This window comes from Nicotiana attenuata, unplaced genomic scaffold, assembly GCF_001879085.1.
Source record: "Nicotiana attenuata strain UT unplaced genomic scaffold, NIATTr2, whole genome shotgun sequence".
Lineage (NCBI taxonomy): Eukaryota > Viridiplantae > Streptophyta > Magnoliopsida > Solanales > Solanaceae > Nicotiana > Nicotiana attenuata.
In genome coordinates, this window is record NW_017670382.1 from 91940 (window position 1) to 159414 (window position 67475).

General features: G+C 37.1%; 4 protein-coding genes across 4 annotated transcripts; all 4 read right to left on the minus strand.

The window, feature by feature from the left end:
- Positions 1-18037: 18037 nt before the first annotated feature.
- LOC109238659 (macro domain-containing protein VPA0103) lies at positions 18038-29159 on the minus strand. Its single transcript, XM_019405145.1, has 7 exons — positions 28699-29159; positions 27979-28027; positions 27802-27904; positions 27603-27698; positions 27441-27515; positions 26563-26632; positions 18038-18306 (listed from the first exon to the last, which is right to left on the minus strand). Exons 1-7 carry the CDS (start codon positions 29107-29109, stop codon positions 18232-18234), a joined length of 879 nt encoding a protein of 292 aa, XP_019260690.1. The 5' UTR covers positions 29110-29159; the 3' UTR covers positions 18038-18231.
- Positions 29160-30251: 1092 nt separating this feature from the next.
- Positions 30252-37332, minus strand: LOC109238660 (expansin-A8-like). Its single transcript, XM_019405146.1, has 3 exons — positions 37020-37332; positions 33068-33380; positions 30252-30853 (listed from the first exon to the last, which is right to left on the minus strand). Exons 1-3 carry the CDS (start codon positions 37165-37167, stop codon positions 30550-30552), a joined length of 765 nt encoding a protein of 254 aa, XP_019260691.1. The 5' UTR covers positions 37168-37332; the 3' UTR covers positions 30252-30549.
- A 9851-nt stretch (positions 37333-47183) lies between these two features.
- On the minus strand, positions 47184-48047 carry LOC109238648. Its single transcript, XM_019405134.1, has one exon. The coding sequence runs from the start codon at positions 48045-48047 to the stop codon at positions 47184-47186; it is 864 nt and encodes a 287-aa protein (XP_019260679.1).
- A 7927-nt stretch (positions 48048-55974) lies between these two features.
- LOC109238661 (probable chalcone--flavonone isomerase 3) lies at positions 55975-58015 on the minus strand. The gene is made up of 5 exons (XM_019405147.1): positions 57892-58015; positions 57683-57769; positions 57332-57487; positions 56841-57067; positions 55975-56263 (listed from the first exon to the last, which is right to left on the minus strand). Coding segments are annotated over exons 1-5 (633 nt in total). The 5' UTR covers positions 57893-58015; the 3' UTR covers positions 55975-56101.
- Between the last annotated feature and the right edge of the window lie 9460 nt (positions 58016-67475).

A 67475-nucleotide genomic window follows, 5' to 3' on the forward strand; every position in this document is an offset into this window, starting at 1 on the left:
TTGAATCTATATATGTTTCCACGAACGATGATCTTGAATTCAACTAGTACGAACTTTGATTTGAACTCGCACTCCTTGAACCTTGATTTGTTCTTCGTTCTTGAGTTTGAACTTGATTTGTTCGTCGTTCTTGAGCTTGAACTTGAACTTGATTGCTTGAAGCTTGAAACTTGTGGAGGAATTTGCAGTGTTTGATCCACGAGCTCTTTCTTGCTTCTTGTTATAACTTCTGGTGTCTTTTCTGGGTTATGAAGACCCCTATTTATAGTTGTGGGAGGGAAGAGTTATGATAAGAACAAACTATTTCCGACCAATCAAATTGAAGTGTGACAAGGCCGTATTTGATTGGTCAGAACATGTCACTTGCACACGTGGCGCGGTTTTATTGGCCTTTTAATGTGACTTGGCATGCCTTGTCATTTTGACACGTGGCATGTTCCTATTGGTCCTTCCGTTTGACTTGGCGTGCCACATCATTTGACACATGGTGCAAAATTGGGTCTCTAGGAAGATGACATATTGGGCCTAATGAAGTGGGCTCATCGTTCGTAGCCCAACTAAATGGGCTAGCCCAGTCATATTTATTGGACTTAAAGAATTAATTCAATTGTATTAGCCCATAATACTTATTTGGACTAAAATATAATCCAAATTATTTATTAAATCTCAATCCAATAAATTTTACATGCCTACAAATGCCCCCTACTTCAAGACTTGTCGGGTGTCTAAACTTTTGAAGACTGGGTTTGAAGTATGATAATTACACTGGATTACTCGAGCAAACTATAAAACTTTTCTATTTTTCTCTTGTAAAAAGTTTATATCTGTTATAAACATATATTATATTATGGATGTTCATTTAGTACTCCATTGTAAATAAGCTTCCTGAAGAAGCTTATCCATATGTGAATCCACCGTAAACATGTTTGTCTATTTAGTACTCTATTGAAAATAAGCCTCCTGAAAAAGCTTATCATTTTCAGTACTCCGTTATGGATAAATATTACCCCCAATAGAAGATTATCTATATCTGGGACAGTAGCAGCTTACAAGCAACTTACAAGCAGCTTACACAGCAACCTGCAGTAGTAGCTTACACAACAGCTTCCTTTCTTCTCTAAATAGAGGAGATTTCAGTTCATTATGTACATCAGTTTGAAGTTGAATAATATCTCTCTCTCTCTCTCTCTCTCTCTCTCTCTCTCTCTATATATATATATATATATATATATATATATATATATATATATATATATATATATTTGTCTTCGGTTTATTTACTTTAAAGTCTTTATTTTATAACACGTTATCAGCACGAGGCTCTGCCATTTTGAGCACTTACTTCAAATTTAATTTATATTTCAGTGTTCATCTCCGATGTAAGGCGATGCTCTTATATCCGTGGTTAGATCTTGTTCATTCCGAGCATCATAAGGCAGATTATATCCTTGAGGTGGTGAGCTTTTCTTCTTGGCGGTAGAGATGTGGATATCACTTACATCTGGAGTGGCCAAATTTGTGTAAAGTAAATTGAGTCTTTTGCTTATATTTGGTCTAATATCTTTATCATCGCTTGCTTGGTTATATGCTACGTATACAGTACCTATTTTGGTATTTATTTTCTTCATGCTAATTATCTTAATAAAGGATTATAAAGTGGATAACATTGTTAGATCCACTTAAACTCCAGCAGAGTTTGCAAGAAATATATAACCACAAAAGTGGTTATGTTTCGTATATCTCATTGTAACTAAATTTTGTTAACCACCAGAAGTTGTATATGCCTATAACCACCAGAAGTGATAAATTAGGCTTTCTATGGTTACAATTGAAGATAAGTTGGAGAAAATTTCTCTATATTACTTGCATGCCTCGATTTGCTCCTGAAGTAGCAATATCTTAAAAGAGGTTCTAAGCCGTCAAACATTTTGGTATGATTAATGCACGTTCAAATAATTATGTTCCGTTCCCTGAACGATGAGAACTTTTGATAAATATTAATCCATTCCTGAAGTGAATGTGACAATATTACTAAAGCTCATAAATATGAACGCGCTTTTGATGTGAATATATTACAATTCACCTCCAAGAAGAGGTAATATTATTGAGGGAATATATACTCAATATTTCGTATTTTAAATTTGCTCCTGAAGAAGTAACACAATTGAAATTTTCTCTTAAAGCAGGAAAATATTATGAAACTGTGTCTTTCTGTGCTTAAACAAAATAATAAGCTATTCAAAGTTATTTTTGAAGCATATTTTCATTCCCTGGAGTGAATGAAGAAATACCACAACTCATCTCCTAAAGAGGTAGAATAACAAAAGATATAAATCTTGATTTTGTTGCATAAAGATCATTGTCGCACGTACCTATTGTACGTAAAATATCTTGATTTTTTTTATTAAATATCATTCCAAGGCAAAAGTATTCTTGTAGAATGCTTTCTACTACAACCACATTAATATGTTTGGTTAGTTATTGAGTTCCCCGAAGGAAATAACAACTCATGTATCTTTCCCTAAAGGATGAATGACTATGTGGTTACCGCTTTCATATAAAATATTCAGATGTTAATGGCGTTTCTCCTTGAAGGAGATATTTGTCACAAAGTTGATGGGAAAAATACTGAAATTCTTAATTTCTTACATTTATAAATTTAGAATTGTCTTTATATTGTTAATTTAATTATGATTTTCTCTCATGACACCAGAAGTGTCTGAGCACTATTTGGTAGTACAAAATTTATCAAAAGCTCCTAAGAGCTAACTGTTTGTCTAGAAGACACATGATACAAGTAGTGTCTGAATAATATTTGATTGTGGAAAATAAATTGAAGGCTCCCGAAGAGCTTATATGAAAATTTGTCATTCATATTATATGATTGTGGTCAAAATATATGTTGTAGTAAACCCGAAGTTTACTAATACAACTACTATCTTATTGAGACTACAAATGATTGGAAGATTGAAAATCTTCAAGTTTCCACAATCATAGGGGGTAAAATAATATTAGTGGTGTCAAACGGGCCGGGTTGATCCGGGACCGGCCCGACCCAGATAGGTTGAAACCCGGACCGGCCTGGCCCGGTACTTAGGGGGCGGGTGGGCTGGGTTACTGGGGTTAGGGGGTTGGTCCGTTCACTTTAATTCATCCGGTTAACCGAACCGGTCAATCCGGTCAACCAAAATCCCTATAGAACCGGTTAACTGGCCTGGCCCGGCTCGATTTTAAGCCCGGTAACCCTAACCCGCAACCGGCCCGATTCGAAACGCGGACGGTTTCAACTTTTCCCTACCCAGCCAGGCCCTGCCCACCCGTTAGACACCCTTAAATAATATGTATATGAGAAGTTACCCTCCTTATTCTTTAATTTGTACTACATCATGCATCATAGTAAACTAGAAGTTTACTAAGAGATAGCACATGCCATGATAAACTTGAAGTTTTCATTTGCCATTTTTAAATGAGCTATTTGAGAATTCTGATAAACATATACTGAAGAACCAGAAGATTCTTCAAGAATTCTGTTGTGGTGCTTGTTCTCATAATAAATTGGTTATACCGGCTAAAGTTGGGACTAAGACCCCTGAATTCTGGAATATATAAAAGGTGAATAAGGGCCCATTCACCTATCATGTGAATCACTTATAGATGCATATATAAGATGGTTACATGTGTGTTCATTGTCAACCTGCAGTTTGACATTTGAAATTGTTTTTCTCAATTAAGAGCATAACTTTCAGATTATGAAATCAAGACAGTTCATCTTGATAATGTTGGTTTATATCCAAGCTGGTTTAGCATTGAATACCTATGGCTAAGCCATTGCTTATGAGAACAAAGCTTTATGTGTCGGTCTAAGATTTTCTAAATTGCATATAACAACACTTGTATGCATCAGACCAACAATATATGATAAGTCCCTCCCCTCACAATTGGTTTAGGATCAGAAACCAAATATTTTTACTATCTTTTAATGTATGGTATATGATTAATTTCTCTACCACAATGCACAAAGATATATTTTCCAAAGAAGATTGAGGATGTATGTTAGTTTTTCTAGCATTTGGGGGATGGAATAAACTGCTGAAAAATATGCTATATGAATCGAATTATCATTAATATGATCCTCACTTAGAAGATAATTCAAGTCAAATGCCAGAAGCATTTGCTGATCCAAAATTTAATATCATATTTCAGCTGCAAATGCTCCTATTAAAATTAAAGTCCCTGAAGGATATAGTTTACTATACGCATGAAGCATGGTAGAACAATCAGTTCCAAAGGTAACAATCCTTGGAAAATGATAAGGAGCTAATGATCAAAATGATCATAATGAGGATGAAATGAGCTCTAGAAGAGCCCACGACATAACATTTCACGAAACTCCAGAAGAAGTTCAGGTACCTAAAAATAAAGAAAGTGATGAGATCTCAACAAGTTATGTCGCTTAGGAACTGATACAAAATGATCGTTGACGATATATTTGATACAATATAGTGCATAATATTGTAAAAGATTGTGAGGATCAGACCTGTAGTCCAAACACCTGAAGATGTCATGCCATTTAAATGTAATTCATAACATATATGACTCATTTGATTAATTCTATATGAATATCCCTGAAGGATTTAAATGCTTGAAGCAAATTCAAAATCTTGGGAAATGTATTCAATTAAATTACAAAGATCTTTGTACTGTTTAAAGCAATCTGGGTGCATGTAGTATAATCGCCTCAGTGAACATTTGCTGAAAGAAGGTTACATAAATGATGTCATTTGTCCATGTATTCAGAATTTAATATACTTGTTGTTTATGTTGATGACATAAATCTTGTTGGAACTCCAGAAGAGCTCCACAAGGCAATTGAATATCTTAAGAAAAAATTTGAGATGAAAGATCTTGGAAAGACAAAACTTTGTCTTGGTTTGAAAATTGAACATTTAGCAGACATGATCTTTATCCATCAATCTGTTTATACAGAAAGGGTCTTAAAACGGTTTTACATGGACAAAACGCACCCATTGAGTACACCAATGGTTGTTCGTTCACTTGAAGTGAATAAGGACTTGTTCTTACCTTCAGAAGAGGATGATGAACTCCTTGAACCTGAAATACCCAAGTCTTTATCAGGGGGAATAAAGTATACTTTGTACTCTTTTTCCCTTGCTCAGGTTTTTTTTCACTGAGTTTTTCCTGGTAAGGTTTTTAATGAGGTAGCTTGCAATGTATAGTGTACAGTTTTTCCTTGACTAGAATGTTTTTCCACGGGGTTTTTGTTAGTAATGTTTTAACGAGGCACATAATAATGGACATCCAAGGGGGAGTGTTATGAAAATATTACTGTGGATGTCCATTTATTACTCCACTGTAGATGATCTTCCTGAAGAAGACTATCCATTTAATACTCCATTGAATTTTTCTACAAGCAACTGATGCAGGTAGGTTGCAAGCAACTCAATGAAATGACTTGCAGCAGCGTCTTGGTTTGATGAGATTAATTTAAATCGATCTGAAATAGTGGTGGATAATATTTTCTACAAATTCAACTTTTGAGAAGATGGTATACAAGATTGGAATGCGGAGACTCGAATATTTGAAACAAGATTTTCATCAGGGGGAGTAAAATACGCGATGCACTATTTTTTCCTTATTAAGGTTTTTTTTCCCACGGGTTTTCCTTATAGGTTTTTAATGAGGCACAATGAACATCCGAGGGGGAGTGTTATAAACATATATTATATTATGAATGTTCATTTAGTACTCCGTTGTAAATAAGCTTTCTGAAGAAGCTTATCCATATGTGACTCCGCCGTAAATATGTTTGTCTATTTAGTACTCTATTGAAAATAAGCCTCCTGAAGAAGCTTATCATTTCGGTACTCCATTATGGATAAATATTACCCTCAATAGAAGATTATCTATATCTGAGACAGTAGCAGCTTACACAACAGCTTGTAGTAGCAGCTTACAAGCAGCTTACACAGCAGCTTCCTTTCTTCTCTAAATAGAGGAGATTTCAGTTCATTATGTACATCAGTTTGAAATTGAATAAAATATTTTTCTCTCTCTACTTGTCTACAATTTATTTACTTTAAAATCTTTATTTTATAACAATATCCTTATTTTTGAATCATGATTTTTAGTGTTTGTCATGACATGGACAATCAGTGATCATATTACTTTGTCAACTTGTTTTGCTTCCAGTCACGTTCTTTTAACATGGAATATATTCGTTTTCTTTATGCAAATCCTTGGACTCCCGGACATGGCATGCGGATAATACGGGACACTATTTTCGTGCATCTATGAGCCGTTATTTGTAGGATTCCGAAATTGAAATGCTTCAGGAAGTATAATTGACTTCAAATTGAATTGCTAGTGCCATTCCTTGTATATGTAGGGAAGGAATATCTGTCGCCTAGTACTCTGTTCCCACGTCGAGAAACAGGCTTCTCAATGTTCTCTTTTCCCATCCATGCAAACCTGCGTGCTCGTATTTGTTGAGTATCAATTCACAGTATTTTGCAAGCCATTTGAGTTTAATTTTGTAGACTCGGAAGCATTAACACGAAGGTATTTTTTTTTTCTTCTTGTGATTTTCTTTCTTTGTAATTTTTTTTGTAGGTAAAACAAGAAGGATATGTTCTTGCTTAACGAGATGATCCACGCATGAAAAAGGGTGTAAAGGGATGGCTACTCATCCTTGCCCGAATATCGAAGAGATTACTCTCCTGGTCCAATTATCGGAGAGACTACTCTCAATGTGGCTCGACTACTGGAGAGATTACTCTCAATGTGGCCCGACTACCGGAGAGATTACTCTCAATGTGGCTCGACTACCGAAGAGATTACTCTCAAAATGATCCGATTATCAGAGAGATTACTCTCAATATGGCCCGACTACCGAAGAGATTACTCTCAAGTGGCCCGACTACCGAAGAGATTACTCTCAAAATGACCCGACTACCGGAGAGATTACTCTCAATAGGCTCAATCTACCGGAGAGATTACTCTCAATGTGGCCCGACTACTGGAGAGATTACTCTCAATGTGGCTCGACTACCGGAGAGATTACTCTCAAAATGACCCGACTATCGGAGATGCCAACTTAAGGTGCAAAGGGACTCATATGTCCACCTTAAGATTGGAAAGTTATAGTTCCTTTTAAGGACAAACCCACGAAGAGGCCAACTTAAGGTGCAAAGGGACTTATATGTCCACCTTAAGATTGGAAAGTTATAGTTTTCTTTTAAGGACAAACCCACGAAGAGGCCAACTTAAGGTGCAAAGGGACTTATATGTCCACCTTAAGATTGGAAAGTTATAAAGCTTCAACGCGAAGACTTCATGGACTTGATGACGTCGACTTGAACACTTGAAAAACTTTGAAGATTTGGCGGACTTTGCACATTTCAACTTGAAGACCAACAAACTTGAAGATTCGGCGGACTTTGACGTTTCAACCTGAAAAATTTGAGGGCTCAAATACTTCCACTTGAAGACCGACGAGTTTGAGGACCTCAACTTGAAGACTTCAACTTGAAGACTTGGAGGTTTAAATATTTCGACTTTAAGACCGACGAATTTGAAGACTGAAACTTGAAGACCGACGGACTTGGAGGGCTTAAATATTTCAACTTGTAGACCGACGGACTTGAAGATTTCAACTTGGAGACTTCGAGGGCTTAAATATTTCAGCTTCTCTTTTGCTTTACATTGTCCGACTTTTGTCGTAGTCACATAATTTTCAGCTTTACGCGCTTGTAACAAAATGTTCTTATTTTGTCGTAGGAGAGTTCAAATAATGAACCGCTTGATTTCTCGAAAATTAGACTTCAATATCTAAAATATATCCAAAATTTAGAATCAAACACCTTCAGAATCACCCCAGATAATATTTTTGAAACCAACTTTAGATTCCACCACGTTGAAAACTTCAGATTTTGCAGTCTCACAAAAATAAATCATATCTTGGTGTAGAAAAGTCAAAACCACGAACCGTTTGATTTTTTGAAAACTTAACTTGCAAATCTATAGCATATACAAAATTCAAAATTTAATTCCTTAAGGATAGTTTCAGATAGTAGTCCGAAATCAATATTAAATTCTGACGCGGCGACGGTTTCATATTTGCACGACTTCACCAAAACTTTTGTATCTTGTTGTAGGAACGTTGAAATCACAAACCGTTTGATCTACTGGAAACTTAACTTCCAAATATATAACATATCCAAAATGCAAGATTTAATGCCTTAAGGATACATTCATATAATATTTTGAAGTAAATACTAAATTCTGACACGCCGATAATTTCAGATTTGCGCGACTTCGCCAAAAATTTTGTATCTTGAAGTAGGACCGTCGAAATCACGAACCGTTTAATCTATTGGAAACTTAACTTCCAAATATATAACATATCCAAAATTCAAGATTTAATTCCTTAAAGATAGTTTCAGATAATATTTCGAAGTCAATACTAAATTCTGACACACTGACGATTTCAGATTCGCGCGGCTTCGCCAAAAGTTTTGTATCTTGAAGTAGGGACATCGAATTCACGAACCACTTGATTTCTTGGAAACTAAACTTAAAAATCTAAAACATATCCAACGTGTAAAATTTAATGCCTTAAGGATAGTTTCAGATGATAGTTCGAAGTCCACTTCGGTTTCTGATATGCCGACAGTTCCAAATTAGCGCGACTTCACCAAAATTTTTGTATCTTGGTGTGGAAGCCTCGAGATTGTAAGACCTTTTTAATTGTCAGAAATTGAAATTCAAGAGCTTCATTCTCGCCAAATATCTTGGGTTCAAGTCTCACTGAATTTGAAACGTCGTGAAGGTACACCAAAAACTTGAAGGTTTAACGAACATGAAGGCATAGCGAATCCCCGGACTTCAATGCAAATGCTTGGCAGCCTCCTAAAAGATATTAATCATTTTATTGAAGACACCAATTTACCCTAGCGGCTTGCCCCCTTTAAATCAAATGGGATCCAAAGTTTAACAGAAGAATTGTATCTCAGCTTGATTTTCATGTGCTGATTGAATGGATTACATTTCATCGTACTTCATTCGAACAACGATGGGGGATCATGTATCTTTTGAACTTATGCGACTGAACTCAGAATGAAACTTTAAGCTGCCTACGTACCTCGGTGAAGAGGATCAAGTCATACCATAGTTCAGAATGGATATTTTTTTTTGTTTTTTAATGTCCTAACTTTTACCTAGGCCGCCTCTTTCGAGGTTTTCAACCTAACAGACTTTTTTTTTTCTTTGGTGGGCCGTACATAGTTCAGACTCATGCGGGCCAAGAGTGTAGGAACATGCAGTTTAGGCTCATGCGTCAAGGAGCGTCATGACTTGCAGTTTAGGCTCGTACGTCGAGGAGCGTTATAACTTCAAGTATAATACTTCTTCAAAAACTTGCCATTGATAGGGCCGATTCTCATGCCATCTGCATCAAACAGCTTGTAATCCTCACTTGAATAAGCTTCTTGCACGACATATGGCCCATCCCATTTTGAAGTGAACTTCCCTACATGTTTATGAGAAGTAATAATGGGTCTTCTTATGGCAAGGACTTGATCTCCTACTTGAAAGGATCTTGGGGGAACTCTTTTATTGAAGGCGCGAGACAATCGAGCTTGATAACATTCAAGACTCGGTTGAGCTTCCAACCTTTTCTCATTAAGAGCCTCCAACTCTGCTAATCGAAGTCGAGCATTTTCTTCATCAGTGATGCCTTCTTGAATAGCTAATTGTAATGAAGGTATTTGACGCTCGAGTGGCAAGACGGCTTCAACTCCATAAACGAGTGCATAAGGGGTCACTTGTGTTGGCGTGCGGTGAGCTGTCCTATATGACCATAGAGCTTCTTCCATGGTCATTCCAATCTCGTTTGGATTTGGAGATGACTTTCTTTAACAAGTTGCATAGAGTTTTGTTGAATGCCTCAGCTAGACCATTAACGGCAGCATTGTACATCGAAGAGTTACGTTGCTTGAAGCCAAAGAGATCACAATATTCATCAACCTATTATCGAATGGCTTTCCATTATCCGTTATTATGTAACGAGGAATGCCAAAGCGATAAATAATGTTTACTCGGATGAAACTTGCAACATTTTCCTTCTTTACTTCCTTAGGAGCAACAACTTCAGCCCATTTTGAGAAGTAGTCAGTTACAGCCAAGATGTATAGGTGCCCACCAGAGGACTTTGGCAGTGGTCCAACAACATCAAATCCCCAAGCGTCAAATGGCTAGGATGCAACAGTCGGGTGCAACACTTCAAGAGGTTGATAAATAAAATTCGCATGGAATTGATAAGCCTCGCATTCGAGCGTAGTCCAAACGATCTCTTACCATCGTTGGCCAATAATATCACATCCTTTTTATAAGGAAGTGGAGCTTTGGTCAAGACTGGTGTGACCCACATACCCCAGAATGCGCTTCTTGCAAAGCTTGGAGTGCTTCATCTTCCCCTAAGCATCGCAAGAGTACTCCCTCGAATGATCTTCTGTATAAGGTATCTTTGTAGTAAAGGAAGCGAGGTGCACGACGACGGATTTCAGTCCTTCTCCGCGGATTTTCTAGAAGTATCTCATAGCATAAGTAGTCGATAATAGGTTGTCGCCATTCTTCTTTCTCAACTTCAGAAACAGCGACAAGATGCTTGAGTTCATTTTTTTCACCTTCAGCCTCATTTGACGGCGGTACTACCCATTTTTGGCAGATAGTAACTTGTGCTTGATCAGGCAGGATTAACGATGAAGCTAGGGCAGCTAAAGCATCAGCCTTCTTATTTTCTTTCTTTGGCACATGCTGAATAGTCACATCACCGAGCCACCCTATTAATTTTTAAGCGTAATCATGATATGGGCATAGTTCAGGCTTCTTGACCTCGTATCTACCTAAAAGCTTATTGACCACTAACTAGGAATCACCAAAGACTTGCAATTGCAATTGCTTCACATCAACGGCCATTTCAAGCCCAAGTATTAATGCTTGATACTCAGCAACATTGTTGGAACAGAGTTGTGTTAAAGTGAAGGAGTAGGGCAAGACTTCACCTTGGGAAGTGACAAATACTACACCAGCACCATCTCCTCCACGACGCGCAGCACCATCAAAGTACATCTTCCATGGAGGTTGAACTTCAACGACCATTGCGTCCTCATCAGGTAGTTCGTCAGTTAGCTCCCAATCATCAGGTATAGGGTGATCTGCCAAGAAGTCCGCTAGTGCTTGTCCTTTTATGTCCTTTTGAGGGATGTTAACGATTTCAAATTGTTGAAACTGGAGGTACCACCTTGCTATTCGATCACTAAGGCAGGTTTTGACATCACGAACTTGAAGGGATTTACTCTAGAAACCAAACGAACGACATGAGCTTGAAAGTAATGCTTCAACTTTTGGATTGAGAAGACTAGCGCCAAACATAACTTTTCAATTGGCGAATAATTCATCTCATTTGGTGTCATCATCCTGCTCAAGTAGTAAAGGGAGTTTTCTTTCCCTTCAATATTTTCTTGGGCCAACAGCGCTCCAACAGACCTTTCTTGTGCTGAAATGTATAGTATCAACGGCTTTCCAAGTATAGGGGCTGCCAAAACTGGAGGCTTCATCAAGTAGGATTTAATGCTCTCAAATGCATTGATACACGCTTGGTCCCATTTGAAAGGGACACCTTTCTTCATAAGGCGACCGAATGGTTGGCACCTCCCAGCTAGGTTTGAGATGAACCTTCTAAGGTATGCTATCTTTCTTTGCAGACTTTTCAATTCATGAATATTGCGGGGCTCGGGCATTTCAAAAAGGCGTCCACTTTGTCTTGATCAATTTCGATCCCTCGATGTCGGACAATGAAAAAAAGGAACTTTCCGGAAGTAACTCCAAAGGCGCATTTCAATGGTTTCATCCTAAGTTGGTACCTCCGGAGCAACTCAAACACCATTCTCAAGTCTTTCAAGTGGTCGCCCCTCTTTCTTGATTTTACCACCAAGTCGTGCACATAGCATTCGACATTCTTGTGGAGAAGGTCACCAAAGATATTCTGCATAGCTCTTTGGTAAGTAGCACCAGCGTTCTTCAAGCCAAAAGGCATTACCTTGTAGCAATAAATACCTTTGGGGCACTGAATGCAGTAAGCTCTTCATCTTTTGGCACCATGCGTATTTGGTTATAGCCTGATGAACCGTCCATAAATGACATTACTTCGTATCCAGTAGTAGCATCGATCATCAGCTCTGGAATAGGATGTGGGAATTCATCTTTTGGACACACATTGTTGAGATCCCTTAAGTGAACGCACACTCGAATCTGGCTATTTTTCTTCCTTACAGGGACAATACTTGAAACCCATGTTGGGTATTTAACTTCACGAATAAAGCCAGCTTCGATGAGTTTGTTAACTTCGGTTTCAATCAAGGGAACCAAGTCCGGCCTAAAGCGCCTTTGGGCTTGTTTAACAGGACGAGCACCATTCTTGACGGCAAGGTGATGGACTGCTACTTTAGGGTCCAAGCCAAACATTTCTTTGTAACTCCAAGCAAAGACATCCCTAAACTCCTTGATAACTCAATATAAGTGCTTTCTTCATCAACTTCTAGTAAAGCACCTAGGTAGGTGGGTCTTGGTTCTTCATCAATGCCAAGGTTAACTTCTTTTAAGGCATCAATCGTTGCCTGCACCCCTTCTTCAAGTTCTGGTGGAGCATCTTTTGCATCTTCATCTTCTTGAGGGTCCCCATCATTGAAGGATACGTGATAACATGGTGAAACATCGTCCAATTTCTCGTCATCCTCCATTAGAGATAAAACACCATGCTCGCCTTGTGTAGTAACATCATACGAAGAACTCATACTTTCTTCGTCTTCATCACGTTCTTTAGTGTAGACCACAGTGTATGGCTTCACCTTCAGTACTTCATCACACGAAACCATGACTTTTGTTTGTCGCCTCATTCTAGAAGGAACCAAACTTTGGAAATCTTTAGGGATCTTCTGAATTTTGGGTGAAGCGGGTGTTTTTGTATTTCGATAATTTCTCTGGAACTTATTCCCCTTCTTTAATGGACCCAATCTCTCAAATACAGAAGTTCTCACAGTTGATTTTCCAAGTCGATCAAAGACAGAAAGCATGTTAGAAGCGGCAGATTCATCTTTTACAATGATATAATTGCTACTCGCCCTTCTTATTGAGATGCGTACTGGTGACGGTTGCTTGTATCCCAAACGCGTGGTTGCCTCGTTGCAGCTTCTAATGGGATCTTCCCTAACTTTGACGGCCCATTACGATTGTATCCAGCTTTTGCAAATAGCTTGTAAGCGTTAGGGTCAAAACCTTCATCTGTTCGCTTTGTAGGGAGTGCCACATTCTGCAAACCATTTTGGGCTATAAACCCTACAAGCGGCTTCGAGGACAACTTTACTTCCTCAATTCGTTTTAGCGGAAGAGTTAACTCCTTTAGCGTGTTAGTTTGGAGATTAGATGATTCGCCCTCGTCTTTCTTCCTTTTAGGACATATTAGAGCGCGGGACTTACTTTCTTTCCATAAGACGCAATATCCCCTCTATGAGATTTATTCGCGGTGGCGTGTACCTCATCAGTAACAGCTTTGGCTTTACCAGTAGTCAGCTCAACTCTTTCAGTTATGGGCTCGTCATTCTTGCTTTTCATGCCATCATAAGCTTTTATCTCCTTCACAATGCGGTTCTTCAAGTAGAACTTTGCATCGGTGAAGTGTGACTCTGCCTCGGTGAATGGCTAATCATCAGCAACTATCTTCTTCTCGACTTCACCCTCGTAGTATTTTAAACATTGATGGTAGATAGATGGAACTACTTTATTCTCATGTATCCAAGGTCTTCCAAGCAAGACATTGTATGAAGTCTTCTCGTCGATTACATGCAGCCATGCACTTGATTGCATATCTTCAATGGTGATTTCCAGCCTGATCGCGCTTCTGGCTCTTTGCCCTCCTTGGTTGAATCCTTGGATCATCACACGACTTTCTGAGAGTTCGTTCATTGGAATTCCAAGCTCTTTCATAGTGCGAATTGGCAAAATGTTCACTGAGGATCCTCCATCAACCAAAATTCGATTTACCCTTTCATCACGCATATAGCCAACCAGGTACAATGGGCAGTTATGAAGAGTGTCACCTAGTAGAAGATCGTCATTTGTGAACGTGACTTTTTTCTCACAAGCATTAACTTCTTGAGGCGTGGACTCGATGAGCTTTTCCGAAGATGGTGCCAACGGTAGGTCATCACTCTTTTCCTCCCCTTTGTCAGCATGGCAACAAGAGGCATCGACACCCCCATGGGAAATCTTCGTGCGAAACCAACTTGGTAAAAACTCCTCCAAGGTCACTGGATTTCGTGGCTTTTGAGAGTGGTGCACCTCCACTTTTGCTTTCTTTAAGTGCTTAACCGGATTCCATCTCCTTGGTCTTTTTACCATCATTTTCCTTGTTGGTTGTTCGATTCTTTTCGTGGGCTCCTTCTGTGGAGCCTACGATGAGTCACTAACGTCCAACCTTCATCATCATCAGGTTGATTGACTTCAGCTTTGTCATTCTCCAGTAATTCTTCATCTTTACTTTCTTTAAAACCACATAATTCATCGGGACTGAATGAGCCAAAGGTGATAGAGACTTGGTTTGCGCTTGCTTTCTCATCTTCAAGCACGATCTTCTTTTCGCGAGCCAAGTCCATAACTTTGTCCTTGAAGACAAAGCACTTCTCCAGAGGGTGGCTCACAGGTCGATGGTATTTGCAGTAATTTGGGTCATTTGTTTTCCCAGCTTCATTTGGTCGCTTCATCTGCGGAAGCTCAATGAGAGTTAACTCGGGGAGTTCTTCAAAAATAGCTGGCACATCAGAATCGAGAAATGGGTGCTCTTTCTCTTACATTTCTTTTAGAGTCAACTTTCCACTTGGCTTATCTTGAAAAGAAGTGGATTTCATACTCTGCTTCTTGCTCACCTTCGTTGTGAATTTCACAGGTGATGTGTTGACATTCATAGCTTCTTTGTCTTCAGATTTGGGTACAAACTTGCTCCATTTCCTGACTTCTTGCTTGTCGTTCCCTTTTCGAGGCTCATAGATAGGCAACCTTTCATTTCCAGCGGAGGCCATGCTCAACTCCATGTCATGGGCACGACTCGCAAGTTCTTCAAATGTGCCAGGCTTGATACCTTGCAAGATGTAGCGTAGCCCCTTATGCATGCCTTGGATGCACATCTCTATGCCCGAAGCTTCACTAAGCCTATCTTTGCAGTTGAGGCTTGCATTTCTCCAACGATTGATAAAGTCGATAACTGGTTCACCCTTTCGTTGACGAGTATCTGTAAGTTCTATCATACTCACAGTACGTCTCGTGCTATAAAAGCGATTAAGTAATTCTTGCTCTAGTTGATCCCAGCTATCAACAGATCCAGCCTCGAAGTCCGTGTACCAATCAAAAGCATTTCCTTTTAATGAGCGGACAAACTGTTTGACGAGGTAATCTCCATAAGTCCCAGCATTGTTGCACGTCTCAATGAAGTGCACCACATGTTGCTATGGATTGCCTTTGCCATCAAACTGTTGAAATTTTGGAGGTTGATAGCCAGCACACATCTTCAACATATCGATCCTTGAAGTGTACGGCTTTGCGTAGGTGAAGGAGGACTTGGAAGAGACTTCATATTTGTTTTTTATAGTCCATTCATTGAACTCCTTTAGTTGATTGATTGGAATCATCCCTCCGAAGAGACTGGAATTTCCTTAGTGGATGCAACTTGTCGTGGAGAGGATCAATCTCTTGAACTTCTCGGAGTTTGCCGGGTGCATGGGTGAATTCTTCTTCCATCAAGATTCCCATCCTGTCTATTAGCTTGTCAATTCTAGCCTCTTGATTTTGCATGCATTTGGTCAAGCCAGCGATTGCTTCCGTCAAGTTTGCCAATTGCTCCTCCACAGATGAAGTATTTGTCACCATGGCTTGCATGATTGTCGTGGACGATGGAGAGTAGCATGGATTTTCACACAGATTGATCCTTGATTGGCTCACGCTATGTGGTGTAAGTGGGGAGGACTCATCACTTGAAGCATCATCATCTTCCTTCACAGCAGAGTGCTTGGGTCCGGAGAGGTCAAGCAGAGCAAGAGTTTTCTTGATCTTTTCAGCAACATCACTTCCTCCTTCAAGGTGCGTTTATGGAAGATCTTGCTCCTTTTGAGGATGAAGATCCGAAAGCAAGGGTTGATGCAGACGGCACTTGGGGTGCTTGTTGTCCTAAGGAGCTTGTTTTGCTCCTCGTAACTGGTCTGAAGCTTCCAAAGGTAACATCGAGGATGTTTTCCACATCAGCATAGAACCTGGAGTTAGCAGCCTTAGTGGAAGTTGAACCGGAGTTGATTCTCTTTGAAGCCATTTCAATGTTCTTGAACTTTGGTGATTGAAAAGTTGAGATGAGAGGTAGAGATTATCCCACTGGGCATGCCAGAATTTGTAGACAATAAATTTGCGTCGAGAAAATAAAATCAAGACCGAAAAATATCTCAACAATCGTAGTATTTTATTTCAAATATTTGAATGTTACAACTCTATAAATCCTCTTATTCTTCTTTCCAATAGTAAATAAATTCAAGGGCTTTCGAGCTTGATCTTGAATCTATATTTGTTGCCACGAATGATAATCTTGAATTCAACTAGTACGAACTTTAATTTGAACTCGCACTCCTTGAACCTTGATTTGTTCTTCGTTCTTGAGCCTGAACTTGATTTGTTCTTCGTTCTTGAGCTTGAACTTGATTGCTTGAAGCTTGAAATTGTGGAGGAATTTGCAGTGTTTGATTCACGAGCTCTTTCTTGCTTCTTGTTATAACTTCTTGTGTCTTTTCTGGATTATGAAGACCCCTATTACAGTTGTGGGAGGGAAAAGTTATGATAAGAACAAACTCTTTCCGACCAATCAAATTGAAGTGTGACAAGGCCGTATTTGATTGGCCAGAACATGTCACTTGCACACGTGGCGCGTTGGCCTTTTAATGTGACTTGGCATGCCTTGTCATTTTGATACGTGGCATGTTCCAATTAGCCCTTCCGTTTGACTTGACGTGCCACGTCATTTGACACGTGGCGCAAAATATGACCTCTAGGAAGATGACATATTGGGCCTAATGAAGTATGCTCATCATTCGTAGCCCAACTAAATGGGCTAGCCCACTCATATTTATTGGACTTAAATAATTAATTCAAGGGAAACTTACACAAATGTCCCAAATAAATCTCAACTTACCAACCTCTAGCCATTAGTCATAGACTTACCAAAACTAGCCAACAAAAATTGAAAAACCAAATAATAGGGTTCTTTCTCTCAAAGAATCACATGCAAAAATCACCTTTCATATTTTTAAGCGTGATTAACAACATTAGATACAAGACGGAAAGGAAATTTCATGGACGGGTTAGCAATAAGGTGATAAAATACAAAAATCTATACAATATTCCAAAAATCTAAACAAAAAAGAAACTTTTTCAATGGGTATAGTTGAAATTCATTGAAAATATATAGATAAGTCAATATACAAAATTTGAGGAAGATTGGAGGTGATTTGGACTGGTTTTGTATCAAAATTCGTAATTAAATCGAGTTCAAAAAAGTCTTCTGCGACACATGTATCAAACATGTATCACGCATGTATCACACACACAGGTATACACGTGATACACAATTGATACAAATATGATACATATGTGATACACAAATGATACACAATGTGATACACATAATCATTTTTTTTCATGTTCAGCTTTTACTTCGAATTTTCAATTCAAACCACCTCAAAACTTCACCAAATCATCCCAAAACTGAGATTCAAGCGCCTTAAGTTGTGCCCAATCTATTCTAATAACACTCACTCAAAACAAAGCAAAAATTTGATATTTTTTTGCTACAAATAGCTAATTGGCTAAGTTGGCTAATATTAGTAATATTTTATCAATTGGCCAATTTTTGTAATGAGCTACTTATAAATGGACATAGCTGGTAATTTCCCTTAATTCAATTGTATTAGCCCATAATACTTATTTGGACTAGTTTATTTAAAATATAATCCAAATTATTTATTAAATTTGAATCCAATAAATTTTACATGCCTACGGTGTCATATGCATCTCCAATATCCATCACCACAAACTTCATTTTCCAGATGCTCAGAAACATACTAATCAATTCTGCAACAGTTCATTCGCTGCCTTCAACCATGCATCATAAATTTCATCTGAAAACAGCACAAAGTGTACCTGCAATTATGACAGATGCAAGAGGAAATAATTGTAGTCAGCACTCAGCTCTAACAATCAGAATCTGATCTTAAGCATGAAAATTTGTACTGATGCTCAAAATAGTTCTTTAAGCAAAAATATACACAAATAGATTCAAATTTTCAGCATAAAAATGGTTTTGGTAACCCTGTAGCATTTGCAAAGTATTACAAAATGAGGATATCACTTTTAATTGGATTATATTAAAAATCATTTGTGGATGGAATGGGCATTTTGATCTACTCTTTCCACATGTAGGTTATAAGGTATCACATTAGGATGTAAAGGTGTGTACACAGTAAAATCAGCATATACAACACTCAATCACAGTGGGCAACAGGGATTCAAATGGCCTTGGAAATACGGAAACCGAAGATACCTTACAAGGTGGTATGTTTTTCTTGGCTAGTAGCTAAGGAAGCATTCTTGACTCGAGAAAATTTAATGAGAAGAGGGTTGCAGCTGTGTTCTCAATGTTTCTTGTGTGAAAAGATTCTGAGCATAAATCATCTCTTCCGCAAAAAAGTTACTGACCAGATTTGGCAATTAATTCTCCACGTGAAAGGAATCGAGCAGGCTATGTCAAAGAATATACGAGTGCTGTTGGCATGCTGTAAAAATACTGGAGGTACTGCTAGATAGGAAAAATGGTGGCAAATGATACCTGTTTGTGTATGGTGGACTGGGGGGAAGAAGAGAAACAGAACATGCTTTGAAGGAACCCGCAACTCTGTACAGAAAGCCAAGATGACTTTCTTTATTTTTTGGCAGAATAGCCTCATAAACACTTGTATTTTTTCACGTTTGTCATCCCGGTCCTTGTACTCAACAAAGTTTCATCCAGACACTTATAGTTATTCAAAATCAATATTCTAAACCCCTCTGACCGTTGACCGGGTCTATGTGGCAACTTAACAGGTGAGCTGGACAAAATACGTGCATTTCACGCATATACGGAGCGTAAGTATAATTATTTAAACCAAAAAATAATTAAAATGATTTAAAAAAAGGAAAAAGACAAAAAGTTAAATGCAAAGAAAAGTGCTTTCTCTTTACGTTTTTGCATCTCCCCCTCCTCCCTTCTTCTCTCTCCTCCTCCCTTCTTCTTACCTCTCCCCCATTTTAACCCAAAACCCAACTACAATACAGCCGCCACAAATGTTCTTTGTCGCCCCAGATTAAATTTTTTTTTCAAATTGGTAATAATTTATGAAGAAAATTATTTTCTAAATCCCCCATTTTTGGCCCAGATCCCAATGTTCCCAAATTGGGGAGAAAGTTCTTTTCTAAATCCCCCATTTTCTCCCCCCCCCCCCCAAAGCTTCTGAAGACGAGTTTTGCAAGGAATTTCGGATGGTTTTTAGGATCATTTCGGATCGATTCTTTTTTGTAGTTGATTAGTGGTGCTATAGTGAAGTATTGGATGTGGAAAAGCGTTTTAGCTGAAGGGTGATCGGAGAGGAGTTGCAGGCGTTGGTACGACGATTTTTAAGAGTTAAGTTGAAAAAGAAAAAGAAAAAGAAACAGAAAAAAGTGATTACTGATGGAAAATAAGAGTTACATAAATTCTCTCTCATTGTTTGTATCATAACATTGTAATGTTACTCAATGGACTATTTTAAAGGTGGTGATAAATGTATGGTGAATTGTGAAAGAATAAAGATGGTGAGTGTGGCGGAACGTGAAGGTGGAATGGAAAAGAAATTTTTTTTTAAAATAATATTAAAAAATAAATTAAATAATAAAGAAAATCTGATGTGGATACTGATGTGGCATCCACATCAGGGCGTTTGAAGAACACATGCGGAAGAGGGGTTTAGAATATTGATTTTGAATAACTATAAGTGTCTGGATGAAACTTTGTTGAGTACAAGGACCGGGATGACAAACGCGAACAAGTACAAGTGTTTATGAGGCTATTCTGCCTTATTTTTTGCTTGGTGTAAAGAAGATATTCTAAATGATGCTGAATCTCTCATAAATATCATAGAATCCTTGAAAGAAGAGCAAGGATATTATTTTGTTTCTTTTGAAAAGTAATATGGTTTCTGCACAACCTTTGTGCTGACGATATATTAATATTGTTAGCTTTCCCAAGAAAAAGAATGTTTTCCAGAGAAAAAAAAATTATATATATAAAGGACATCATCTATGAAAGTATCTCGACTGCAAACCAAGAGACAGTTTAAATACCCAAGCCAGCCAAGATGTCTTCTCACCTTCGAGTGAGACTAAAAAAGTCCCTCAGCGAGTTCCATCAGAAAATGATATCAGGTGATTTCAGACAAAATTTTCAAAGACGTGTCTAGATCAAATTAATAGTTACTAAGCAAGAATAACTAGAATTGTTACTCAAGCAATTGCAGTGTTTCAACAATTAGGCATGGCTCTTTTATATTCAATCCTGCAGATTCTGCAGCTTCTAGTTCTAAGGGATTAAAAGTTGAACTAAGAGCACACAAGCTGTTCCAGAACTTCCATGTAAGGTTATAGCTAACAAAAGAATTTCCAAGTACCAAACGTGCATTCATATAGAAGTATATAAGAAAGTTGTCAAGTCCAGTACATGGGAAATAAATAGAGTTGAAGTTGCAGGAGAAAATTCATACCACATGACTTTTTTTTTAAACTGGTAACTTCCATACCACATGACTTTTAAATTACAAGGCTATGAACATTATGTTTTAATATGACGTTTAAGTTATTAAATTGTTCATCTCAATCAGAGTAGTATGCAGTAAAGGACATATGATATAGGATTCCATGAACTTCATAAGGTTCACCCAGAGCAACATGCCAATAGACCCCAAGGGGGGCTTTTCCCTGTTGGAAAAAAAAAATAATTTGGGAGAGCAAGACAACAAAACACTCAAACACTCACAACTCACTTTAAGAATGGAGAAGAAATGATATTTTTCATTCAACTTGACTTGTTCCAAATGGCTAGCATACATGGGTATTTATAGTAGAACTCCTACATGTATCTAGCCTAAACTTCATGTAAACACACTAACTAAATTCACATTAGTCTACACTAGTTCATACATCTCATAATGAAGTTCACATTAGTCTACATGCTAATATGAACTAATCTAAACATATTTAATACAAATGTGAACTAATGGAAACAAGTTTATTATAATTTTAACATCCCCCCTTAAACTTGTTTCATCACTCCAAGCGCCATCCTTAGCTTTTGAAAAACTTCAATCTTTAATGGCTTGGTGAAAATATCCGCAATTTGATCTTGCGACTTCACATGCTCAAGCTCCACAACTTTATTAGATATACAATCTCTAATAAAGTGATACCTTGTATCTATATGCTTGCTCCTTTCATGAAATACAGGATTTTTGGCTAACTCGATAGCCGACTTGTTGTCAACAAAAATCTTTGTGGCATCCTTTTGTGGTTGGTGAAGTTCCTCCAACAAACTTCTTAACCAAATTGCATGACAAACACATGAGCAAGCTGCAACATACTCCGCCTCACAAGTTGACAAAGTAACAATTGGTTGTTTTTTAGAATTCCATGTAAATGCAGAATTTCCAAGAAAGAAAACAAACCCAGTAGTACTTTTACGATCATCAATATCACCAGCCCAATCACTATCACAATATCCCACAAACTTAGAATCCTTAGAAGATGAATAAAGAATTCCATAATCAAGTGTATCTTTGATGTACCGAAGTATTCTTTTTGCTACCTTTAAATGGGAGGTAGTAGGAGCTTCCATAAAGCGGCTCACAAGTCCAACACCATAAAGAATATCCGGCCTTGTGCATGTCAAGTACCTTAAGCTTCCAACAAGACTCTTGAAAAATGTGGGATTTACATTTTCTCCATCTCCATGCTTGGATATTTTAACTCCACATTCAACGGGGGTGCTCACAGGATTGCAATTATCCATCTCGAACTTCTTGAGAATTTCCTTTGCATATTCTCCTTGAGAAATAAAAATCCCATCCTTCCTTTGTTGCACTTGAATGCCAAGATAGTAGGACATTAATCCAATGTCCGTCATCTCAAATTCTCTAGCCATTGCTTCCTTGAATTCTTCAAACATCTTAGGATTATTTCCTGAAAAAATCGAGTCATCTACATACAAGCAAACAAGTAAAATGTCTCCATTTTTAGCAATTTTTACATAAAGTGCATGTTCATGTGGACATTTTGAAAAACCATTTGCTTGAAAATATTTATCAATTCTACTATTCCAAGCCCGCGGAGCTTGCTTCAACCCATATAAAGCCTTTTTCAATTTCAAGACTTTATTTTCTTGTCCTTCAACCTTATAGCCCAAAGGTGATCAATGTAGACTTCTTCTTCCAATACGCCATTCAAAAAAGCTGACTTCACATCCATTTGATGGATTTTCCATTGATTTTGGGCGGCCAAGGCAATGACAAAGCGAATTGTTTCCAAACGAGCAACCGGTGCAAATACCTCTTCATAGTCAATACCGGCTTTTTGCTTGTATCCTTTAGCTACTAATCTTGCTTTGTACTTTTCTACTTCACCCTTGGAATTTTTCTTTAGCTTGTATACCCATTTGACTCCAATGGTGCTTTTTCCTTTTGGAAGTGTGATCAACTCCCATGTTTCATTCTTTTTTATTGCCTTGATTTCTTCATCCATGGCATCTCTCCATTTGGAATTTTGGAATGCATCCTCAAAGCTTATAGGCTCACTATCCACCAATAAACAAAAATGAGTAAAATCATATAAATCATTTCTTACCACTTCCGTGTTTTCATACAAGTCACGGAGATTTCTACTCTTGTGAGGTGCTTCACTTGAACTTGAACTTGATTCCTCCACTTCTTGATTTTGTGGCGGAGGTGTTGATAGTGGTGAGATAGGTTGCTCCACATCTTCTTCATCATCATCAAATAATGGACTCTCACTTTTGTCATCGAGCTTGGTCCTCTTTTCATCATGTATATGTGCATATGCAATGCTTCCGAAAACTCGCAAGTGAGAAACTTTTGGCTTGAAACCACTCCATGCCTCTTGAGGTGTTTTTCCATGAACACGTTTTGTGTGGCAACGATTTAGTAAGTATACCGCACAAGCAACAGCTTCAGCCCAAAATTCCTTTGGCATATTTTTGCTCTTCAACATACTCCTCACCATGTTAAGAATGGTCCGGTTCTTTCTTTCCACAACGCCATTTTGTTGTGGTGATCTTGGCACGGTTAAAAAATGGCGAACTCCATTTTTCTCACAGAAAACTTTGAATTCATTTGAGGTGAATTCTCCACCATTGTCCGACCGAAGTGACTTAATTTGATAGCCACTTTGTTTCTCCACCATCCTCTTGAATTTTTTAAAGGTTTCAAACACCTCTGAATTTGCCTTTAAAAAATAAACCCAAGTTTTTGTAGAATAATCATCAATGAAAAGTAAAAAATAATTACTTTTACCAAGCGAAGATGGCTTGATAGGTCCGCAAACATCCATGTGAATTAACTCCAAAGGGCATCTTGCTCTTGTCAAAGACTCTTTAGGAAAGCTTTTTCTAGCTTGCTTTCCAAAGATACATCCTTCGCAAAATTGGTTGGGATGATTAATACTTGGCAATCCATTCACCATGTTTTCTTTATCCATCAACCTTAAGCTATCAAAATTCAAGTGACCAAATCTCATATGCCAAAGCCAAGAGGAGTCTTTGGCACATGAAAGTAAGCATCTTGGAGCATCATTTTGAAGATTTAAAAATGAACATTTTATTATTAGCCATAGGAACTTTAGCTAATAATCTCCCTTTTTCATCTCTCATAAACAACTTTTTATCTTTCAAATGAATGTCATAATTTTCCTCCAAAAGTTGTCCCAAACTCAAAATGTTACTTTTCATCTCCGGCACATATAAAACATTAGAAATTAATTGATGACTTCCATCCTTCAAGCGAATTAAAATCGTACCTTTTCCTTTGATTTTAACACGTGAAGAATCTCCAAAAGTGATTGTGCCACGATTCAACTCTTCAAGTTCCACAAATAAATCCTTCTTTCCACAAATATGGCTACTTGCACCGGAATCAAGGTACCATCGGTGCTTCTCGGCACTTTCTTCTCCTTTGCATGCGAGAAGCAAGGTGGCATCTTCATCTTCATTTTTGCTCTCCACGAAATTATTTTTCTCTTCAAAGTTATCTTTACATTCCCAAGAAAAATGACCAAATTTATGACAAGTATAACATTCAATATTTGATTTGTCATACCTTCCTTGATTTTGCCTCCATCCTTTCCCTCTTCCACGACCTCTTCTTGAATTAAAGTCTTGGCCTTTATTTTCTCTACTTGAAGGTGGTTGACTACCTCCTCTTCCACCTCTACCACGACCTCTTCCATTTCCACGGCCTCTTTGTTGCGAGCCACGCCTTTCATCTTTCTCTTTGAAAGAAAATTTTGCTTGCAACGCTTGTTCAACCGATTCTTCTTTCGGTTTCTTCAACTTCTCTTCATGTGCTTGCAAGGAACTCGAAAGCTCGTCTATGGTCATGGTGTCCAAGTCTTTGGACTCTTCAATGGCAACAACAATAAAATCAAATTTTGAAATTAAGGATCGTAGTATTTTTGCCACGACCCTATCGTCTTTCAACTCTTCACCATATCTTTTCATTTGATTGACAATAGCCAAAACTCTCGAAATATAATCCACAACATATTCATTTTCCTTCATATGCAATGATTCAAACTCTCCTCTTAAGGTTTGGAGGCGAACTTTTTTCACTTTGTCCAAACCTTTAAAAGAAGTTTGAAGAATATCCCATGCTTCCTTGGAGGTTGTTGCATTTGCAACCTTCTCGAACATCTTGTCATCCAAACCTTGATGGATGAGAGTGAGTGCCTTTTGATCCTTCTTCTTTGAGGCAACGACATCTTCTGCTTCATCAACACCGGACTCTACTGGTTCCCAAACATCATAGGCACCAAGCAAGGCCTTCATTCGAATACACCAATTTCCATAGTTCTCTTTTGTAAGCATAGGAACTTGGAATGGTGTTCCGTTAGAATTCGTCATCTTTTCTCCAAGTTTGTTGTCTTCAACCACACCGGCTCTGATACCAAATGTTGGAAAAAAAAAATAATTTGGGAGAGCAAGACAACAAAACACTCAAACACTCACAACTCACTTTAAGAATGGAGAAGAAATGATATTTTTCATTCAACTTGACTTGTTCCAAATGGCTAGCATACATGGGTATTTATAGTAGAACTCCTACATGTATCTAGCCTAAACTTCATGTAAACACACTAACTAAATTCACATTAGTCTACACTAGTTCATACATCTCATAATGAAGTTCACATTAGTCTACATGCTAATATGAACTAATCTAAACATATTTAATACAAATGTGAACTAATGGAAACAAGTTTATTATAATTTTAACATTCCCTAGCCAGTTTTTCATGGGCAAAAACCACAGGGAAAATAAAAATAATCTCAGGTGGAATTTCAAGGTAGTGGCTTATCGTTGGACTTCTCTGTTCTCGTTGTTTGGATACAAAATCTATTGGGCAAAGATAGACCATATTCATTCCAGAATTCAAAAGTTTTTCATGTATGGGATAAAACAGAATGTTGTCCCCCATGTGCCTTTTGTGACTTCTCAAGAACAGAAAGAAATCCAGAGGGCTAAATCATGGAAAAATTAACTCCATGATATTAGGAGCTTTCTTGTTTTTTTATAATTTTCTGTAAGAATACTGAAGGGGAGCCTTGGCGTAATTGGTAAAGTTGTTGCCATGTGACCAGGAGGTCACGGGTTCGAGCCGTGGAAACAACCTCTTGCAGAAATGCAGGGTAAGGCTACGTACGATAGACCCTTGTGGTCCGACCCTTCCCCGGACTCCGCGCATAGCTGGAGCTTAGTGCACCGGGCTGCCCTTTTTCTGTAAGAATACCGCATCGCAGTGATGTTTATGGAGGTCTTAAGCCTTCACAAATCATTATATACAATCACTTTCTTGGGTACTATTAAGACGCTAGTAATTACATATATATACGTTTATCAGCAAAAAGAAAACAAAAACTAGGAACAAAATGCCAACATACTATGAGTAACAGTGGAGCCACATCCACCATTATCAATATTTCTGCTTCAGGCGAACAATTTCACCAACATAAGATAAGAACACTATGAAGTATTTTAGTCTCAACAGATATGTGACCTATATTGCAATCAAGTTCTGAGCAAACCAAAATCCATAAGCAGATAATACCTCTTTGAGCTCACTGCCAAATTCTTTGACAGTAGATATAGCCACAGTGGCAGCTTCATCAAAAGGATATCTGTAAAGCACAAAAAAAAAATGAAGATTGAGCACAATTAACCGTCCATAGCTGCTAAGATTATATATTGTTCCTAAAGGTGATTATACTGCAGAATCATTTTTCCTAGCTCATTAACATGCAAACAACTTAGCACAGGTAGTACTCATAAAATAGAAGTTTCAAAACAATCATATGCACGATGTGGCAATACCTAAAGAGTCAGGAAGGTGTAAATTTGGTTATGCAAAAAAAAAAAAGGTTACCTCTATGATATGTTCAAACTAAAGACTATTGAACTAATTTTCTCGGTCAACAATCAACACATATCACCAGGATATAAAAATTTATTTGAGCAGAATTTAGGGCATGATACACAATGAAACAAACAGATAAAGGAATTGACTCCAACATTCTAAGTGATTCCCTAATTTTAAGTGACAACTTGTGCCAAAAAAAAAATGAGGGGTCAGCAAATTTTAGGTGGCGAGATGAAAACACAAAAAAGATTCAGAAGACAGAATTAATTAGCTGTGATCTTAACATAACAATTAGATTAATTTCGTACTGTAGCTTCATTAAGGCAACAATTTTCATATAATCAGTCCCTCCAACAGAACATACAAGAAAAATAAGATAACTATTGTCTAGGTAATGAAATGTGAGATCATGCAGCAAACTCATTCTGTAGTAGTCGCAACATATTCGTCTTTCATACTCAATAGCTGGTGCACAATTTAGCTTTGAGAAGGAACCATCACAAGCATAGCTAAATCAGCTGAGGTTCCCTATAAACTTGAAAATGCATGGTTAATCCATATGAACTCACCCGAAGACCCCACATGATATGGCAGGAAAAGCAATATACTGAATGTTGTTCTCATTTGCCACACGCAGGCTATTTCTGCAGTATAGTTAAGAGAAAAGAGAATCAAATAAGGTATGACATTTAAACCAATTTATGAGGAATATAAAACAATCATTCACAAACCTATATGAATTCGTCAAATAGGCTTTAGGATTTGGGACAGCATCATATATTGGTCCAACAGTGTGGATTACATGAGAAGCTGGCAATCTAAAACCTCTGCAGTAGTTTTCCCCCACAATGTAAGTGTACTGACACCATACTACATAAAACTGACGGTTCTAATGAATTATTGAAGTGAAGCCAGCGACTGAGAACATACGGTGTAATCCTTGCTTCTCCTGTTGGGCAGCGAACTCCAGGACGTACCTCTGGGACTTTGTAGCATGCATCTCGTAATTCTGGACCAGCAGCTCGATGTATGGCTAGAAATGGGGAAACATGAAATTAGACTGCATATGCCATAGAAATTGTAATCACAGTATAATTAAAGAATTACCTCCATCAGCACCACCACCACCCAGCATTCGCTCATTGGCAGGATTGACCTGTATAAGAATGGTGCAAAGATAAAGACCACAATTACACTAAGTGTCATGAAAAATAGACAGAATCAAATATATCATAAACCCCAAGGAAATGTCATAGGCAGAACTGAATAATATCATCAGCCTAAAGAGAAAAGGTCTATTATATTGGATATACTTTTCTTAAAAATACATAGGGGTACTGCTTTCCTCTTCTATTGTACTTGGAATTATTTATAGGTCACAAATGAATCCAAAGTTCTTCTGATATTTACAACACAGGGTAAACCTTAAGTCAAGTTAGAGCTAATACTGCTCAGTAGGGTAAGCTCTCGATATAGCCAACCTGCTTTATTAGATTATCTGATCTTCAACTTTTTCTCTATGAAGGATTAAACTTCTCTAAGAAACAAAACATATAAGAATCAAGTCGGAGACTTAAACATTAGTATAATATATTATATGCTTCGAAGCAAAATTCTCATATCACGAGCAAAAATGCTCTTGGGCAACTGTAGCGGCACTTTTTCATTCCCAATCAAGATATAAAACACTCTTATATTTTTTATTCAGTCTGTATATGTCAGTACATAACATCTTTAATCATAAATTTTAATTCGATTATTTAAAGTTAAAAGACAATTCAGCTAAATTCAAAAGCATATATAAAAGCAGCGATACTCAATACTTACAATAGCGTCAGAGGATCCGTCTACGGACCATTGAGTGATATCACCTTTTTGAATCTTCAACAAGCTCGACGGAGTTAACTGAAACGTAACGCCGTTATCTCCGCCGTTGCCCATGGTTGAAACGCCGGCGATACTCGATCTTCGTCTGGCGCGTGCGACGGTTGTAGACCGTTGAGTAATGGAAAGGACAGAAATGGGCCTGATGAGAGTGTGAATGGCAGTAGGGTGAGGGTTTAGTGAGTGGAAGTTTCTGGAAGAGTGAGCGCGTGAAGTTTGGAAGTTTCGAGGGGTTTTACGGGTAAGTGGGAGAGAGCGGAAGAGGGTTGTACAGAGTTTGCGAGTGAAAGTTCCGGAAGATGGAATCATTTCTCCACTGGATGCGCTGATTTTGGAGCTAATAGAGGGAAACATTCATTTCATATTTTCAGTGGTGAGCACTCTCTGTGCACTTGGTAAATCCCGAGTGTGTAATAGTCTACAAATCACATTGGTATGTAAATCGCATTAGTCAAACCCCGTGCGACAGGCTCAGACCCAGAGGGCATTAAGGGAGGATTGACTCGCGATCGCACGTGTGGACAACTCCTGTTGAGATTAGTAATGATTGTAGTGGTTAAGTTTCATTAGTTAATTAGATTAGTTGTAACTAACTTACCTTAGAATAGAGTTAGTGTAACTCAAGTTAGCTTTAGTTTTAACTCTAGTTAAGGATTAGAGTTGATTTTATATATTTGCATGTACAGATACTGAAAACAGTTGTATCAATACAGCTTCTTCTTCCTCTGAAATATCGAACTACATTTCTCTTCTCTAAACTTAGATCTACAGCTTCTCATCCATGGTAAATCTTCATGGTTAGCTGATTTCTTCACTCCAAACCCAACTGGGCCGTCCCTTTGGGACTTTTAAATTTAATAATATTGAGTACTTTTGATCCAACTTATGGTACTCCCCAAATGGATTGTTTAAAATTAAGGGATCCTTAAACAAATAACTGGTCATATTCATTATTTACTTTTTCTAGCTATATACATAATTTATACATTAATTTTACATAATTATACACATATAATATATAAATTATGCATATATTATATCTCCAACGGCTAGTTTTAGTTTAACCAGTTGGGTGGATAGCTATTTGGGTTAATTCTTCTTAAAATAGGAATATCATATATTTTTCACGTGTCCAAGCTAAATAACAATGACGATAAGTAGTTTGTTTAATTTTATTCTTTTATATATTTATATATATAATATATATAATTATTCTTTTAATTGTACTTTACTTTCGTTAAAGATAGGTGAGTCGGGTTCCTATATTGGTTAAAAAAAATTTATTTTTTTATTTTTATTTTTGGGTTTAGACTTTCTATGTCACGTTATTAAATTGCTATCGAATATATATTTTCTAGCTAAAGTATAGTTGATTGATATAAAGTAAGTTTCTGTTACAAAATAAATAAATAAAAATTAACTTTGTTACATCATTTTCTTTAGTTGAGTGACGGTTTTTATTTTAAAAAAAAAGTGACTATATTACATCATTTATTATAATTGAGTAATCATATAAGCAATCAACTCTGAAAAGGATATAGGAATACAAAAACATTCATGTCCAATGCAAATGATTTTAAATTATATACACGATCTCTACAAAACAATTTTGAATAGATATAACTTATAATCTATTACGAGTATAACAGATTATTTATCTTATTTTTACGTTACTAATACGCACTCACTAAAGGTGGTTATTTCAAAATGGTAATTTTGTACACTATCAGCGCATAAAAATCGACATCTTCTCTAGCCAATTTATTTATTTTTCCCTAGAGTATGTAGCTGAAACTAAAATTGATTCCCTTCAAAAGTTTGGCCAAATTGCCAATTAGTTGGTGCAGCATTGTAGCTTGTGACAGTTTTTCCATCACTTGTGGTCACTTGAAATGAAAGACTTTGGCCATTGAGATATGAATTGCTTTGCCAGTTTTGGCCCCAATTTCTTGACATTGATGTCCATCCAGTTTTTGACCCTTTAATAGAAATTGAATGAACATCACCAGCACCTCCAACATTAGTCACCAAAACCAAGTTGTAATAAGGGTGGCCATTTATTGTAAACCTAATTCCTCCCTTCTTATTGCACGACACCCTGTCAAAGACCAAATTAAAATCCCATATCAGCATATATTATTAATATTTACATCTTGGCCTCTTGTGTGAATTCAATCAGGTTGAAGTTAATATGTACTCTTAAGTAGGAAGAGTCTTGTATTACTCTCTTCGTCTCAATTTATGCGACATTGTTTTCTTTTTAATTTGTTCCAAGATAGGGACCGGTTTAGTATGTTCGTTATGGGTTCACTTAATCCAATAACTTTTGTCCAAACATTATATGTGTACTAAAAGATTTACTAAATATTTAACTGTGAATATAATTATTAATATAATATTAACTTGAGATTGTTTTAGGAATCTGTAAACTTCAAAGTCTTTTGTTCCAAGAAGGGCAGAATATCCTAATAGGCTCTTGCACTTATACCGATTTGTCATCCCGGTCCTTGTATTTTATAGTTTGTCAGGTGAACACTAATACTTATTCAAACTCTATATATTAAACCCTTTTTCGAAGAGGTCAACCTGCGTGTAACACAATTGCTTCCATGTAGGACTCCACGTCATTATTTAATGCCAAATACGAAATAATATATTAAATATTATATTACCCCTCCCCCCCCCCCCCCCCAAACCGTATGTCCCTTATTTTACACAAGTTGTTTCACTTTCACTGTTTGTTCTCCTTCATCATCTTCTCCGTGCTATCTCTCCTTCGTCTTTTTTCATTAAATTTCTGGTCATTGTTTCGTGCCTTTCTTCCGTCGTTCTGCGGCAAGTACTGTCATTTCTTCTTAACTCATTTTTTTTAATCTCTTTTTTAATCTCTTTTTTGGTTCGTTTATTAGTTGATGGTTGGGTTAGGTCGGTGATTAATTGCTCTTGAGTGTGCCTGAATATTAGTTTTTTTTTGTTTTGTTTTGTTTGCTTACTATTTGAACTATAAAACCCCTTTGTTATAGTTGTGCATATAGTAATATATTCAGTTACTTCGTTTCGTTTTAGTTTTTTTTTGTGGGTAAAATCCTAAATTAGTCTTCTGATTTTTATTTTTCTGAATTATGTTGGATTTTATTCTGGGTTGTTGTCCACCAAGTTATATCATAATATTATAGAAATTTTTGGGGAAGATATAGGGTTAATCTTGGATGCTTTATCAGATAAAAAATTAGGTTTTGTTTGTTTGTTTGTTTGTTTATGGAGTCCTATAAAGCCGTATTTCATCAGCAAGAAGGACGAAAAATCTGAAAAAATTAAGGGAAAGAAGAGAGATGATTTTGTTAAATACCCAAGAGAGTTCCCACTAGGTTAACAATGGAAAATGAAGAAGAAGGCCATTAAATAATGGGAAATGTTACTGTTACGGTTTTCTAATAGGCCTCACGCCCCTAAAAGGCGTGTGAGTCACGCACTGAAGCCAAGTCAGCTTTATAGTCTCAGTCAACGATCATAAGGGTTTAATATATAGAGTTTGAATAAGTACAAGTGTTCACCTGACAAACTATAGAATACAAGGACCGGGATGATAAAGTGACACAAGTATAAGTGTCATTTAGGCTATTCTGCCTTCCAAGAAGAGTGCTATATTTTCGTATTTAGAAATACTTTAATTTTATTATACTCATTTTACCCTTTGTGATATGACTTGTTGGACCTCTTCTTGGTATAAAGTTAACCTTTTTAGTATGAGAAAAAAAAATGTGAAATTTTTACCATCTCTCATTTTAATTGTTGATAGTAAAAGAATCTTGTAGTTTTGTACACATTTATCTTATGTATTAAAAATCTTCTTCACTTGTAAGAGTTTAACTATTATTACACTTTTACGTTACCTAAAAGATAATTACATAATTTAACCGCTTATAAAAAGTAAAATTAGTAACCTCAAATATAAGACAAAATACGTAGTTATAACAAGTCAAAATACACTAAGTGTAAATATTCTTTATATTGTATGTCTATAAGAAGAGGCGGAGCCGGGATTTGAATTTTATCGGTTTTAAAAGTTTTAAATCCTAGGATAGCGACATCACGTGTTAATAATTAGTTTCTGAATTTAATTTTTGTACATATTTAGTGGATTTCTAACTCAAAACATAAGGTTTTAATTTGACTAAAGCTATTGGGTTCGGCCGAAACTATACCTCATCTTCTAGCTCCGCCACTATCTATAAGTTAAATTGTTAAAAACTTGTGCATAGTTAATACACCGCCACATAAATGGAACGAGGAATTAGTAAGAAAAGTTCACCTCCGGAAAGATATGGGGACGATACCGGCTTTATATTGGGCAATTTTCAAGAAAGCAGGCTGTGCCAAATCGAAGTGTTGAAGAGGAGGATTGCACCAGCCACCATTGTTGCTAGGTAGAGATGGATTAGGAGGACAGAAATTTGTAGCAGTTACAGTAATTGTTCCAGAAAGGCACCATTTGCCATCATTGTTGCATTTGAGCTCATAACAAGCCCCACATGTTAAACCATTGTTGAATAGAGCTGTGCTTAATGCTGCAGTATTTGTTCCATAACCTTGGCTGTTCAAATTACCATAACCACAAGCACCTCCTGTATTTTTCGAACCATATATTGTTTCAGTTAGTATTTTGTGTACAAAGACCTTTTTTGTACTCTACTTTGATATTGAGTCACTAGTTAAAATCATACAAAATATATACTAATGGGTCGTTTGGTTGAGGGATATGTTATGTTGCTCGGATTCTTTAAAATGATGTCGCACCCGTGTTGGTAGTGGCGGTGCCAGGATATTAACTAAAGGGGTTAAAAAGTTACACATGTAGAGAAGTCAAGGAGATTCAACATCTCACACACGCGAGCACGCGCGCGCGCACATATATATATATATATATATGATAAACAGTGTAAGAGATATGATGATGAACTCAAATTAATGGAGAAATAATTCTTGTTTTCACAGACAAATTTGTTTTCTTTCTCTCTTTATTCGCTTTTGTTGGATTTATCAAAACGTAGCATTTATGTTTGTTAAAGTAAAAAAATTAATGTATGTTTGGTTATTGTAATTATTTATGAAGGTTTTAATTTTTTGAATGGTATTATAGTCACTTGAGTTTATAGGGGTTTTTGGTCTTTTAATCTTCAACTTAGACCTTCACACTTATTATATATATATATATATATAATTTCTTTAATTTTATATATATTATGTAATTTCTTCGTGAAGGGGGTACGAACGAACACCTTCCGCTCACCTAGCTTTACCATTGCGTGTTGGATCCTCCAAAATACAATAATTTTGGAAGATCCAATACATATCTAATAATATTTTCGAAGAGTCGAACAACATGGAGATAAAAGAAAAAAGATACCGTAGTCGAAATAAGACAATGTTTGCTACTGAGAGGTTAGGAAAACTAATTCTCACATAAGTAATGTAGTTTTGGTTGACTGTATAAGAAAAAAACAATCATTGCATATATAACTTATGGTGTAGTTGGCGGTTTAAAATAATACATACACTAAGTTATGCGTCTGTATGTGTTATTTTACGTGGAATAGAATATTAGCTCCCGTCGGGGCGGTCCGACGAGTTTAGTGATCTAAAGTCAAACTTTACGAGGGGCCTTAACTTTTTAGAAAAAAAAATTATTTATTTATTTGAAGTTTATTTTTATAGTGTTTTTTAGATACAAAGTTATTAATAATTTTCTTATAATCAATAACTCCTAATAAATTTTTCTTAATTGACAATATAGCTAATCCATTTAACCTTTCTTGAGACATTATTGATTTTAGGTAAGATTTTATCAATTTTAATTTTGAAACCTTCTTTCCGCTGAAGCGATGGTAACAGGAGTTATTAACATTATTTCATAAGTAATATAGGCATTGAAAAAAGAATCAAATCTTTTTATTTGACCGAGTGTATCAATTAAACTGTTATCTTCTAATTGTATTATTTTTCTTAATACTTTTAATTCCGAAAATAAATCTAAACCATCAATACTGAATTGATTATTATCCTTGAAAGAACATTCAAGATTAAGGCAATATTTTTTCAAATTTCTATCATCTAGTGATCTAAATTTTTACGCTAGATAGAAACCAAAAAATATTTTCATATGCTTCAAATTGTTCAAATCTATTTTGAATTGAAAAAAATAGCCTGTCTACTATGTATAAAGTAATCAACTTCAAAGGACTCTTCGAAAGATTTTGAGATTTTATTATTAATATTCTTATCAAATTGTTACTTCCTATATATCACACGTTTTGTACGAAATTCGGGTTCGATATTTATTTCAAATGCAATTTCTTGGCAGAAATCGTAGTAGTTGCACTTTCTTCTCTATACTTGTTAAAGAAAGAAATCATACTTTTCACTTCACAGAACCTTTTTTAAAATTTATACATAGCCTATTAGGTGTAACAAAAAATGGGGCTCACACAAATGTGAGGCCTAAAACAGTTGCTTTACTTGCTTTATGGAAGGGCCGCCCGTGACTCCCATTTTGCCATACGATTTTTCACTTTTTGTAAAACAGAATTGAAAACACTATGATTATAAAAAGTGATCTGTTTTTGAGCAGCTTTTGAAGATGAATTTTTCAAGTTTAGTTTAGACTAGTTTTTCAAGTTTTCTTACTCACAAAACTTTAATTTTTTTACAAGTAAAATGCATGTCCAAACATAATTTCAACTTCCAAAAATGATTTTTCATCTAATCTAAAACTCTTTTTTTTTCAAGTTTCAACCACATTTATATCCAAACGATATCTTAAGAATATGTATTAGCAATATGGATATCAAATATTTAAAGACAAAAAATTATTAGTTATTCATTTGCATTAGCAATCCAAACATTAAAGAGAATATTTCACATACGAACAATTGTCATCCCTACTTTTCAATTTTATAACCTATATTTCAATTTACAACCAACTAGCCCAAAATAATAGGCTAAGATTCAACATTTAACTCCAATAGGTTCTTAAAATTACTATTTAATTTTTAAAAAAGATTGCTCAAGCTTTTAAGTTAATTTTCGAATCAGTAACTGTAACTCAAATATTAGTTCAACAAATCAAATCCATTTGAGTGGTGAAAATTAGATTTTTAACAAGCTTAAATATGTGGGTTTAGATTCCGAATATGATTTTGTGAGAAATTTGGAGTGGGTATTATCTAGAATTGTTAGAAATAGTATAAGGAGGTTGTATATAAAATTTGAAGTCATTTAATGAAGATTTGGATTTATTTTGAATAAAAATTACAACTGAAAATCGTGGAAGAAGTTCGTCTAGAGATGCTTGTATAAAGGTGTATAAAAGTGTATAATATTGTATAAAATGCGTTTATACACTCATGTACACTATTATACAAGATTATACATAATTATACAAAAGACTGACTTTGTCTTCTTCCTTGCGTTTTTTCTGAAATTTAACTCAAATCTTGCTCAAATCTACTCCAAATCACTTCAAATTTAAATTTTGAACTCCTTTTGGTATTTTCAATCAATTGGAACAACACCCAATCCAAACAACTAACAAACTCAAAAAATCTTATTTTTGAAAGCAAAAGCTTTGAATGACTTTCAATGGTGGAATGATGAATCTTCAATTTTCTTACATTGCAACTAGGTGACACAGGGGAGAAGCAGTAATGGCAGACGGCCCCTTGAAGCATATGTAGAAGATGTGAGAAGAAAAGAGAGTGAACGCAATGGTTGTGAGAACATAGATTTAACTCCATAGCTTTTAGAAGCAATGATTGTAAGAAAACAGATTTTGAATGTGCTAGTGCTTTCAAAATATGTACAATATGAATTAGGTAGGGTAAAACATAAAAATATAGGCCATTTTTTGTTATGGTGTGAAGTCAAGTGTATTTTCTTATAATTCTTTCAACATTAAATTTAAATTCAACTATACAACAATCTCTACATTCATTATTCATTGCATATACAATTCTCTACATTATAATTCCGCCTAATTATAGTATGTGAACCAAACTGATTCCTAAGACTATACATTTGTTTCAATCGGCACAATCAAAAACTAAAGCACGTGGACAAGATATTCCGTATTCAATAGGATCCAGGGAAGGACCGTAACTTTAGGGGTATGACGTATGCCGTAAACATGCACTCTGCTTATAAATTAGACCTTTTTAAATGAATAAAAAACTAGAAATTAAATTAAATTAAAGAAGACTGAATTATACCCATAGTGCCAGATGCATCACCCCCTCCATAGGCTGTGGCGTGAGCACTTTGCCACCCTCCATTATCAGCAAAACTCTCATTGATGCAGAAGCTTAAGAAGAAGATGAAAAAAAGAGAAAGAATGGAAAATGTTGCATAATTAGCCATTGAAAGAATGGAAAATGTTGCAAAAATAGCCACTGGTGAAGAAGAAGAAGTTCTCAGGTATTAATTAATGTTAGAGAAATGATATATTAGAGAACTAATTAGTGGAAGCTGCTAGCTAGCTTGATACAAGCTGAGGGGGTATGGAGAAGCTAGTTATATAGAGAAAATCTAAAGATGAAATTGGAGCTTAACAAATGTAAATATAGTACAATTGTACAAATTAGAAAGTGTCAACAACCAAAAATCTTCTCTTTTTTATCCTCTTTTAATTAATTCAATTGATTCTTCTTCTTTTATTATTTAATTAATATGTATGTACATTTGATATGGTCATAAAACGACGACCAAATTGCACATGTTGTTGTTCCAAACGAACTACCAATTAATATTTTTCTTAAGATCCTACAAGCACATGCATTATAGCCTTCCCTTCATTCATATACCTTTTTTCTATTATTTCTTTTTTTATTTGGATTCATGTCAAAGTATAAATATTTTTCTTTGCTTCACTTAAAATAGTGCTAATTAGGTAGGTAACAACGTGGAAAATTGGAAGGTAATAGATCCAATAATCTTGTTATATGGTCATATCTAAGTTCTATTAATTAATAAACAAGCTACCAAATTACTATCCGCTAATCATAATTATCTTTCGCCTACGTACTAAAACAGTCTCAGATTTATTCATTGACATTTCGAAAAATGTATACGTCCAGTGTCATTTGAGTGGCAGATATAGTGATTCGAGTACGGATTCATCCGAACACAATATTTTTATGTGGAATATAAATTTTATGAGAAATTTAAACATACAAAAAGTTCACTAAATATTAGATATAAACTCATATTTTTTAAAATACAAGAGTTTAGTGCAAAAAAACTTAAAGAATCCATCAATGATAATTGTCACAATTTCTCTTAATTACACGTGGTTAATCTGTAAATCATCATCAAATTACTTGGTAATAGATAGTTACAAAAAGGAGGACTCTGTAGTCATTATTGTCTCTCTTTTGTTTAATGTCCTTATGTTCTCAATCATAAGTATTAGCATATTAATCCAACTGGTTTAGGTGCAACTAGGGAAGAAGGTTTAGGAGTTAAGGGCATAAAATGTTATTAATTGGCACAATCAAGAAGCAGATTTAATTTGCAGCATCCGCCATATCCTCAACTTAGGATCATTTTTTATACTATATCTCAAGAAAAAACTGAGATTTAATTATGTGCACAAAATTCCAAGGTTTTTTATTTGATTTATTTTATAAGTTAGCATGTTATGTCTTTCTCTCAAATTAAATGTTCTGTACACATGCAAGATCTTGATTTTGAGATCACATTATTTAGTTTAGTTGGCATATCATATACATATCTCCCAAAGTATCCCTTACACATGATATTGATTTGTGAGATCACATAACCTGTATATCTCTATATTTCATGTGTATGCGCATACCTAATAATGTGGTTTGTTTGGCTTCACAAATCTCTTGTCAAGATATATCATTGTGAAATTAAGCGACATGTCCTATCAAACAATTCTTTTTCTTTTTCTTCTTCAAAGAATAGATATTGTGAAAATGAAAAGACTATCCCAACAAATCTAATATATTTGTATTCATTCTACGTACTGAGCATGAGCACGAGAGGTCGAGGATTAGGGTAGAAGGTTAGCAGGTAGCCTAGTATGGGACACCATATCTGCCCCCATCATATCACTCTCGTATTATCTTACTCTTCGATTTCTATTACTACATGTTGTTACCCTTGCATAGGTTGTCTTACTGCTTTGTTGAAAAATGCATAAGTACCCCTTGAACTAAGGCCGAAGTTCCAACTACACGCCTTATCTTTGAGAGGGTCCAATCATCCCTCCCCCTGAACTATTTAATAGTAGAATTATTAACCCCCTAAATGCTAAGGTGGCGTAGAGAGTGTGTTCCACTCTCTTTGACAAAGTGAGAAACAAAAAAGTGGATTTTTTTTTGCAATCTGTTGCAATTAAAAAAAATTACTCTCTACGTTTTTCTTTTCTTCTTTTCCGGTGAGAACCATGAACGCCGATGACCTTCTCAGGCGAACTATTTATCCGTTCTTTTATTTTTCCTCTAATATTCTTCCTCTCACTCTCTCCACCACCTCGATACCATAACCACCATCTTCACCTTCACCCACCTCCTTTTATTCTCCGTCCATCTAATCTTCACCTCGGCAACACTACCTCGGCACTATCATCATTACCCAAACCCAGATCTTATCTCTCTAACTTCCCACCGGAATAAGTCACCGAAAATATAAAATCAAAATCGCAAATCACAATCAGTAACAATAAACTCCCCGCCGGTAAAAGTGGAGTTTATGAAATTCCTATATATATGAAACAAGCAAAAGACCGACATACATAGATTCTAATCAAACAAGGATTGGATCAAAGAATGGATCATTATGAATGGGTGGAAAATTTGAATGTGAAAAAAGAATGAAAAAGAAAAAAGTATAATAGGATAAGAAAGAAAAAAAAAGGAAAAGAAAGAGAAAAAAGTTCAAAAATTATGAAATAGACACGTGGTAGTGCGTATATTTCAGTACCTACCAAGAATTTGGTTATCTAGTTTTATGGTGATATTTATTCCGTTTTAAGAAAGTTCAGGGGGATCTATGTTTACGCATAAAACGGTACTGTTTAATTTATACGTGGTTTATAGACAAGTGAATCGATATGATCCAAAAATAATAGATGAATTAGACAAAAATGTAAGACTTAGCATTGAAAATAAATGACAGATATCTTCGTCCCGCGCGCAGAGCTACTGGAGGCAGTCAAAACAATTTAAACAAGCAAGAAAGTAAAGTTTTATTGATCTTTTGTTATAATATAGTATTTGCTTGTCAGAAAATTTCCGTGCTTACAATGATGGTAGAGCTCACTATTTATAGTTACGCCTAGGGAACAAGGTCCTAAGATCAAGCCCCTCTTCAATGACAATTATGAGGGCCATTGAAGAATGTGTAACGGTGGGTAGTGAATGCCATATTCTCTGTAACGGATCATGACTTGATGCTGTATAATATTCTTCAATGAATGTTGTTGGATGGCGGCATTTGTTTTGTCTTTATAAATATCGTTCTCTCCGATGGCAAGCGAGATTTTGCCTTCAGGTTTGATTGTCTTCTGTCTTCAGCTCTACGCGTTTATTTCTCATGTGATCATTAAATATAAATATGTTTTATCCCATACAGATAGTCCCCCTGCTTTCCGGTAGCATAACATTGTGTCACCGAGAAGTGGGTAGAAATACCTTTCTTGGTGGAAAATTCTCTGACACCCTATGAAAAGTTTCTGACGGTTGATTAGACGCACGTCTCTCCGCATTTAATACCCTGAACACGCGTTATCCCACGATTCAGCATCACTTTTGCCGGTTATCGAGGTAGTTATGACCACAATTTTAGCTACCTATTCCTTTACATAATGCATTAAACTTCTTCATTTACACTTCCATACTTTCTCAAACTCTCTTTATTCAACTCGTACTTTGTCTTCAACCTTTCTTTAACCTTCTTTTTCTTCAGAGAAACTCTTCATTCCTTTGTGATAAAAATGACTTCCTCTTCAAAAAATCCTAGATCCTTAAAGGACAAAGGTAAAGCCGATGATGCTGCTCCTCATACGGTGAGCACCATCATCCTAAAGAGTCTTGTCACAACTAAAGACTTTGAAGAGAAATTTCCTACCGCTAATCCTCGCATGTGGGCCGTTGGCGTGTATCCTTCTTCCATCTGTCCTTCCAGCATTCCCGCTGTGAAGGCAGACTACAATTGTCAAGATTTAGATATTATCGCTCCTGATCTGGCGGAGCGGATAACCTTACCCAAGAAGGGCTACATGTATTTTTATATGTATCATTTTACTTTGGGGCCATTCTCTCTAAATGGTGAGTTTACTCTGTTATTGTGGAGTTTTGCATCCATTACCAGGTATGCCTGGTGAAATTAAGTCCTTCTGTGTGGAGGACAGTCGCTTGTCTTTGGCGCTTGTGCCAGGAGACAGGAGAGGAGCTAACCCTAACTCAATTAATGAATCTTTAATCCCCCAAGATTTTTCGCGGGGGATGACAAACTTTAGTACTGGCCATCATGCCCTACTAGCCAGCATGGATGATGACAACGACCGTATATGGAGGGAATAATTCATTGCAGTTGCCACCATGGACATTATTCCGGCCACGGCTTCATCCTTTCTGGAATTGTGGGACCGCACACGTAAGTTCATCGCTTCTCTCTTCTTCTAGCTAAAGATCATCCCATGTTGTTATTGATTTTTCTTCTTTCGTTTGTTTCAGCAACTCGGTGGGTTCCACCGCGAGTTGAAGGCTTGGACCAGTGGGTCCAAAAGATTTTAGATGTTACTACGCCCGAGACCCGTACGTGGAAGGAACTAGCCCTCAATTATGGGTAGAAGGCCAAAAATTATGGTAAATCAAACTCATCTTGTTTTTACTTTGCGTATAAGGAATTTGATTAACCATTCTCTTTTATTGAATTCAGGTCTACCCCAGGGCTCAGTTGTCGTCCCCGAGAAGGGCGTATTGGCTGATCCTACTGATGTTGCGAGGCTGCTACAGGAGGCGTTTACCTAAATAGCTATCTTTGGGTCTGCTTCTGGTGCAAGTGCTTCTTCTCGAAGTCTCCGGCCGGAGAACAAGCAACCAAAAAGAAGATGTCCCTCCGCGGCCGGGGGAAAAAATAAAAAGGCAAAGAGTGTCGCACCTAGTCGTCTATGGAAGTTGTGGTGATGAGTCTCACGCTCGAGCCGGCCATCGACAACATGGTGATCGACGATGATAGAGAAGCCATCGAAGAGGGGGCTTCTCTACACAGAAGACGACGACCTTCCCCAGCTCAACAGAATGCTCAATTTGTTGAGTTAGTTACGCCAACCGAGGACGATGCCTTGGCACTCTAAGGGGGACTCACGCTTCCAAGTCCCAGCTATCGTGCCCGGTACCGTGAGGCTGAGTACCGAGTCCTTGTCATCTTCGGTTGATGAGCAACCAACAACCAGCACTGCGCTTGCCGCAGCCACTTCTCATCCTTCAACGCCACCGCAGTTTCCCTAGAGGATGATTTCCCTCTTCTCTTGTCCCCAATTCATGGGAAATTGGGGCAAAATTATGCTGCCCCCTCAGAAGATCCTCAAAGAAGGAGGAGCGTTACTCTCTCGGTTTCTACCAGATGTCATCTGTTGTTCCGGCTGGTGGAACTTGCAAACTACCTGAAGCCTTTGGCTTCATAAAAAGATAGGGGAAGGATACAAGCTCTCTCGGAAGAGTGTTTGTTGAACAATGACATGCACAACGTAGCAGCGTTACATTCCTCGTTTCCTCCGTTATTTCTTCTATATGTGATACAATAGGATTTTAAGTTTGCATTTTCGTTTTGTAGGCCAGCTTTCTTGCTTCTAAGGGCCTCCAAAGGCTGATTCGTGATAAGGAGGAACTTATCTCCGAGCGGGATCAACTTTTGGTCGAGCGAAATCAAACTGCTACTCGCCTCTCGAAATTGGAAGCACGAGCTGCTGACGCTACTGAGTTGGAGGTTCAGTTGCAGCAAAGCGAGCAAGAAGTAGTGACCCTTACTCAAGAGGTTGCCGGTTGAGGGCTAAATTTGAAGAAGCTAGGGCCAAAAGGGTTTAAGTCCATAATGTTGTTCTTGCTGCATCCAATCATGAGGCTGCCTCCGCTGAAAGACTGAATAATTTTGAGGCGGTCGTAAACTCCAAGGTTGAAGATGTTACTACTGCCGAGACGAAGTATGCCTAATTGGAGGAGAAGCATAAGAGGACCATTGAGTATAATATAATTTTCAGCTCTATTGTCTGTGATCTCGATGTCAGTCTCCAGTCCGTTAGATCTGCATGGTAAAACCTTTCTGCTGAGGTTGGCCAGCATAAAGAAGAACTTCAGCGTTGAGTGGCTTCCCTCATTGTTGAAAAAATATATGTTATGTACATCATGAGGAGAAAAACCTTGGAAGAGACAAAGCGGGTGTCATTGACTTTGATGCCGAAATCGCTAAGGAACGCGAGCTGGAGTTAGTTGCAAAATTGGGTCTTCCGGCCCGGACTGATGCTACCAATTCTTCTGGTTCCAGTTCTGAGTTCTCGGGAACTGAAGAAGAGCCGGAAGGTGACGATGCTGAAGGCCAAAATGACGAAAGACAAAATATCGAACCGGCGGTAGATCCACCCACTTCTCCTAGGGGACGTAGATGTTTCTCTTCCTCCAGGTTCCGGAGATGCAACAACTTAGTTTTTGCTTTCTTTTTCAAACTTTTGTACTTGTGCTGTTTGGCACATTTATTGTAAATGGAGATACTTTTTTGTTTAAGTATACGGTTTTCGCTTTGCGCCCTTTTATTTAAGTATTTGCGTAAGTTTACTCTTTGCGTCTTTTTTCGTTTTAGTGTTTGCGCAAGTTTTACTGTTTGCGTCTAATAGTGTAAGGCTTAGTTAACAAACTTCACTTCCCCTTAGTAATTTATGCAATCAAGCTAAAGATTATCTAACAATCCCCAGTGGCTAGCACTTGCGAACGGCCGCGTAATTTATGTTCAACAGCAAACTTAACTTCCTGGTAGGAACTTTGCTATCAAGCAAAATACTATATAACCACTACGTACTGGTTCTTTTGCTTGTGTGCCTTGTCATTTAAAGGTCTTATTGCTGGAGCTTCCATAGTAGTATGTTTTCTGTCGATGCCTCGTTAAAAACCTTGGCAGAAAAACCCTATTGGGACAAAAACTGGACGAAGGGAAAAAGAGTACAGCACATACTTTCAGTACATGTGATGTTCATCAGCAGTAGTATCTCTTGAGGTGTGCCACGTTCCAGTTGCTAGGTAACTTTTCTCCATCTTGATTCTCTAACTCGTATGACCCTTTCCCGGTGACAGTTGAAACACGGCAGGGGCTTTCCCATGTTTGACCTAGCTTCCCCGCATTGAGTTTCCGAATGTTCCAAGTTATTTTTTCCTTAAAACCAAGTCTCTATTTTGTTTAGGGCTGCCCTCTTTATATGCGCCAAGTCCCTACGTTCGTCGAGGATATCTAATTGACTAACATTGCTTCATAATGTGCTTTTTCGTTTGCCCAGAAATACCATAGGGTAGGTTCTCCTACTTCTATCGGGATCAGGGCTTCTGCCACATATACAAGTGAGAAAGGAGTCTCCCCCGTGCTTGATTTGGCCATTGTTCGGTATGCCCATAGCACACCTGGCAGCTCTTCGAGCCATTTTCCTTTAGCTGCTTCTAATCTCTTTTTGAGATTTTGTATAATCACCTTGTTTGTTGATTCTGCTTAGCCATTTGTGCTCAGATGATAGGGTGATGATGTGATCCTCATGATTTTTAAGTCCTCGAGGAACTTTGTGACCTTCACGCCTATCAATTGTGGTCCGTTGTCGCAGGCTATCTCTTTTGGTATCCCAAATCTGTAAATAATGTTCTCCCATAAGAAATCTACCATTTCACGTTCATCGATATTCTGATAGGGACCTGCTTCAACCCACTTAGAAAAATAGTCAATTAAAATCAAAAGAAATCTTACCATACCGGGGGCTGGGGGCAGTGGTCCGACGATATCCATTCCCACTTCATGAACGACCATGGTGGCAAAACTGCGTGCAACGGTTCTGCCGGTTGATGTACCAATGGCGCATAACATTGACAATTATCACATTTTTAATATAAGCTTTGGCGTCATGTTCTATCCGTGGCCAATAGTATCCTGCCCTTATTAATTTTAGTACTAAGGAATCTGCGTCTGAATGATTTCCGCAGATCCCTTTGTCGGCTTCTCGCCTAACATAGTTAGCTTCGGAGGCTCCCAAACATCGGGCCAACGAGCCTTGGAAAGATCTTCTGTACAATTGACCTCCCTTGAAGCTATATCGAGCTAATTTAGTGTGTAGTGCTCGAGATGCCTTAGGGTCTTCAGGCAATTTCCCGAGTTTGAGATAGTCAATAATCTCGTTTCTCCAATCCTAGACCAAATTAGTCGCATTTACCTCGTAATAGCTATTTGCATCCAGTATCGAATGCATAAGTTGTACGACCGTACCGGAGTCAGACCCTTTCACTTCCATAGACGAGCCAAGATTAGCTAGTCTGCTACTGCATTCTCTTCCCTCGGGATATGCGTGATTGACCACTTCTGAAATCGAGCGAGCAGAGCCTGAATCTTCATTATGTATTGTTGCATGCGTTCCTATTTTGTTTTGAAGATCCCGTAAACCTGATTTACCACCAACTGGGAGTCGCATTTGACTTCTATGACCTTAGATTCTAGTCCCAGGCCAATTCGATCCCTGCAATCAAAGCTTCACACTCCGCTTTATTGTTAGTCAGAGGAACAATTCTTATTGTCTGCCTTAGGGTTTCTCCCGAAGGCGTAGTTAATACTATGCCGAGCCCGAACCCTTTCACATTTGAAACTCCATCCGTGAACAAGGTCCAAAGTGCTGATATCGATTCCGACACGATTACTGCTTCTTTGGTAGCCAGAGGTAAAACTCCTAGACTGAAATCGGCCACAAAGTTGGCCAAAACCTGTGACTTAATTGCAGTCCTAGGCTTTGTATTCTATGTCAAATTCTCTTATTTTTACGGCCCATTTGGCAGTCTACCTGAGAATTCAGGTTTATGAAGAATATTCTGTAGAGGAAAAATAGTCATCACAGCTATCGGGTGACATTAGAAAAGAGGCCTTAGCTTTCGAGCGGGGACTACGAGAGCTAAGGCCAAATTTTCCAGATGTGGGTAGCGAGTTTCTTCTCACATTAAAATTTTACTAACGTAATAAATAGGAGATTGCATATATTCGCTCTCACGGACTAAAACAGCACTTATCGCAACCTCGGAGATCGCTAAGTAGATCAACAGTTGTTCACCTTTCTCCGGTTGTGATAGCAACGAAAGACTTTACAAATACCTTTTCAAATCCCCCAAAGCCTACTGACATTCCGAGGTCTATTCAAAGTTGTTCTTCTTTTTGAGCAGAGAGAAGAAATGATGGTATTTCTCTGAAGACCAGGAAATGAATCTGATCGGGGTTAACCTCGATCCCCCTTTATGACACCAGGAATCCCAGGAACTTATTGGAGCTGACCCCGAACGCATACTTCTCGGGGTTAAGCTTCATATTATGCTTCCTTAAGATGTCAAAAGTTTCTTGCAAATGTTTGAGATGATCACCTGCGTTCAAAGACTTGACAAGCATATCATGTATGTAAACTTCCATGGTTTTCCCTATTTGTTTTTCAAACATTTTGTTCATGAGCCGTTGGTAAGCGGCTCCGGCGTTCTTTATCCTGAAGGGCATCACATTGTAACAATATATGCCGAAGTTCATAATAAATGAAGTTTTTTCCTGATCCTCCGGGTTCATTTTGATTTGGTTGTACTCGGAGTAAGCATCGAGGAAACTCATTAACTCGTGCCTGACCGTTGCATCAATCATTTGATCAATGTTTGGCAATGCAAAATTTATTCTTCTTCTTTGGAACTACAACTACGTTACCTAGCCAATTAGGATATTTTACCTCTTGGATTGAACCAATATCAAGCAAGAGAGTTACCTCTTCTTTTAAAAATTTATTTCTGACCTCGGATATAGGACGTTTTCTGTCTCACAAGGGATCCTGGGATCCAAGCATAGCTTGTGTATGGCCACTTCTGGCGGGATACCTGCCATATCCGCATGCGACCACGCAAAACAATTGACATTATATTTAAAAAATTCATTAAATCTAGACCTGAGTTCAGGAGTCCCCAAGTGGAACTTCCTCACTAGGAACTTTTCAAACAACGAGACCTGTTCAAGTCTTCCGCTATGGACTTTGTTGCGTCCGTCTCTTCTGGTACCTAGAAATATCTTGGCACCTGATAGGATTCCGACAACTCATCCCCCTGGTTGACTTCGATCGGCTCTGGAGCAGGGGTCGATTCTTGTAATTGTTATGCCGCATGCTCCTTCCCTTTGCTACTGGACACTGAGATTGCATTCATTTCTCTCGCCGTCGGTTGGTCTCCTCTTATTTGTTTAACCCCTTCGGGATTTGGGAATTTCAGCAACTGATAATGTGTTGATGGCACAACCTTCATCTCGTGCAACCATGGTTTCCCCAAGATGATGTTGTAACCCATATCGCCGTCCACCACCTCGAAAAGGGTCGTCTTCATCACCCCTTCGACATTCGTGGGCATCAGGATCTCTTCTCGGGTTGTCACACTTGCTAGGTTGAACCCGACGAGGAGCTTTGTGGCCGGAATGATTCTTCCGGTGAGCTTGGCTTCCCACAACACCCTCCATTGTATGATGTTGGCCGAACTTCTTGGGTTCACGAAAACACGTTTAATTCTAAAATCTAAGACATTTATAGAAATTACCAACGCATCGTTGTGCGGTAGCAACAATCCATCTACGCCTTCCTCTGTGAAAGTAATGTCGTCTTTAACGACTTCCCAGTGTCTCTTGCAGTGGGTCACTGACACCTTCGTCTTTTTTGCCGTCGAGAATGTAACCCTGTTAACCTTATTCTCCCTAAAAATCATGTTGATCGTGAAGAGCGGGGGATCTTCTTCTTCATTTGAAGGTTCCGCATCATCACGGTTGCGACCGCAGTTGTTTTTAGCCCGATCACTAAAAAATTCCCTGAGATGGCCATTTTTCAACAATGTTGCTACCTTTTCGCGCAGAAGCCGGTAGTCCCCAGTCCGGTGACTGTTTGTCCCGTGGTATTCGCACCACAAATTAGGTTCCCTTTGGCTGGGATCGGATCTCATTGGCTTCGGGAATTGTGCTTCTTTAATGTTCCTCATAGCCGACACCAGCTCTACTACGCTGACATTGAAGTTGTATTCGGAAAGCGTGGGGTAGGAAGAATCTTGAGAACCTTACGTTTCCTTATTCTGCAACGACCTGTTATTTCGGCCGCGATTTAGTTCTCCTATTGGTAGCGAATCTATCCGCTTACAGAAAACCTCTGTCGCGTCCTTTGGCCCATTCATAGGGCAAAAACTGACCTCTTGAAGACCGTCGATATGTGTTGAAATCATCTTCGATTTCTCTTTATTCTTCTCTCGGTCCCGACCCTTGGACGATGCCGGGAAACCTAGCTGATCATCATCAATCCTTATCTTAGACTAGTACCGGTTGTTAATATCCACCCAAGTTGTTGCCTGAAACTCGAGCAGACTTTCTTTTAACTTCCGAAAAGCGTTAGAACTTCTCGGATTCAGACCTTTGGTAAAAGCTTCATCCACCCATTCGTCTGGTACGGCCAATAGCAATATCCTTTCCTCCTGGAATCTGGTCACAAACTCCCGCTGTAACTCAGACTCTCCTTGCGCAATCCTGAATATGTAGCCCTTTCGGGCATGTACCTTTCTGACCCCGGCATGGGCCTTGATGAAAGAAACCATAGGCATTTTGAATGAGTTTATAGAGTGCGCGGGCAAGAGCGAATACCATGTCAGGGCTCCCTTCGTAAGGGTCTTCCCGAATTTCCTCAGTAAGACTGACTCAATCTCGTTTCTCTTCACTGCTGTAATATATGTGGTGATGTGCTCCTGAGGATCTGAAGTCCAATCATACTTTGGCACGTCTAGCATTTGAAACCGTTTCGGGATCAATTCTGGTGCCGCACTCGGTTTGAACAGCATCTGGGTATACTTCTTTGAATATGGTCCTTTCAATACTGGAGGTGCACACGGAATTTGATCCATTCGGGCGTTTATTTCCCTCATAAACTGCATGAGTTCGATTTAAAGGGATCGTTTTCATTGTTGCTGCCGGAACCGATATCGTCCCCCCCCTCATCCCATCAAAACCGTCCTTGCCCTTCGGGGTGTTGACCCTCTGCGTTGTTTGATTTGCAGGAGAACCGGGAGGAACTGGACCGCGTCCATTCGCATTATTGGAAGCACACGAAAACGCCTGATTCAGCTCTGTCATGACCTTATCTTGCCGTGTAAGATGGACTATAATGGCCTCTTGTTACTCCTTCAATATCCTCACTGTTTCGACAACGTGCTCGTCTTCAGCATCATGAGGAGTTGCCTCTCGAACATGTCGTGGATATTGCCTGTCGTGAACCGGCGTGGCCTCGTTCCCCTCGTTACGGGTATCACTGATGGAATCTTCCTGCTGAGGTTGATTTCCTTAGGCCTCAACGTTGTGTGTGTTGTTGACACCATTATCTGTCATTTTTAATGATTTTTTGCTAAGAACAATGAATCAGACAAGTTAATAGATGCAGGGGTCTATTCAATTACATGACTGTCTATGCCCCACGGTGCGCACCAAGCTGTTTACCTGTAAATGGTACAGTTAAATTTATACGTGGTTTATAGACAAGTGAATCGATTTGATCCAAAACTAATAGATGGATTAGACAAAAATGTAAGATTTAGCCTTGAAACTGAAATAAACGACAGATATCTTCGGCCCGTGCGCAGAGCTACTGGAGGCAGTCAGAACATTTTAAATAAGCAAGAAAGTAAAGTGTTATTGAGCTTTTGATAGAATACAGTATGTGCTTGTTAAAAAATTCATGTGCTTATAATGATGGTAGAGCTCACTATTTATAATTACACCTAGGGAACAAAGACCTAGGATCAGTCCCCTCTTTAATGACAATTATGAGGGCCATTGAAGAATGTGTAACATTGGGTAGTGAATGTCATATTCTCTGTAACAGATCATGCACTTAATGCTGCAGAATATTCTTCACTGAATACTATAGGATGACTGCATCTATTTATTTTGTATTTATGATCATAATTCTCTCTGATGACAAGCGAGATCATTGCCTTCGGGTTTGACTGTCCTCTATCTTCGGCTCCACGTGTTGCTTTCTCATGTGATCATTAAATAAGAACATATTTTACCCCATACAATATAGATACGCCTCTAGTGTATACGCAGCCATGCCCTTACCTTGTGAAGGTAGAGAAGCTGTTTTCAATCTTTCAAATCCATCAAATTGATTTTTTTAGTGTTCTCTGCAAAATCTATTCCCTCGTAGCTAGTGTACTTGCAATCTTGTTACTCTTGTTCTATTGGCATAATACTTCTTCTCATAATTTTCTTGAAACAAGCTATTAGAACTAAGTTATGCCTAATTTGTTAAGAATACCAAGTTATCAGCAAAAAGAAACATTAAACAATTTCTTGATGTCACGACCCCGGAATTTCCACCGTCGAGATCGTGATGGCGCCTAAAATTTTATTTGCTAGGCAAGCCAACGTTAGAACAGTTTATCCATTTTTAACAATGCAAATTAAAAAAAGAGAACAACTAAAATAATTGCAGAAATCCAAAGTAAAATGCGAAAGTTAAAACAGCCAAACGTCTGCTAAAATCCCTGGACCCGGTGTCACATGTGCAAGAGCTACTAGAATAGTACATACAAGGGTCTGAAATAACATAAAGTTATATGGAAAGAAAGTACACGGCTAAAAAAGAGAAGGGGACTCCAGGAGCTGCGGGCGCTGAGCAGTTGTACCTCAAGTCTCCACAAGCTGTCCAATCCGAGCTCACTAATAACCGCCGCTGGGACTGACTCCAAAATCTGCACAAGAAGTGTAGAGTGTAGTATGAGTACAACCGACCACATGTACTCTGTAAGTGCCGAGTCTGACCTCGACAAAGTAGTGACGAGGCTAAGGTAGATCACCTATACTACAATTTGTACGCAGTATATAGTAAAGACAGAAACGAAAATACGGTACGAAATAAGATAGTCAACTGAGAGTAATAGTTATAGCCTCAAGAAATAAGCCAGTGTCGTTCAGAATTGGCAGTCCTTAGAGTTCCAAGTGAAAATACCGAAAACCAACACAACTCGAGGAATAAAAACACATAGGTTGTTGCGGCGTGCAACCCGTTCCTATCGTACAACACAGAATCATCCCTTATTTCACCGTAATAAGATCAACAATATTAAATAATATATATGTTGCGGTGCCGCAACCCGATCCACCATATATCAATATCAGTATAATAATTCATCCTTATTTCACCATATCAATCCACCCTTATTTCACCTGTTGCGGCGTGCAACCCGATCCCACCGTACAGTATAAATTTCCATCATATCAATCCACCCTTATTTTACCTGTTGCAGCGTGCAATTCGATCCCACCATATCAGTACCAAATACTTAATGTGCACAGTTAAATTAACAATTCAGACCACGAAAACCTTTACGATCAATAAATACCAAACTAAACCAAAAAGGAAACCTTGTACAACATAGAAATCTACATAAGTAATACTACACAACGAGACCAGTCCAGTAATTGACAATTAGAAGGTGCAAGTAAGTCAGTTTAAGAAAATAGCAGAAAATCATGAAACTATGAAAAGATCTAACATCATTTACAGGAGAGGACATTAATTAACCTGTAGCAAATAAGCATGGAAAGCATTCAGGGCATATAACATTTAAGACAGGAAAGGAGATATTGAAGAAAAGCGGAAAATCAGGGAAAATAATAATTTGGCGGCGTATAAGCACTCCTCACCTCGCATATACGTTGCAACACATGAAAATCACATAGCACATAATCCGAGGGTCCCTAATTCCTTCAAGTCAAGGATAGACACGACACTTATGTAACACCCCGTACATTCGGACTAGGTGCGCATATGTTAAATGGGTATTAATTTGATATTTTAGACGTATGAAGTCCTAGAGGAATGATTATGGGAGAAAATAGTTGTTTCAAAATCAAGATGGAAAGTCAGGTGCATAAGATTTGACAAAATCGACTAAGTTTACAAAAGGTCTATCTTCCAGCAGAGTTTAGTAAAAATTTGTAAGGAATTTGGAAAACCTCAAAGCATAAAAGTTGTAGGTCTTTGAAATTGATTTCCAACAATATATTATGGAGCCCGAACGGATCTCTGTGCAAAAAGTTATGCGCGTTTTACAGAATAGTATTCGATATACGCGCCCGGTAGCGCGCCCATAGCGCGACCCCGCTAACTTTGAGGCAGTGTTACTGCCGTTTAGCGTGGTCAGTAGCGCGGGAAGGTCTCCAGGAGCACGGGCGCGCTCGTGGGGGGTCGTTTTAAAGCTATATTTCGTCCCCCACAGCCCCAAAACATAAAAACTTACTCTAGAAAGGGGAACTCTCAAAAACCTAACTCCTTAAGGGTCCTTCCACCACCCAAGGTAAGTTTTAATGGTGATTCTAAGTTAATTTCAATTTTCCAGCATCTTATTAACATGGGTAAACCCTCCATATCATTAGATATTCGATTGTGACATCATTGTTGAGAGAAGGAAGCCTAGAACTCGAATTCAAAGGGTTTGAACTTCAAAAAGGTAATGTCTTCACCCTCTAATTGATTCTAGCATTGATTTAATGATTTTAAACCCTAGTTCATGAGATATGAGTTGATGGGTTTGATAGAAAAGCATGAACAATTATAGGTTTGGCTTGTTGATTATTGATTATTAGTTAAGAGTGTTATTTATCTTATGAGTGAAGAAGAATGACATTGATTATAAGAAATTTAAGATTTTAGAATTTATCTAGGATCAAGTGAATGGCTTGTTGGGCGTAGAAACACCATTAATAAGGACTATGAAGCTTTATGTCACAAAGTGTTTGAGAAAATGCTTAAGTGACCAAAACATGAGAATTGTTGCTAATATGGAATCTCTTTGACTTGTATTGATATAGATTAAAGTTGAAATGGTTGGCGAATGTTGTGTTACGCTCAAGAGCAGGAAGTTAAGGTATGTGAGGCTAACTCTCTATGTTTGGGAATTTTAATGATTCTCCTTACACTACGTTTCTGTTACGACGTTACTAATTGCCTCAGAAATATAGTTAAGCCTAGTTCCTTGAATAGTCGCAGAACTTCTATTCTCTAGCTTCATTACTCGTTTATGACTTTCATTCTGAACGTTGTGAGCTCAGTGCGTATTCAATATAGACTTGGGTTTGATGCCCCCGAGTCTTAGTATATCAGTATGCCATAAACAGTTGAAGTTTCAGTGTTCATAATCAGTTCAAGAATACATGTCTCAGTCTAGTCTCATTCAGTATTCCAGTATTATATAACTCAGTGTGATCCAGTATTTCAGTATTATGTAACTCAGTGTGATCCAGTATTACAGTATTATGTAACTCAGTGTGATCCAGTATTCCAGTATCATGTAACTCAGTGTGATTCAGTATTTCATTATCATGTATTGCAGATTGATTCTCAGTTCCTAAATATTGAACACCTGTATTTGGGCCTGAGGCTGCAGTTTATGCTTTATGCATCTTTGGGCCTGAGGCCGCAGTTTATGCTTTATGCATCTTTGGGCCTGAGGCCGCAGTTTATGCTTTATGCATTTTGGACCTGAGGTCGCAGTTATGTATACGTATACTTGGGCCCGAGGCCGCAGTCGTGCACATATATATATATTGGGCCTGAGGCCACAGTTTAATATTCAGATAAACAGGTTGTTCATCATTCAGAAGAGGGAGTATTCATATCCTTACTTCCTTTGTTCAGTTCAGTTGTCAGTTATCATGTTAGTTACCAATTATCAGTTCAGTTATCAGTTATCAGTTATCAGTTATCATTTCAGTTATCAGCTATCAGTTATCATTTCAGTTTCAGTTTCAACAGTTATCATTTCATTTATCAATTCTCAGTTATCAGCTTAGTTTTAGTTTCAACATTTATAGTTCTTTCTTTCAGTTGCTTTACATACCAATGCAACTCAAATGTACTGACGTCCCTTTTGCCCGGGGCCTGCATCTCACAATGCAGGTAATAATCTACAAGTTGATGATTCAGAGCGCTAGGATTCTCGTACCAGCTATTTGGTGATCCCCAGTTCTTTCGGGGCATTATCATTGCTTTACAGCCTTTCAGTATTTACAGATAGTCAGTGTTTTCAGTACTTCAATAGAGGCTTCATAAACTAGAGTAATAGTTAGACAGAGTCGCAGGCTTTTCATATTAAGCTATGTTGGCTACAAATATATTTCAGAATTGTATTAATATTTCCGCACTTTGATTTATATCATCCAGACTTTCAGTATATCCATGTGTTAATTTATCTACCGCATTCAGTATGTTATGATACCACATGTTGATTTAGCCAGCCAGTTGGTTTGCTCGGTCACATGTAGTCAGGCACCGAGTGTCGTGTTACGTCCAGGCCCAGGTTCGGGGCGTGACAACTTACCTCACTCCAAAGATCACTCAAGCTCAACCACAGCTTTGCCTTTCAAACAAACATCCGAACCAACAATATCTAACAAATTACCAACCAAACGATTCAAAATAAGCCTTAGGAATTACCCACGATTGCAAAAGATTCAATTTAGGTCATTATTGAAAAAGTCAACTCCCGGACCCGCTTGGTCCAAACCCGAAATTCGTACCAAAATACAATTACCCATTCACTCCCGAGCCTTGTTATGTAATTTATTTTGGAATCCGACCTCAATTTGAGGTCTAAATCCCAATTTTATAAAAATCCCTAATTCTACCCGAACCCCTAATTTCCACCATGAAAACACATTAAAATCTTAGGAAATGTAATGAAAGATTGAAAGAAAATAGATTAGAATCACTTACCAATGATTTGGGGAAGAAGGGTTCTTAGGAAAATCGCCGATGTTTTCTTGTTTTGAAAATTTGAAGAATGGTAGAAAATCCCGTTTTTCAGCTATTAGACCAGTTGTAGGTGTCGCAATTGCGAACCCTGCAAATGCGAGCTTTTCTTCGCAACTGCGAAGTCTCACAATTCCTGCTATCATCACAATTGCAATGACTTGTTCGCAATTGCGAACAGGGGTCTCCTCGCAATTGCGGCCAAATGATCGCACATGCGAACTCAGTGCTGACCCACCCCTCTTCGCAAATGTGAAGGGTTTGTCGCAAATGCGAACCTGATAGAGGTTGCAAATGCGAAGCCTGACCTTGCATTAAGAGGTCTGAGGCTAGCACCTGAGCTGAAGCACACCAGCAATATTTGTAAGTCCAAATTCACTCTGTAGCCTATCCGAAATTCACTCTAGCCCTCGTGGCTCCAAATCAAACATTCGCAGAAGTCCAAAAATATCATACGGACTTTCTCGCGTGACTAAATCACCAAAATAGCTTGACTAAATCACGAAAATAACACCTAAAACTACGAATTGAATACCAAAACAAATGAAATTTTCAAGAAAACTTTGAGACTTCTATTTTAACAACCGGACGTCCGAATCATGTCAAACCAACTCTGTTTCTCTCCAAATTTGACAAACAAGTCATAAATATAGTAATTGACCTATATCGGGTTCCGGAACCAAAATACGGACCTGATATCAATAAAAGTCAAACATTGGTCAAACTTTCAAAGTCATTAAGCTTTTAAACTTTCAAAACCAACAAAATGCGATAACTCGAGCTAGGGACCTCTGAATTCGATACCGGGCATGCGCCCAAGTCCCAAATCACGATACGGACTCACCGGGACCGTCGAACCACGGATTCGGGTCCGTCTGCTTAAAATGTTGATCGAAGTCAACTCAAATGGATTTCAAAGCAAAATTTTCATATTTTATCAGTTTTTTTTAACATAAAAGCTTTCTATAAGAGCACTCTGACTGTGCATGCAAATCGAGGAGGGCTAAAATGAGGTATTTGAGGCTTCGAAATACAGAATTAGATTCTAAAACATAAGATGACCTATCGGGTCACACTTGAGATTAAAAAAAAAGACTAGAGAACATCACAAATCAATCAAAAAGAAATTCTAAATTATTCATTTCCAACACAAACATTGAAAGACAGTCTCCATAGGTTATACAAAAGCCAACATAACCAAATAACAAATGAGGACAACATAAACATGACATCCTTTCTTCACTTAGATAATTCAGCAGAGAGGTTGTTGGCCAAAGAAGCAATAGTTGTAGGAGACACTCCTCTACTTCCAGCTAAGTACCATTTCTTCATCATTTCTACAACATTTGCATTTTTCACTTCAATTTCAGAGTCTTCTTTACCATCTGTTGCGAAAGAAATCTGTAAAAATTATAAACAAACATCAATCAGCCAAAATCAGAAACTCACTTAAAGGGAGCCCGGTGCACAAGGCATCCTGCATTCACGCAGGGTTTGAGGAAGGGCCGCATCCCAAGTGGTGTGATGTAAACAACCTAACCTAATGCAAGCATTAGTAGCTATTTTCACAGCTCGAACCCCTTACCTATAGGTCACATGAAGACAACTTTATCGTTGCTCCAAGGGATGTGATGTAGACAGTTAGTAGCTGTCTTCATGGCTCGAACCCTGATCTATAGGTCACACGGAGACAATTTTACCGTTGCTCCAAGGTGTGTGATGTAGACAACCTACCCTAATGCAAGCATTAATGGCTATTTCCACGCCTAGAACCCCTGACCTATAGGTCACATGGAGACAACTATACCGGTGCTCCAAGGGTGAGTGATGTAAACAGCCTACCCTAATGCAAGCATTAGTAGCTGTTTCCACGGCTCGAACCCCTAACCTATATATACAAGGAGACAACTTTACCGTTGCTCCCAGACTCCCTTTCAGAATTAGAAAATGACTTGATTGACATTAATTCATATCTTACCTTTGCAATGCCAGAAGTAGCAGGAAAAGAATATGTTATAACTGAACTTTTCTTGAAATACTTGGACTGGAAAAATTCAACAATTTTCTCAAGTGCTTCTTCTTCCTCTTCTTCATATTTATCTACTTCTGCTAAACGGTCGCGTACAGCACTCTCTAGCTGCACTCCATATTGTGAACCTTTGATTTCTTTAATCACAACTATTCTCAAGAATTTATCCACTGGAGCTGCAAATAAATGACATTTAAATTATTTTATTTGTACTCATTTATCACTTTTTAGATTTTTTATCTTAAAGTCGACAACCAAGGGCGGAGCTAGTAGTCCGGGTACAGGTCCCAATAACTTTTGTTTATTAAAGATTAGAATTCATTTATCGACACTGGAAGTCGTGTTCTAAAATTCAAAACTCATAAAATTAAAATCTTGGTTCCGCTTCTGTCGACAACTTATGGAAAACAAGAATATATAGTCATTAGTGAAGATTTTACCATTAACAATAGCCTCAAAGAAGTCATCATTTACAGTTAATTCAGTTCCTGTTTTGCCCTTCCACTGCTGCAAATGAGTCAAAATTTCTGGATCCAAGTAAACTCCAATTGCAGTGAATTTAATTTGGAGGAAATGTATCTCTATGTCAGTTATTCCTGATAATAAAAACATTCAGAATCAGTGGAATTAATAACATGAAAAAAGTTACGCTACTACAACTCGGATGGTGTAAAAAATTCTCTGTCGTTGTATATAAGTTAAATACAAACCAAAAACAAAGATTTTTACCATGAACCAACATAGATAAAAATTAAAGAAGTTGTGGTAAAAGTCTTTTTTTTTTTTTTTACCATGACCCATCAAAGATAAAGGCTTAGTGTTGATCATAAACTGAGAAGGAAAAGGAAATTCATCCACCATCACTTCGTTCTTTGCCACTGTATACACAAAAATTAAACATTTTAGACAACAAATTAATCAAGAATCTCTTTTACTCAACAAATACAAAAGTAATAAAATAAAATTAGAAAGAATGAGAGAAACTTTTAAAATGACTTACTTTTTATGTTGACTGAGAAAACTTAGCAGAAGACTAGGTGATTTTGAGAGTGAAATTGTGGAATTAAAAATATGAAAGTAAGAATGATAATAAGAATTTCTGTAGAATATATAAGGGGAAATTTATTAGGAGAACTTTTAGCTACCACTCAATCTACCTTCCAGCAATGGGACTTGTTAGGTACGAGTATACACTTTTTGGTCAAAAGAAGACAAGGTTGGTACGGATAATTAGAAAGGATGGTATGAATTTGTGAAATTTATAGCCTATAGTTTTTAGTTCCTAATCACATTTTTTTTTGACAGTTATTGTTAGAACCGAAATAAGTGTCATGCGAAAAATAGCAAAACAAATTTTCAACGACGATAAATCAGATAACAAAAGAGAAATCTACTAAAAGAGACACAAACATTTAACGTTGTTCGATTAATTGACCTACGTCCACGGCGAAGATGAGCAATCCACTATAAGAGAGTACAAAATATCGAAAGAACAACCTCACGAAGAGACAAACACAAGTAACACACTAACACTTGTCCCGTAAAGTTCTCCTCCTAAACACGACTCTCAAACCTTATATGGCTACATTGTGGACGCTACTGAATGAGAAGGAAGGATCCTCAATTTATAGAAGTCCAAACATTTTCCTACAAGAAGAAGGACTAGCCAAATATAAGAGAATTATAATTTCCTTCTACAAAAAAAAAACTCAATTATGGAAAATATGTTGTCCTTTCCTTCAAGAGATATAAAAACATAATATGGTAAGAAAATTAAGACAACACCTAATAGTTATTAGTCATATCAGTCATTAAATTTAGGATAATTTGGTTGTGTGTTTCTCTCCTAAATCAATAGTTTGAAATAAATAAACGCAGTCTGGTGCACCAAATATTTCATGCTCACGCAGGATTTGGAAAAGGGTCGCACCATTATACGTGGATAGCCTACCCTAATACAAACATTAGTAGCTTGTGACACCCTAGGCAAATTTTACATCGACAAAACAAGGGAGAGATGCTGGGTATATAAGTAAACAGGCCCCAAACGATAGTGACGTGTTTTAAAGTCGTGCGGGCCTAGGCCCAAAGCGGACAATATACTAATGGGCTGGGTTGTTACATAGAGTCACTCAGCGTGCAACCTTGAACGGTGGTGGAGCAAACCTCAATGAGTTCGCTGAGTCCCTAAGGGGAGATGTATGTGACACCCTAGGCAAATCCCACATCGGCAAAACACGGGAGAAATGCTGGGTATATAAGAAAAAAGTAAGAGATTTTTACACAATAAGTCACTTATTTTAAAATTATTTATTTAAATAACATCATTTTTGATTTATTATAAAAATAGCAAATTCATTTACAAGTCTAGCACATTAAAGGTTTAGACATTAAACGACTAACAAATCTAAAAATCAGTTATTCACAAATTAAGGGATCAATTTATACTGTCCCTCTCATCACCCCTATCAACTTCCGTTTTTCTCTTTATTATTCATCCATATCTCTTGCTTTCAATATTCTATTAAAGTCTCTCCCCACTTCTTCTAGACACCATCATCCTTTTTCCATGACCGTAGTTAGGTTCACAAAAATCAAATTATAAGTGAGAAACGGCCAAAGCTTTCTCGCAAAGCTTTTGGCGAGAAAAGAAGGCACTTGTATAAATTATGAATTATACCATACATGTTACATATACAATGTATTATTGGTATATTTCTGTGTCTCTGAATACCGTTTGGTGGTGACTTATTTTACCATACATGTTATATTCACAACATATTATTGGAATACTTGTGTTTATTTTTCAGAATTAGAAGGTGTTATCTGTGTAAGTTTTTTAAATTTATACATATTTTATACGGGTTATAAAGTGATTGTACCCTAGATACATATAGTGTATTTTTTACATTGCAGGATTTGGTATATAACATGTGATTAGGATCTATATATATTTATTTCAATTCAAACATATGCGATGTATACATAGGGTATAATTAGCACCCCATAGAGTTATGAATATAAAAGACACAAAGCAAACAAACAATGTAACTTTATATACCATATATATTTCTAGTATAATATATTCAAATATTACAATTTATACCAATAATATTTTGATACTATTTACTTCATAAAATAATTATTTAGTACGCATATACCACTTACACATACGGTATGTAAATAGTTATAATGTCAAGTAGACATTTTTATCCGAGCATAATTGGAAGAGAGAGAAAAACTAAAATCACATTCATCAATAAATCATCATCTATGACAAAACCATTCTTCGAAATAGAGATAAAAGATAAGGAAAAATCATTTATGAGTGGAGCGTGAAATCAGTTGAGCATTTTAAATACATAGCAATTTCCTAAAATTTAGGAACATGGGTAGGATAACTGTTACGGATTTTTGTTATGAATGTAAATATGTAAATGCTAGAAATGTTAATCAAGTGCTACTACTATGACATTATAAAAGTTTTTAAAATATTGGACAATTATGTTTTTTGCTCTGTTTAGTAAATATGCCTCAGACCCTAGTGACATATAAAACGTGCGGACCTAATCCCAAAGCGAACAATATCATTCATAGGCTAGATTGTTACATGGCTGCTTCCACAGCTCAAGCATGCGACTTATAATAATACGGAAATAATTTTACCGTTAAAATTAACTTTTTATAAAATAAAAGAAAAGTTTTATTACATTGGGAAAGGGAAGTGTAATTAAATAAGACACAATGAAAATTGACCTCAGACTTATTGTGTGTGAGATTTCTATTGGTACCACGAGACATTAAGTCTTGATAATCAACAATAATTCTCATTTACTTCTAATGCTACTTGACAGTTCATAAAAAGAGATTCAGAAATTATTTTTCAAAACCTTGTATATAGAGAATTATTTTGTCACTGGGATATTTTACACCAGCATTCAAGGGTGAGGCATAATGGTTAATAAAATTGATGAAACTTTGGAGACTATCGTTCAAATTCAACATACATTAAAAATTAGAGAAATTATCAGTTACGTCAGCTCATAAGTAAATTCGTACCTTTCAAAAATGGAGATTATTTCAAAAATCTCATAAACTCTTGGGATATTCACAAAGAGATCAAAATATCGCTGGATACTTCTTGACAATCAAATAGTTCAAGAAGCTGGAGATCAAATACATCCCCAGAAAGTCCGGATCATCCTACGTTCGAGAAACACACTTGCTCCTACCCTCGAGTCAAGGAGATAATTAGGAGAGAAGAATCAAGGGAACAAATAGAATTGTAACCGCGTCATTTTATCAATAAAATTATGTTTCTTCATATTTAAAAAAAAAAAAGTAAATTAGTGCACAAATTAGTCAATTCATAAAATATTATCAATATTAGCCAAATACTACTAATATTAGCCAATTAGCTATTTGTAGCCAAAAAAATGTCAAATTTCTGTTTTCTTTCGAGTGAATATTGTTGGAATAGAATTTGGTGCATCTTAAAGAGGTTGAATTTCAGTTTTAGGATGATGTGGAGTTTTGAGGTGGTTTGGATTGAAAATTCAAAATAGAAGATAAACATGGAAAAAGATAATATGTGTATCACGTTGTATGTCATTTGTGTATTACATATGTATCATATGTGTATCAAATATGTATTCACTGTATATACATGTATATGAGATACATGTTTGATGCATGTATCACAGAGAAATTTTTAAACTCGATTTCAACAACTGACTTTGACTCAAAACTAGTCTAAATCATCTTTAATCTTCCTCAAACTTTACATATTGACTAATTTATACGTTTTCAATGAATTCAAACCATACCCATGAAAAAAGGTCCCTTTTCGCTTAGATTTTTGGATTCTTGTATATTCTTTTCTCTGTGTTTCATCACCTTGTTTACTACCTATCCATGAAATTTTATGTCCCTCTTGCATCTAATGTTTCTGATCACGCTTAAAAATATGGAAGGAGATCTTTGCGTGTGATTCTTGAAGAGAAAGAAACCTTATTTATGTGGGATTTCAATTTTTGTATGAGTTTAGCTAGATTTGGTAAGTATGTGATTAATAGCTAGAGGTTGGTAATTAGTTTGGACTTATTTTGAATATTTTCATAAGATTCTCAAAAAATAAATGGTACTACTAGGTTAAAAAGTCGAGGTGTGCCCAAACTAGTTGAATAAATCTTAATCATCTTTTTTTAACAAATATGTCAATTCTGATTCTTGTGACTTTCCTCAATCAAAGTAATGTTACTGAAACAATGGCCAAAACGTTTTCTCTTATTTCTACTATTTATACCCTTTTTTTTGGGTCATGTATTACTGATAACCTTTAATGCACTATCGAACACTAAAAATAATCTAACAATCATTTTTTCATAAATCATTTTGCATGAAAAATCATTTATTTTGCACCATACCTTACACCATTTAAAAGTTGTGTATTGCCTTGAAAACGGATGGAAGTTTTAAAATTAATAATTATGAATTATTTTTGGAGTAATGTATGAACAATTACTTTATTCCCTCCAAAACAACATCAACTGTTTTTTCCCTTTCTATGGCTTCTTCATTATCGATTTTTCTTTTTCAGAATTGCTTTGGAATGCTTTTCTTGAGCCCAGTGGCGGATCCAGTATTATCAAATTATGGGTGCTTAACTATTTTTCATCTCAAAATCGCTACTAAAATTGGATGCTCGGTTAATATATTTGAAGTTTTCTAGTTTTTGTATTAAATAATTGTGTTCGGTTCCATAGGTAATGGGTGCTCAAGCACCCATAACCTATAATGTAGATCCGCCCATGCTTGAGCCGAGGGTTTATCAAAAACAATCTCTCAACCTTCACAAGTTAAAGGTAAGGTCTGCATACACGTTACCCTTTCCAGACTCCACATGTGAAATTACATTAAGTATATTATTGTTGTTGTCGTAAAATAGTCAAATTTTGTAATAAAAAAATAGCTTAATTTTGCACGTAAATGATCAGGTTATGTCATTATTTATATCCCATATTTATGATTAACTTACTAGTCTAATTCTTTTTTTTTTTTTTAATAGCTCAAGGAAGAAGAGGACAAAATATGCCTTCGTCTCTTGTTGCATAACCACCACACCTTTCACCAACCAAATTTAGGCCCTGTTGTCTCATTGAACATCTCAGACATTATTTATTAAAGTACTTTAAAAATATCTACTGATCGATCAAAATAGTCAATATTTCATCGATCACATTTTCTCAAGAATTTTGATGAATTACTAAATATTGGCAATCCAATCAAAGAATATTGGGCCAAGCATGTCCAAGTTCCACGCTGGCAATTTCTTTTTGGAAATTTTACCTCTTATAGCAAATGTTGATATCTTATTTATTATAAATAAATATTCTTTTAAAAAATTATTTTCTATAGCTACCTTTTAAATTTTATAGCAAAATATCTATTTATAGTCACTTCCTACCTTTAAACCATTAAATACACAGTGTATTATTTTTCTCTCTTCCCTCTCTCCTCCTTTCTCTTTCCTCTTTCTTCTCTTTTTCTCCCGATTTTTTCCTCCCCTGCTTTTAGAAACTCTAGCAGGGGCTGTGTTCCGCCAATGACAGATTCGGCCGGCGACCACTTCCTCCCTTCCTTGTTGTGTCACCCCTCACCCCCTCCTCCGGCTGGCGATTTCTTTCACACTGTTGTGTTACACATTCTAAATTTTTCTTAGATTTTGAAGAAGTTCTGTCTCTAGTTTCCGTTTGATCCTTTAAATTGTTGCTTCTTCAACAACTGTCTTCATTTAACCGGCGGCGACGCCCCACATGGCGGCGGCCTGGATATCGGTGGATTGGTGACGGAGTTTGTGGCTGAGGAACTTGAAGAGTATGTTACCTTTTTTCATTGTATTTCAATGTATCTCGCTTCATCTTTTAAGAATTTTCATTTTTCTTTGTTGATTAATAACCTTATCATTAAATAAATGCGCTTTATAGCAATATCACATATACATTTCAACCTCGAATTTTCAATTACGAAAAAAATTAGAGAGTCCATTAGTTCATGAATCATGACAAAAAATTTCTCTCTCGAAATAGAAATCAAATGGAATTATAGGAAAGAAAGAATAAAAAGAAAAAAAAGAAAAAAAGTAAGAAAAAAAAAAGACATCCCCCCTTTTTGCTTTTGCAATTAGATCCATATTCCATGTATTTCATTATATTCACTATCTTTTTTTATTGTATTTCAATGTATCTCATTGTATTTCATGTATTTTATTGTATTCACTATCTCGCTGTATTCCATGAATGTTCATTTGTTTTTTTTTAAATAATTCAGATGTATATATGTATTCAAATGTATCTGCAGTATGTATTCATATGTTTTTGCACTATAGATGACATGTTATACTTCATGTATTCAATGTATTTTTATGTATTTAACTGTATTCAATGTAATTATATAATTTTAATATATAAATCTATTTGTAAAGATACCACTAAATTTTTTTTAGTAAAGATACCACTAAAAAAAGAAAGAATGGATTGAATCTCTGAAGATTGCTCTATTTTTGGGGTGTTTTTCGGTTGAGAATCTTTTCTATAACCGGAAATACAAATTTTGTGTGTTATAATTGAGTTTGTTGAGTTATATTAGAAGTCTATCGCGTTAATTGATTCACTTACCGTTTTTAAACAGCTGAACACCTTTTTTCTCGCAAATTCCATTATTGTATTCACGAATACAGCTCGCGAATACAGTCGAACACATTCTCTACTTAGCTGTACTCCCCTGTTTTTCGCCGAGTTTTGCTACTGTATTCATGAATACAGTAGCAAAAATACAACGAATACATTCTATAACAACTGAAAACATAGCTATAGGAAGTAATTTAGTAAATGGTAGTTATAGCAAGCTAATAATCACTAAAACAGAGTGGTTTCTGNAAATATCTCTCTCTCTTTTTTTTTTTTTTTTTTTTTTTTTTTTTTTTTTTACTTTTTCTTCTCTAAGGCAAAAATTACACATTTATTCTTATGGGGCTTGTTTGGTACGAGGGATAAGGGATAATTAATCACAGGATTAAATTTGAAATGAGTTTATCTGGTGTTTGGTTGGGATAAAATTGTGGTATAGCTAATCCCGGGATTGTAGTATTTTTTTATCCCTATGAAAAGGTGGAATAACTAATCCTAGGATAACTATTTCCAGGATAATTAATCCTAAGATAACTTATTTCCAACCAAACGACCCCATAGTTATTGAAAGGGGAGCCTTAGAGTAATGATAAAGTTACTTACGTATGATTGATAGGTCACGAGTTCGAGCCGTGAAATCAGCCACTGATACTTGCTCAGCGTAGGCAGCCCACATCACAAGTTTATCCCTTCCTCATACCTTGTGTGAATGCGAAATACTTCGTGCACAGACTGTCAGTCTTTTTCCGTAGTTATTGGTCAAACTTTATTTTTATTCTCGTGACACCAATAACATATCAAACATTTTTAAATAATAGAAATATCACATTTGGCACTTCCAGGGACAAATTTTCATAAATTTAACTTGTGTTTAGCAATTAAACCATGTGCAGAATACTTCTTCTATGCTTAAGAGAATTATTTTGATACTAATTTTTATCTTAAATTTTGTTAAAATCTACTAGTCTAGGGAACACGCTACCAGAAAGACTAGAACTGAGGAACATCAATATGGTTAGAGATCATAAAGGTCCGGATCTTAGCCTATTCTTTTCTGCATTTTCAGTTCAAATCCGATAAAGAGCTTTGTAAAACTCCAATCTAGTATTCATATTTTTGATTCACATTTGAGGAGAGAATTGTATTTTTATTTATAATAAAAAAGTAATTAATTAGATAATACATATTATTATACTTAATTATAAAGTTGAATACTTGTTTAGTCAATTTTTATTATTATAAATTTATGAATAATGAAAAGTCACTTCTTGAATCACGAAATATTCTTATACTCTATTAGTTAGTTGAAATAATCAGATTTAAGCACCCTACTGCTGCTCCAAACGAGCTCACCTTTAACAAACACAAGAAATGACAAGGGTCGGATCCGGTGGTTTGGCATCGGATTGGTTCGAACCTAGTATTTTTGATGCGTTATGTGTGAAAATTTATTAAAATCTTAATAAATATTATATTCAAACTCATAGTTTTAATGGTACATAGAATTTAGTATTAAGAACCTTATTGATCGTACCCATCAAATTAAAATTCTTGATTTGCCATTGAAAATGAATATTGTATTGGGTGATACCCTTTTTGCTTGAGCCCGACCGGGTTGGGTCCGGTCCGGGGCAAGTCGGGGCCATCGAACCCGACCTGGATGCAAGGTAGAACGACGGCCACGTCAACAACCGAGGTCGAGTCATTTCGAGACCGTTGCAGAGCTCGATATGAGTTACCACCGGATGGAGAAACACACAAGGTCGGAAGCCGGACTCGTAACGGATAACCAAGCGTCGCCGGATATCTCGCCCAAACGTGATTTTCTCAACCACTTCAGGCCATTAAGGCGTAATTACAGGGATCCACGATGTAATTAATTTACCTACCTTATTTTTACCCTTAATCAGAATGTATAAAAGGGGAGAAGACCCCATAAAGAGGGGATAGGAAACCATTACACTACGGTACCATCTCTCTCAATTCTTGTACGCTATCAAGCACAATTGTTCTAAGCAATATTATATTCTGCGATTATTTACTTTAGCAGCAATTGTTGAGTCTTTATCTTTTATTTTCCTCAATCCAAACCTTTTGTATCTTTTAGTTCACGGATCCTTAAAACCCCATATAAATTCAATTGTTATCCGGATTCCAGGGTAAACAGTTTGGCGCCCACCGTGGGGCTAAGGATATTAGTGAGCTCTTTGATACTCTTTCTTGACGCATCACAGTACACTGGTTCTTTGCAAAAGAGTCCATCTTACATTTAAATTACCAACTCATAGAATGGCACAATCAATCAACAACGAACTTGAACAGCAGACAGGAAACAATGGAATGCCCGGGCTCGAAAACCCGATAGATGCCGATTCCCGGATGGCGCTCAACACTGATCAGGCCTCCGGATCATCACATAGCGTCCGGGGAGAGGACGATTCGAGGGCCCAGGCAGTCGGCGAAGAGACTATCAACCTTAAAATGATTTTTGACATGCTGCAAGCCCAGCAATCGGCTATAGCTCAGCTCCAGAGCCGGGTCCAGGAGCCTGTCAGGTCCGAGGAGGCTCCCCGTGCAGCTGCAATCATCAATCCAACCCCAGTACAGCCGGAACGGGGTGGGGCGGATGCTGATTCTGCGGTTCTTAGGAGGCTAGAAGAACTGACCGAACGAATCGAAAGGGGGGAGAAAAAAATCGAGGCCAACAATAAAAAAGTAGAAACATACAACTCCAGGGTCGACCAAATACCAGGTGCACCTCCGGTCCTGAAGGGCCTTGACGCTAAAAAGTTTGTACAAAAACTGTTCCCATCCAGTGCCGCCCCAAAACCTATCCCTAAGAAATTTAGAATGCCCGATATCCCGAAGTATAATGGGACCTCGGACCCAAACGAGC

Excerpts from the sequence above, each read along its gene's own strand:
- LOC109238648 (XM_019405134.1), bottom strand. The coding sequence starts at position 48,047 with ATGAGGAACATTAAAGAAGCACAATTCCCGAAGCCAATGAGATCCGAT.
- LOC109238659 (XM_019405145.1), bottom strand. The coding sequence starts at position 29,109 with ATGTTTCCCTCTATTAGCTCCAAAATCAGCGCATCCAGTGGAGAAATG. Across the intron at positions 27,905-27,978 it reads TGGTGGTGGTGCTGATGGAG|CCATACATCGAGCTGCTGGT; the intron begins GTAATTCTTTAA and ends CCCCATTTCTAG. Across the intron at positions 26,633-27,440 it reads ATATCATGTGGGGTCTTCGG|ATATCCTTTTGATGAAGCTG; the intron begins GTGAGTTCATAT and ends TGTGCTTTACAG.
- LOC109238660 (XM_019405146.1), bottom strand. The coding sequence starts at position 37,167 with ATGGCTAATTATGCAACATTTTCCATTCTTTCTCTTTTTTTCATCTTC. Across the intron at positions 33,381-37,019 it reads TGATGCATCTGGCACTATGG|GAGGTGCTTGTGGTTATGGT; the intron begins GTATAATTCAGT and ends CGAAAAATACAG. Across the intron at positions 30,854-33,067 it reads GTCCCCATATCTTTCCGGAG|GGTGTCGTGCAATAAGAAGG; the intron begins GTGAACTTTTCT and ends GGTCTTTGACAG.
- LOC109238661 (XM_019405147.1), bottom strand. Across the intron at positions 57,068-57,331 it reads CTTTGAGGCTATTGTTAATG|CTCCAGTGGATAAATTCTTG; the intron begins GTAAAATCTTCA and ends ATTTATTTGCAG. Across the intron at positions 56,264-56,840 it reads CTACTTCTGGCATTGCAAAG|ATTTCTTTCGCAACAGATGG; the intron begins GTAAGATATGAA and ends TAATTTTTACAG.